The sequence below is a fragment of the Suncus etruscus genome, chromosome 15, assembly GCF_024139225.1.
Source record: "Suncus etruscus isolate mSunEtr1 chromosome 15, mSunEtr1.pri.cur, whole genome shotgun sequence".
In the NCBI taxonomy this organism is placed as follows: domain Eukaryota; kingdom Metazoa; phylum Chordata; class Mammalia; order Eulipotyphla; family Soricidae; genus Suncus; species Suncus etruscus.
The window spans coordinates 11,550,164-11,622,252 of NC_064862.1; the positions used below are offsets into that span (position 1 = coordinate 11,550,164).

A 72,089-nucleotide genomic window follows, 5' to 3' on the forward strand; every position below is an offset into this window, starting at 1 on the left:
TATTTAATTGAACTCATTTATGGTAGGAATACTTTCTTCAGCCTAAATACTCTAAATAATTAGTGTGTTACTTAGGTTTGAGTAGGCACTCAGACTGTTTTGTGAATGAGTGAATACATGAGATAAATTAGCTAGAGTAGGAAGTAATGAGTGATTTCAATTGCAGGAAATCACAGACGCACACATCAATGAGTAAGAGATCTCTTATGTAATTAAATGTTTCAAAATTCTTTCTCTGAGATATTTTATTCACTGTCTGTACAGACCTTTGATTTTCCTTTGTAAAACATTGTTTAAAGTCAGTATGACTCTTAAAGAAGATAAACTGTAAATATATCAATGATCCGTAAGAGATACTGTTAAGATTTTGACCTTTAATGATCTTGTTGTTTCATTATTTTAAAAAAAAGGGTTTTCTCTTTCATAATAAAATAACTGTAATTTATTGATTGTTTATATCTATTTCAGATGCCTTTTTCTGTGTCACTTTGGTGAATTTAAACAGAGGTTTCCTGAGCCAGGAGTGCACCAGAGAGGACAATCAGGCCTGGATCAGCTGTACTGTGAATCATGGCTCCATCTAAAGGTCAGAAGTCAGTGCAATGGTTTCCTAAAGTGGTCCCCAATGATGCACTGAGGCTGCACTTTCCCCAGCCAGTAAGAAGAGAAGCAGAGAGACCAGCCGAACACTGTAGATTCTGGTTCTACTCAAAGGTCAGAAATCAGTACCAGTTTTTCCAAGCAGTGGCTACTATGAGGCCACATGATAATTTCTATTCCTCAAAAGATCTCCCTGGCAGTGGGAGAACATTGAGAATGAAGTAGAAAAAACACAGCTTCAGAGTACTAAAGGAGCCATGGTAAAGCAGTCCAAGATCCCACTATAGGACATCACTGGGATGCTGAGGACTCAATCAGACACTTATATGATCTCTTAAAACAAAAACAATAACAACAACAACAACAACAACAAAAAAAAACACTTCAAGGCTGAAGTGATAGTACAGCGGTAAGGCCTTGTGTGTGGCTAACCCAGGTTGGACCTGGGTTCTATCCCTGACATCCCATATGGTACCGAGCCTGCCTGGAGTGACATATGAGCACAGAGCCAGGAGTAACCTCTGAGTGCCACTGGGTGTGGCCCCAAAACCTAAATAAATATATAAACACATCAGAGTGGAACTGCTTAAAATGTTTAATGAGCTCAAAAAACAACAGAATGGACTGCCACTAAAATAAAAGAGGTTTTCAGGTAAGACTGAGAAAACTACAAATAATTGACAGAACTAAAAATCTTGGTGGACAAAATTAAAAAAACACTGAAAGGCCTGGCCGGCAGAGTAACAGATGCTGAGAATAGAAACAGTGAGCTCTAAGACAAGGTGCTGAAAACCTCTAGACAAAACCAGAAGATGGATAAATGTCTCCAAATACATGAACAACTGATAAGAGAACTTTGGGATGAATTCAAGAGGAACAAAATAAGAAACATCAGGGTCCCTAAAAACTAGGAAGGAAACCCTGATGAAATAACAAAGAATTCAATACTGAGAAGATCCTAAAACTGGAGAGTACATGGCACCAACATCCAGGAGGCTTGAAGAGTGCCAGCTAAAAGAGATCCAAATAAAAATATTCCATCTTAGGAATAATAAAAACAAAAACTGTAGAGAAAAAATACTGAAAATAGCAATGCCAAATAAGAGATGATATACTAAGAAGACCCCATAAGATTTATAGCAGAGTTACCAAATGAAATCCTGCATGTCTGAAGTCAAAGGTAGGATAAGTAAAAATACTCATTAAAATAAATGCTTACCATTACTTTACCTAGCCAGAGTCTTATTCAGATTTGAAGAAATGATGTACTATTTCACAGATTCATAACAATTTCACAATAACAAGGATTTATAGACTCAATATATTTTTATAAGAACTCAAAGAGGTACTTGAGTTATTATCTCTATGTAGGGCTATCTTCTTCAGAGTTGTCAAATATATAATAAATAATAATAATAATAATAATAATAATAACCTCTCTCAATGTAAATTGGTTAAGAGACAGCATAGAGCAGGATGTATTGGAAAATTGAACCCAATATCTTTTGCCTGTAAGAAACACATTTGAATATAGTAAATACAGGTTCAAAGTAAAAAATTGGAAGATAATTCCTCAAACAAATTAATATCCCTCCAAAAGGCTAAGGTGGCTCTAACTAGTATCAGATGACAAACTTCAGGCTCAGAAAACTTATAAGACAGTAAGAGTCACTTTTTATTAATTAAGAGCTATGTATATCAAGAAAATTCACACTTCTAATTATATAGTGCACCTAATATGGCACTAGCAAAATATTTAAAACAACTGCTCTGTCATCTCTGGATCAAGGCTAGAGCTCAGTCAGGAAATACTTGCTTTGAAAGAAAAAATGGAAGAGAGGGACTATATGTATTCTTTTCATCCCCTAAATTAGAATATATATGCACATGGGACATTTTTCAAGCTCATGCTGGGACACAAAACATATATCCATAAAATCAAGAGGACAGACATTGCATCAACTATCTTCTCAGACATGATTCATTGAAAATAGATGTTAGTAACAAAGAGAATAGAGTGTTAACTTAAACACCTGGAAATTAAACAGCTCACTGCTAAACAACAAATTAACTGGTCAGAGAGAAAAATTAATGAGGAAATAAGAGATTTCTGGACAAAAATTAGAATGAAGGCATGACCTATCAAAACTTATGAGACATAGCAAAAGAGATGTTAAGAGGAAAGTTAATAGCTATACAAGCATTCATATGGAAAACAAAGAACTCACATTGATTACACAACTTAAGAAACAGAAAAATGACCCAAAACAGCTCAAAGCATGCAGTGGGAAGGAAATGATAAAACTTACAGCAGAAATTAATGAACTGTAATTTTAAAAAATTCCCCCATATCAATGAAACCAAGACTAGTTCTTTGAAAAAGTAAACAAGATTGATAAACCACTAATAAGACTCACAAAGTGAAGTGATATATGGAACCAGAAATGAAAGTAGGAATAACAGACCAGAAATTCAGACACTACTTTGAAAATCTATATGCCATGAAAGAAAAGAAGCTGGAAGAAATGGATAAAGTCTTTGACTCCTATCACCACCCAAGGCAGAACCAAGAATATAAACAAAAGCTGAATAGACTTATCATTATAGAATAAATTAAAATGTCAATCAAAAGTCTACTCCCAAACAAAAGCCTAGACACAGATAAATTAATTAGCAATTTATTCAAACCTTTACAGAAAACCTACTGCTACCATTTTTATGTCCTTTCAGAAAACTGAAGAAACAGAAATACTTCTAAATAATTTCAAGGAAGAAAACATCATCCTAGTACCAAAAAAGAGCTACCACAATAAAAAGAAGTTCAGTCTGATATCCCTGATGAACACCAATGCAAAGTACCTTGAAGTCAGTTTAACTAAAGAGGTGAAAGACCTATAAAATGAAAACTACATATAAGAAATAAAAAAGACATGAAGAAAAGAAGTTTCTGCTTATGGATTGAGATGATTGCTATAATCAGAATGGCAATAATTCTGTGCAAAAGCACTGTACAGATTAAATGCAGTCCCTGTAAGGGTACCCATGATATTATTCAAAGAAATGAATCCAATACACTTGACAGTCAAATGGAATGATAAAACTCCACTCCACTTTTCTGAATAGCTGAAGCAATTCTTTAGAAATAGATGGAGACATCACTTTCCCAAAACTCAAACTGTACTACAAATGGTAGTAATTAAAATAGAATGGTACTGGAGTTAAGACAGACCCTCAGATTAATGGAATAAAACTTAATATCCTGAAAGAGACCCTCTGGCATATGATAAGTTCATTTTCCATAAAGGAGCAAACATATGAAGTGATATAAGGAAAGCTCACTCAACAAGTGGTATTAGGAAATCTAGTAACTAACAAAAAAATGAACTCAGACCTCTTTCTAATGCTATGCACAAGTCAAATGAAAATGGAGTAAATCTTAATATTTAAGGTATTCAGACCTTAATTCATAAGTTACAAGAGTGAATCATAGGCAGAAAAAGGTCTTTATGACATTGAAGCTAAAGGCATCGTCAAGGATAAAATACCACTGTCCAAGCAAGTAGAAGGTCAAAAAAAAAAAGTGGGATTACATTAAATTAAGAAGCTTTTGTACCTCAAAAGAAATGATGACCAAGATACAAAGACAGTCTCTAGATTGGAGGAAACTATTTCCCTACCAATCATCCAATAATGGATTATTATCAAAGATATGTAACAATGGTAATATAAAACAATGGTAGGACTTTACAAGATAAAATAATACAACTCACCAAAAATGGGAATAAAAAAATCTTCCTTTAAGAGGAAATACAAATGGTCAAAAGACAAATGAAAAGATCTACATTTCTAATCACCATGGAGATGTTAATCAAAACAGCAATGCAGCATCATCTCACACACAGAGACTGGCATATAACATAAACAAGAATAACTGTACTGGCATAAGTGCAAGATGAAAGGGACTTTCTTTCACTACTAGTGGGTCTATTGAATGCTTGAGCCTTTCTGGAAAACAACATGTACATTCCTAAAAAAACAACAACAAAAAACTCTAGGAATTAGTTTCCATTTGACCCAATTTGACCCAGACTCTCTACTTCTTAGAATATACAGAGAACCCCCCACCCAAATGAAGAAAAGACAATTTCAGCCTTATGATCCTTAAAGCACTACTCACAAAATAGCCAAATCTGGACAGAATCGAACATTCCAAAAATAGGTGATAGAATAAAGAAACTATGGTATACACAATGCAACACAAGGTCATGCAATTTACTGCTACATGGAGGAATCTGGAGTGTCTCGTGCTGAGTGGTTAGTCAGAAGGAGAAACCAACACAGAATAATCTTTCTGATATGTGGAATCTAAACATAATGATGAAATAACAAATGCACAAAGACAATGGAAACAGGAGAACTGGTATGTTATTCAATAAGAAACATGCCACCTGTGGGGACTGGAATAAGACAGAGAGGGGACAATAGTTTTAGAAAATGCATTCAACTGGGAGGAGGTGGTGCTTAATAGTGGTAAAGCTTTATGTATGAAATCCTATCAGCAACACTACTGTAAACCATAGTACAAAACAAACAAACAAACTAGAGCCTCTTATAGAAGCAAACCTGTGAGTGGGAGGAAAAGGGGGACTGGAGGTGGGGTCAGCTGAGGAAGGAAGCTGACACTGGAGAAGGAATGTTTTGAAACATTATATGCCTGAACCTTGGTCATGAATAACTGTAATTTCATGGTGACCACATTTGTTTTTGTTTTGGGGCCACACCTGGCGGCACTCAGGGGTTACTTCTGGCTCTGCGCTCAGAAATTGCTCCTGACAGGCTTGGGGAATACTAGGGATCGAACCTGGGTCGACCCTTGTTGACCACATGCAAGGCAAATGCCCTACCACTGAGCTATCACTCCAACACCCGCCCCCTTTATTTTTTATTAAAGAGACTTCCCAAGTGGACTTTCAGGGATGCTTGCATATCATGAGGGAGTTGCTTTCTCCTACTATCTCCGTATAGAATATATCAGGTTGAAAAAAAAAAAAAAGAATGGCCTGTGCCTATGTTTGGACTCCATTTTTGGAGTTCACTCTTCTCTAACTTGATGACATATGGAGGCCTTCTCACTTGTTCAGAGCATTCATACTCAGCATACCTCAGGCTGGGTAGAGGCCAGAAATGAAAATTACAGGTGGTATATTGATAGCATCATTATTCCTTTAGAAACAAAATCAAGAGATTAAAATGGAGAACACCGCACATTGAAACTAGACATCTCAAGCATGTAATTGTATATTTATTTCTCTTTTTAAAGAACACTTCTTAATGTAATTCAATATACAAACTTGGTTTCACAGAATTATAATCCACTATATAGCACAAAGATAACCCAGATTGTATGTGTGCGTTGGTGCACGTGTTGTCCCCCCTCCCTTCCTTTCATTCCTCTGCACCTACAAAGGCTTCCCCCGCCATCAACACTATCCAAAGCTCCTTCCAAAAGTGAAAGTATACAAAAGACATCCTCCTCCAGAGTTCTTTTCCCTGGAAAGCTTCTTTCCTCAATCCCCCTGAGATAGCCAGGAGTATGTCACTCTTCCCTCTTCCAATGGGTAAAGTGACTTCCCCTAAAGCTTATGCCAACCCTGTTACCGTGTGGATCAGCTGGCAGGAAGGAAGGGCTGGTGAGCGGGTCTCCATGCCTCTTCCTGCTTCCACACCCCACCTTCAGAGTCCAAGCGCAACTCCTCTCTAGTAGCCTTAGTTCCAGTCACCTTCTTGTGCAGAAAGAACCAAGGACACTTGGACGCCCAGGTCTTCTCCATGGGCAGCGCACAGCACTGCCTGCCAAGCCACCGGGCCGGCCGATAACCAAGCTCTACACAGTCCCACGTGTTTTTTCTGTCACTTTAATTTTTAAAGACACCCTAGCATAGGTCTGTGGCAACCTAGTGTCCAATGAGTTACATTAAATTGTACCAGTGATGCACTTGTACATATTTACATGGGGTGGAATGTTTTCCCATATTTTCAGATGAGTATATAGATCAACATGTTCACATAAGACCAAATACTTTTAATATTATTTATAACTGATTTATAAAGCTTTGAAAAAACTCACAAGAGCACATTGTTTACTTTAATGCTTTACGGTACTATCAGTTGAAAATCACAATCAGCACTTAAGTTATAGTCAATCCAGCAAACAAGAGAAAAAAAATTTACAAGCGTTAAGTACTGACTAGTACGTCCTTTATCTTTTTTTAAACTAATGTATAAGTGCAGAATAAGACTCTAGTTTAAATATCTTGTTTACAATATACACTTTTTGTTCTACTTATGCAACAGTAAATCCCATGCTTCACATAGAAAAGCAATCCACAACATTAAGAAAAAATGTACAATTTATGAAACAAAGTAAATAAATATTAGTATTACAGAATCAGAGCTGTACATAAAAGCTGTTCAGTTTTAATCATATAAAAATATTTTTTAGTGCAACCTCACATATAGTTTGATGCTGTTTTGCTTTACATCATTTAGATCAAGTGTCCCAAAAAGGAAAGAAATTACATTTATTACAAAGCAGATACACAAATTCTAAAATATGTACAAAGTACTGCTAAAAAGTGCTTATAAGAATATAAGCAAAGTAAAGAAAAGGCACAAACATCTGTACAAGTTGAAAAGTACCAGACCCAATAGGTTAACTTCAAATTTTGTTTTGGTCAGGCTCATGATGACTTGTTAATTTTCCTAATTCTTTTGAAATAACAAAAGTATATATAATAGCAAACTACTGTAACTTAGGACAGGCATGCTATCAATTGGATTACCTCTATTTCTAGAAAAAAACAAAACAAACAAAAAAACAAATGGGGAAATGTGTCAATGAAAAGTCTCCATGCATCTTAGATCAATGTAGTTGGCTCTTTTCTGATGAAGACTCTTTGCTTTCCTCTGTGCTTGAAGGTAATTCTTTGCTCCTTAGAAAGCCCGGCTGTCTGTCCTCCAGACATCTCTGACTGTAAAACGTGGAGTGAGCTAATGCAGTCTGTGATGTACCAAAATGGTCGTTTTCACCATCATGCAAGTCAGGGTGGGGAGCTGAGGCACAGGGCTGGCCTGGCTCAGATCCACTAAAGTGTCTAATGCTAGCATGTGCACTTTCCAAGGGTTTCTGATGGGGCTGATCTGCCAGGGGCACCCTGGCAGGCTGATCTGATGCCCCAAGCAGAGTGGCCTCTTCTGTGGCAATCCGGAGAGAGGCAATGGCTTTTGTACAAGTCTGGATGTTTTCCTCCTGTTCCCTCTCAGTGGCATTGAGGCTGTCTTCTGAAGTGCTCTGTTTCATCAGGAGGCGAGGAGAAGAGGGGGTGCTAGGCGGACCAGTTGACTGCAAAAGGTGTGGAGATCGTTTCTCCTGCTGCTTAGAAAGCAAGTAGGGATCCTTCGGGAAGGAGTCCCTGGAAGTGCCTTTCTTCTCCTCAGAGCCCTCCATGGGCAGAGGCAAAGTGGGTGGAGGATGTAAACCGGAAAGGGCCGGCGGCATGGAGTGAACCATTTGGATCCCACCAACTGGCACCATGGGGATAGGAGCTCGCACTTGTTGCTGGGAGTGGAGTGGAAGATGACTGAAGACATAGTCATTAGGACCCTCAGGGAAAAGGCTGGAGACTGGATGTTCATAAGCACCTTCTTGGTCTCCATAGAGACTGAAGTAAGGAACCTGAGGTAATCCTCTTCTTAAATTCTGCAGGGGGAGACAGGAGAACACTTAGGATTCACCACGACTCATGCCACCTCAAGTGAAGGCCCAGCACTCACTCAAAGCACTTTAAAGACAACTTGAAGACTTTTATCAATATTTTTATTTTTCAAGACAAACGAGATTTTTTCTCAGTTGTCTCTTAGAAACTTTCAATGAAATTGCTGCTCTGTGAAAATTACTTTTGTTTTGAAACACCAATGTGATAAAACATGCAGTGTGTTTTCTGATCCACAGATGGAGACACATTTCAGCTGTTTTGGTTGTTATGTTTTTCTTATTTTGATAAAAGGAATAAGAAGAAAATAATGAATAATTACCAGATAAATCTCATAGAACTGGAAAAATAACCCCACAAAGACAAGATTTTTCAATTAAAAAAAAGAAAGATTGCCATCTGTTTATATACTGGACAGATTTTTAATATTTGTCTTAAATTCTGGTAAGTATAAATGGAGTGGCAGTTTTGAATAGAGAGAGAGGCATGTTTTCGTTCTATCTTTTTTTTTTTTTTACATTTTCCACAGAACAGATGACAATTTGGTGGTGATATATAAAATAGTTCCTCCAAAGGGCAAGACGCTGATCTGATGGAACGAATTCCTGATGAAGAGATAGCCTGAATAGAAAACCAATCAGCTTCTTTATCAAATCACAAATCACAGTCAGTTCTTGTACGGAAACTATCTAATAAATGCCTAGCTCAATGCGTTATCATTTTTAACAGGACTCATTCAACACAGAAACAAAGATATTTGTGTTTTCATTTTGTTCTATTATTTCCATTTAAATACTTCTTTATATTTTAGCGAATTAAATATTTTTAAAATTTAGGCTAGAATTTTTTTATTCAAGCCTAAAATTCTGGGTCCCACATGTAAAAAATGAATAAATTATTTTCTTTAACAAATCAACAGACTGTGAAAATTCAGGCTTTAATGAGTATTTTCCTATTTATATTTTGGAGTCAATTTTTTTTGGGGGGCTCACACCGGTGATTCTCAGGGGTTACTCCTGGCTCTGCGTTCAGAAATTGCTTCTGGCTTGGGGAACCCAGGTCCATCTTGGGCAGCCGCATGCAAGGCAAACACCCTATCCTTGTGCTATTGCTCCGGCCCCTGATTCATCTAGTTCTATTTCAATTATAAAACAGAATCAGGAGCTAGAGGTGAAGAATCTTATCTGCTGCTCTTGGCTAAACCTTAGTCAAGTTGGAAATAAATTATTTGGCCTAGAAGTGGGAAAGTAATCATATAATAAGCAATTATTTTTTATCACAAAGGCATTGTAAGTTGGGTGAGGTGATATGTCACTGGTATTAAAACTCATTTAAATGCTACTACCCAATATTCCTCTTGTAATCAATTAGGTTTAGAAATAGGCTGTGGGACCAGAGCAATAGTATAATGGATAGGGCATTTGTTTTGCATGCAACCAAACTGGGTTCAATCCTGGGCATCCCATATGGTCCCCTCAGCCTGCCAGGAGTGATTTCTGAACACAAAGCCAGAAGTAACACCTGAGCACCACTGGATGTGGTCCAAAAATAAAAACAAACAAAAACAAAAATAAAAAATATAGGCTGTTTCTTTCATCAAAGACCTATTAAGATTAAAGAACTGTATTGCTTTCAATAGCATTGCTTCTCATAAATACAATAGTTGCAGACATAGAATTTAACTGAAATATGGGATGACAATTTTTCCAGTTTGGTTGCATGCACAGAACAGGGATGGAGGAGCTAGCCAAATGTATCCACAGTGTATTAAGTGTATACATATACATATATATATACACACATATATAAAGGTTTACTTATGTAAAGCATATGTCCCAAACCATACACCCATCTGCTAAATAGTATTGGTAAGTCCTCCTGAAAAAATGTTAAGGAGCTGGGCCAGCAAGAGGTTTCTTGCCTAAGGGAGAGCAGGGGACATGGGAAAGGAGAAAAGGGAAGTTAGGAGGTACAACCACAATAGGAAGAAGATGCAAGTGCTACACTGTGAGTGACCTAGCCTTATACATTAGCTTCAGAGAAAAGCATTTCCTTGGCATAAAATTAAGACCTATCCTAAAGTTGCTAAAAATAGCAGGAGGCTTTCAGCTTACTGCATTCCTTATAGCAGAATGGTAACTTTCTTCAAGAGCAGAAATGTGCTAATTTATTAGCCACCTCCCTGGCTACCATAAATAGATGAAGAAATTGTGGCCAAGAAGTTAGGTGACTTATCTAAAAAAATCACAGAGGTGGCAAGAACTGAATGTTGACTCTTTCACCAGACAATGTTTATCTATAGTATACACATCTTTGTCTCCTTGTTCTTTGTGAATCTTTAAAAATAGAAAAATTAATTTTCTTCAATAAAAACAGTACAGAAGCTATAATTTTTTCATCCTCTTTCTTGAGCCATGTATAGTACTTTCTCAAGTCAATATCTATAAAATAAATGAAGACTTAATTATCTACCGTCATATATTTAAAGCTTATCATAGGAAAAACAGAATAGGGTAGGGGCCAGAGTAATAGTATAGTGGGTAAGGCATTTGCCTTGCATGCAGTTAACTCTGGTGCTGATGCCTGGTACCCCATTTTATATCTGGAGCACCACCAGGAGTCATTCCGGAATGCAGAGCCAGAAGTAAGTCCTGATTATTACTGGATGTGGCACCCAACCCTCCTTCTCAAATTAATAAAAAGAAAAGAAAAGAAAAGAAAAAAGACTAGGGTAGTAGGTCCTGTGCATACTGTCTTCTTCAAACCTTGGATGTACCCATCCAAATAGAATTAGATGACGAGTTTACAGGGTCCTTTCTAGACTTGATTGCTATTCTGTGAGCTCTTGTTTAGTGACAAGCAAAAGACAAGAGATTTATTTATTTAATTAATTATTTCTGGTCATATTCACACATATTCAGTGTGTTCAGGGCTTACTTCTGGCTTTTTAAATCAGGCATCATTCTTGGTTGGCTCAGAGGATCATATGAAATGCCTGGGATTGGACCAAAGTCAGCTGCATGATCTAGTCCCAAGGAATTTATTTTTAATGTAATTACCATGAAAAAGGCATACTTTTAATATAATTCTAGTGAGTAATATCATATATTATTCAATTAATATGACCACCAGAAGGAAGATTGTCATGGCATCAGCAGTTCTATTTGGTTCTGGCAACAAAAATCTTCTTCATAGGAAGGTGAAGATCCTATACTGCTCCTCAAAAAAGTGGTGCAATAAAGGTCATAATAGTAGGTGTTTAGGATCAAATGCCCTCACTTCAGGAAGGACTTCCAGATTTTTCCTTCATCTCTTTTACCCAAAGCAATAAGCTGTTTATTCTTTGTTATATGGGATAAGGCATCAATGAATAAATGGGTTAAGAGATTCAAAACTCAAAACTTCAATAATCATATTAAAAACCACAGTGCCTAAGATGAAAAAAGGAAATGTGAAAGAGAAAGAGAGAAAAAAATTTCTGCCATAGTGTAGGGAGGGTGGGAGGTTGCAGGAGCTTAGAGGAAGACAGGAGGGAAACTAGGGACATTGGTGGCAGGAAATGTGCACTGATGAAAAGATGGGTGTTGGGCATTCTATGACTAAATAAAATTCAACCACAAACAACTTTATAACTGTATTTCACAGATTCAATTAAAATATTAAAAAAATTGTTTTTATAAATGGTAAAGTTCAATGATTCTAAATATTCAGGTGAACTGTTAGTTTTAAACAATATTTTGTAGGGGCTAGAGTGATAAGCAGGTAGGGTGTTTGACTTGCACATATCTCATTTGGGTTCAATCCCCAGCATCTCAGGGTCTCCAAAGCCTGCGAAGAGTAATTTCTGAGTGCAGAGCCAGGATTAATCCCTGAGCACCACCAATTGTTGCCCCAAAACTAAAACAATAATAATTTATAAAATCAATAATTATTAAGACCTTTATGTTTTATTTTTATTTATTTATTATTATTATTCTTGCAACAACTATCTAGAACACCAACTTTCTTTCAACACCTACCCTCCCTGCTCTGTGGGCAGGCATTTTTCTTCTTTCTCTTTCACATTTCCTTTTTTCCTCTTAGGCACTGTGGTTTTCAATATTGTTACTGAAGGTGAAGCCCATGATTTGAGTTTTGGATCTCTTATCCCATTTACTTCTATGATGTCTTATCCCATATAACAGAGAAAAACAGCTTATTGCGTTGGGTAAAAGAGATAATGGAATAATCTAGAAGTCTTCCCTGAAGTGAGGGCATTTGGTCCCAAACACCTAACTGTTGTGAGTTTTATCACACCATAAATATATCCCAAACTTGCATGAACAGCTTTCATCCACGTTTTCAATTCCTTTGCTTACTTGGGGGTTGCTTTCATTTTTTAATGACAGTAGTGTGTTAATAGTAATGGCTTACTTTTGGTGAGTGAAGCAGGTTCTTGAATAATGTAGTCCCTATGCATTATTCTTCTAATACTGAAACAAGAAATCCAAGCCAATATTGCCCAGTGTTCATCCACAGGAAAGAGATTTAGGAATAAGGCAAACCATCAAATAGAAAGCAGGCAGTAAACAAACATACTAGAGCAAATAAACTCAAAACATAGTAAAACTGTCATCTACGCTATATGCCCAGTTGTTTCTTTAAGTCTTACAAACACTAAAAAGAGGACATCAGAGTTTATGAGGACAGGGAATGAAGCAGGGCAAGTGCTTTTCAGAATATTAAACTTACAACCTAAATGGAATCCATGAAGGTTGCTGTTATCTGAATTTCTAATCAGGGCATACCAAAGAATCTCTGATCTCTTCTCCCTTGGCTCTCCTAATGCACTTGGCAGCTGGAGGAAGAAAAGCACATATGTGCATGTCTTTGATTTACAAACATGCCCAGGGTCATTGTCTCCTCTCCCAGGCCCTCTCTACTTTCACATGTCCACTCTGAGGGCAAGGTAATTAGTTTATTATAATAAAAAAGTCATTAAAATTCAATGTGCATGTCTGAATCAGAATCTTTACCTGGCTAAGAATGGTATCACTGACAAGTCAATGGCCCTGAAAATATTTGCCAATGAAGCCATGTCATTCAAAAACAAAATAACTTTTTCTACTCATGAAAAGGCTTGTGCTGATGTGTAAAATTCACTTTGAGAAGCATTGAGAAATGCTTCAGCTGTCACCAGCTCAGACACTACTACTCTGAGGCAATCTTGCACTGGGGAATAACATCACAACCACATTACTAACAGGAACATGAACCAAAACTCTCATACTATTTTCAGAGCCAAGGTAGCTTGTCACCTTGAGGTCTCCTGTTTTTTGTTGTTGTTGTTGTTTTGTTTTGATTTTTTTTTTGTATTTGTGAGTTAGGGGCCTATACCTAGTGGTGCTCAGAGTATAATCCTCAGGGGACTGTGCCAGGAATAGAATCTGGATTGACTGCATATAGGGCAAGTGTTTTTGTTTCATTTTGTTCAGTGGAAGGAGACTATTTCACTGTATGAAAGAAGGCAGAAGGCTGCAGGTGGAGAATGAAAGGAAAGTGTTCTGAATTCTTGTATGGTCTCTCTATCCCTCAAGAAACCTGTTATAATACATTTCACTGATGTGTTATCAAGTAGCTCTACTGTGATTGTATTTGCTTATTGGAAAGAGAAAACAAATTATACTTACAGGAGGCCCCAAGACAATTGGCTCTGCTTGCAAATATGGTCCCATGGACAATGGTGGGTTGTGGTATAAAGCCCTTCGAGGAGATGGCGCTCTGATGGTCGTCGCCATGTACCTTCTCTCTCTCCTGGGAGAGATCTCTCTTCTTGTGATAATATCTTTCCCAGGAGACAATGGCCTCCTTGGAGACAGATGCCTTCTAGGTGAGATATCTCTCTGTGACATCTCTCTTCTCAAAGCTGCTTCCTTTCTTGGTGAAAGATGTCTCATAGGTGACAGCTCTCTCCTCGGTGTTAAAAGTCTCCTGGGTGATAAATCTCCTTTGGGTATCAGATACCTCTTTGGAGAATTATCTCGACAGGGTGAAGAATCATATCCTGGTGAAGAATGGCGACTTGAGGGTGAGAAGTCCCGCGGCGAGGAGCTCGGATCTGAAGACAACATGTATTCTTCATCCATACAACTTGGTATATCTAACCTGTCTTTGTCTGGTTCTGAGTCTGTACTTTTGCTCTGGAATAACCTCTGGTATTCTGTCATCTGGGTATCATCACAAGAGTCGCTTGGCGTCATGAGCTGAGTCACCTGAATACTAGGTAAAGTAACCAAATAGCTGATCAATGAAGAATGCCCCAGGGAACTGTCAGAAGGAACCCCATGTGGTACAGTGCCAACATTCACAGGCAAGGAGGAGAATCGAGGAGGCTGTGGACTGGTGCTTCTTGATCTTGTTTTTGGTGTCAAATCTCCCTGGTCTTCAAAGTCATCATCTTCATCATCATCATCATCATTTTCATCACCATCTTCGCCATCTGATTCTTCGGCATCTGAGAACTGATGGTCAGTTGAAATGCCAGACATGCTATGCTTCTCAGCCCCTTTGTGCAAATCTTCCATCGTTTCTGAAAACGGTGAGCAAAGACAATAGTGATTTAGACACAAACATTAAGGAGAGGACCTGACTTGGGCCCCATCTCCTGCAAAATTTCTTCAACCCGGCCAAGAAACATTTCTCTCTTTGAATTCCTCTGAAACTCTTTGAACGCATCTGAAACTTATTTCTGTGACCCTGCTCGGCTCCTTCTGTTTTTCCTTGCTAATCTGATTTCATCCTCCTTCTCTAGTAAATGTTCCATGCTAAGACCTGGTATCTTAGACATCATACGACTTAGAAAACCCTCAACAAAATGGATGTATAAAGTGACTACTGAAGACACTAGAGGGAAAAAATTATGTGACATCTCCCTACAGGTATAAACTTATGGTACAGGCACAAAGCATAGGCTTGGATGACCTCAATTCTCTATAAAGATTGATGATTTTTCTACAAGATTTCATCTGAACAGAAAAATATAAACATTACAATGGTTTTCTAATTAGCCCCAATTTTTCATAAAACCCAAATCACATCCCATTAAAGGGAAGCAGCACATTAATATTTAAATGCACCTCACAAAGCAATGGCAATTAGATTTCCTTTATGGTTCTAGATAAAAGTCTTTTCATAGTTCAGGCCTTTCTCCTCTTCAATCAAAACAGAAATGCATTTATTTCCTCTCAGTAGGTTTTAAGTAATTCAATGTGTCAGACTTCTTTTCTATATTTAGTATTTGGCAAAATGAAATGTGATCAGTTTTTGAAAAAGTACCTTCTTAAGCTACCACCTTGGTCACAAAGCTCCAGCATATGTAGGGAAGAAGGAAGTCAATAAAATAATAAAATACCTGCTTCCTCCGTCTCTGTGTCGTCTACAGATGTCATCGAGACACCCAATTCTAAGCATTTTTTCATGTGTGCTTTAGATTTCATATGCTTCGTAAGATTTCCTGAAAAGCACAGCCCAAAACAAAACAAAAACAGCAACAATCAGAAATCAGCGGTTTATCAAAGAGCAAGGATTGCTTCAAAATTCAATGTGAAGTAAACTAAAGGTAATACAGATAAGATCATAGGAGAGAGATCATAGGCAGGGTTGGAGTATAACACCTTGCAGGTATCAGGGTCTGAATTCAATCTGGGCATTGTGTGGTCCCCAGAGCACTGCCGGGGTGGTCTTGATGGCACCAAAACTTCTGAAACTGAGCAGTGTGTTGCACTTTAGGTCTGGTGGAGCAACATTAGGCCTGCACAGCCAAATCTAGTATGATAAGGAGTGGTCCTGAGCACTACTTGCAAAACTCTTCCCAATACACCGAAAAAAAAAAGAAAGAAAAGAAAAGAAAAGAAAAGGAAGGAAGGAAGGAAGGAAGGAAGGAAGGAAGGAAGGAAGGAAGGAAGGAAGGAAGGAAGGAAGGAAGGAAGGAAGGAAGGAAGGAAGGAAAGGAAGGAAGGAAGGAAGGAAGGAAGGAAGGAAGGAAGGAAGGAAGGAAGGAAGGAAGAAGGAAGGAAGAAAGAAAGAAAGAAAGAAAGAAAGAAAGAAAGAAAGAAAGAAAGAAAGGAAGGAAGGAAGGAAGGAAGGAAGGAAGGAAGGAAGGAAGGAAGGAAGGAAGGAAGGAAGGAAGGAAGGAAGGAAGGAAGGAAGGAAGGAAGAAAGAAAGAAAGAAAGAAAGAAAGAAAGAAAGAAAGAAAGAAAGAAAGAAAGAAAGAAAGAAAGAAAGAAAGAAAGAAAGAAAGAAAGAAAGAAAGAAAGAAAGAAAGAAAGAAAGAAAGGAGAAGAAAATAAAAATGTGTTTTTGCTTCACTCAAAGTTTCTAAAGATGCCAACACTTAAGAGCTTAGGGCTCATCTCAAATGTTTCTTGTTCATAAAGATGGAGGAGTAGATCCCCAGGATGACTGGGAATTCCATGCTTTCCTGGATGAGAAGTGGTCTAAAATCTTTGGTATAAATGGACTAGATTACTAGGATTCCATAGAAATAGTGTGACTTTAATGGGTTACAGGTCTTGGAGAAACTTTAGAGCAAAATATCATCCTCTACATATGCACTAAACTCCAGACTCCAGGAACTGTTCAGACACAGAAAAAATTCAAAAGAGCTTCAGTTATCAGGAAAATAAAACGTGAAAATTCATGTTAAAAGTAAGTCAACCCTGCAAATGAATTCATATCCACAAAAATACTTAGCTATTTAGATAAAACATTATCCTTAGTGATTAGTATGTCTGGCATATGTTAGCAAATTTAATGAAACCAGTTTCTACTACAATTCTAAAGCCTTGACAGTGTCTAATTTATTTTGACACTTTTATCATTATAAAAAATGTTATGTCAAGTATTATGATGGCATAAAAATATTTACAATTGTATGTATATGTTTATGTGCATGGGTTTTCATATTTTATAACTGCTACTGGAATTTAGAAATGATTAAAACACTGACCCAATCACTTTTGGCTTTGGATCTATATATCATACATATTTATATTACTTAAGGTCATATGAAAAAAATTCAGTTGTTCAATCTTTTGGGAAAACAATATAGCCATTTCTCAAAAAGATAGCAGCTCTCACATGACCCGCTGCTGGGAATATACCTTACGAGTCCAAAAACACAATACAGAAAGGGCATCTACACTCCTATGTTTATCACAGCAATATTCACAATAACCAAACTATGAAAGCAATCCAAGTGTTGAAGAACAGATGTGTGGATAAAGGAGTTTGGAACCTCTACACAATGGAATGCTATGTAATTAGGAAAAATTAAGTCATAAAGTTTGCTTATAGATGATGGATATGAAGAGTAAGCTGAGTGAAGTGAGTCAGAGAGAGGTATTGATTGACACAAATGATCACACTCATTTGTGGGATATCAATAGAAAGATAGTATGGTAATAATATCCAAAGACAATAGTAATAAGGGTCAGGAGGACCAAGTTCATGGTAAAAAACTTGCCAAAAAGATTAAAGTAATGCAGTTAGGACAGAGAAAGGACTACTGTGACAATAAGAGTTGGAAATGATCACTGTGACAAGAATTGGGGCTGAAAAGAGGCAATGTAATATGCATGTTATAACTTCAGTAACGGTATCAGTAATGATAATCAGTGTCCTAAAGGAAAAAGGAAGAGAGAGACACACCAAGAGAAGAAAACATCGCTATAGAGACAGGCAGGGGGAAGGGCGGAAGGAAATATGGACATTGATGGCAGGAAATATGCATTGGTGAAGGGTGTTGTACATTGTATGACAAACACAATTATGAACAACTTTCTAATTGTTGTATCTCATGGAGAGTCAATTAAAAATTACAAAATAATATATATAAATCCAAGCTTCAAAACTCAAAAGGTAAATAACTAAACAATGGAAGAGATCTAGTTGTCAGAGCTGCATACTATCAGATACTGCTTTACCCAGCAAATGCTGAATTTTTAAAATAAGGTTCATTAAATCTCAGTTGGAAAACAACTTATTTCCCTTCTATAAGTACTTAGCTTACAATTAATGTAATGAATAATAATATATGAGAAATAAACCTGGATTCTTGTTTATTACGTTATTTGCTGATACATCTGTGAATTGTACTTGCTAATTTGGTAACTCCAAATACAGGATTATTCCCAGGACCTTACTTCTCTTACTTAAAAATAGTATCCATACTTTTTCTGATCTCAAAATCAAGTACATCTACTGTGACACATTGTCTCTGCCCCTGTATATTAAGCACATAAGACAAAAAATGTATTTGCATCTTAATATGGCCACTTCTATTCTTTTTTTCTCAGACTGAGTTTAGTTGTTCATTGTTCAGACTTGATTCGCAGTTAGAAGAAGGACTCTGAAGCAATTCCATTCTGGCTTTAGGTTATTAAAATCTTGAGCTTCTGAAGTACTACAGCAAGCAGAAGGGAGTAGAATGGCACAAAGAAGGCAAGGAAGTCATGACCTAGGCCTGAAGGAAGGAATGGACCAACAGGTACTCTCCAGAAATGTGCTCAGTTAACTGACCTACCAACATTAACTTCAACTATGTAAAAATGGACCCCCGGCTTCCCCAGGTGATATACTTATTTTAATATTCCAAGTCATTTGTAACTACCCAAAGGGTGGCAAAGAAAGTCTAGTAATGGCCACAAAAATATTATTTTCAGCAAAAACTCTAGAATAATGATGTATAAGCATATTGAGTTTGCTTTGAAGAAATCAAGCAATGTGATATTTCTTTACCTAATAATAAATAAGCAAAAAATTACTCACAGAGCTACACCTGCAACAAATCCATGTGCCCAATCAAGATATACCAGATTTGCAATATTTCCTAAAAGCAAAGTTTCTGTTTTCTCTCCCAGAAATTTCTCTCAGCAAAGTTCTACACAAATTTTGATTATACAAAAGTGGATGGAATTTAAAGTATTTTATGGCTGTCCTTTGAAATGCAAACAAACACTCCCCTTTTTAGGCTTCAATGAGGAGAAATGCTGTAATACAAATACTTCTTTGGGAAGGAAGTCTTCCAACCAGTGTCTGAGAGTCCATGGGGCATTCTGAGTGATACTCAGAGGAACAAGAGGTGTTGAACATTGAACCCAAGGTCTCTGTATGCCATTGAGCTAGCTCCCTAGCTAACTACTATACTACACAAAAATTTAGATTAGGGGCTGGCGAGGTGGTGCTAGAGGTAAGGTGTCTGCATTGCAAGTGCTAGCCAAGGAAGGACCGCGGTTCGATTCCCCGGCGTCCCATATGGTCCTCCCAAGCCAGGGGCAATTTCTGAGCACTTAGCCAGGAGTACCCCTGAGCATCAAATGGGTGTGGCCCGAAAAAAAAATATAACTATGTTGATGGAGCCAGAGAGATAACATAGAGGTGGGATGTTTCTGCCTTGCATGCAGAAGGAGGGTGGTTTGAATCCCGGCATTCCATATGGTCCCCCAAGCCTGCCATGAGTGATTTCTGAGCATAGAGTCAGAAGTAACCCCTGAGTGCTGCCAGATGTAAACACCCCCTCCAAATAACTATGTTGAGAAGCCACATATGTATACTACTGACAAACCAATAAAGACAATTTAGGGAGTTAGCTAAAAGAGAAAATCATGAAGCCAGAGAGATAATACAATGAATTGGATGCTTGCCTTACATGCAGCTGATCAGGGTTCAATCCAAGGTATATTAGGGAACCCATGTGAGCCCCACCAGAAATGATACCTGATTATAGATCCAGGAGTAATCCCTGAACACAACTGGCTATTGCCCAAAAACCAAAACCCAAACCCAAACCCAAACCCAAACCAAACCAAAACAAAACAAAACAAAAAAACCCTTCAATTTAAAAAAGAAAGAAAGGGATATATTGCTAAAATTTATTTCATTTAATATTTGATTTTCTTTATGGCTAATAGAACAGATTAACTGTCATTAAAATAATAGGAAATGATCTGAGATTAGCAAAGAGGTATTTATAAGATACATAAGTAATTTATACTAAAAATTTGTGTTTGTGACTTTATGATTTTGTAAAATAACATAACAATAGCATACTATCCTCTGCATAAAGTATCTCAATGTAAATCTACACATTAAAAACATTTTTTATAAAAGAATATCATTTTAAGGCAAGTCCTCATTTTATAAGATTAACAGTTGTGGCTTGAGAGTAAGAAATTGTCTCTGTGCTGATAAACACACACAATATAAGCTATTAAGCTTCTATGCATAATTAATGCAACTGTAGATGGAGGTGCCCACCTGGGAGTCTGTGGAGCTCTACATTATTCATAATCTTGAAACTGACCATGGGCACATGTTCTCTTCCCAGCTGCTGTCTTGGTTTTTTAATGCCACTGCATGGATTGTCTCCAAGCATTTCAATACTGGTGCAAAGATTATCTAAACCACATAACATTTCCAACATGAAGTAATAGCTAGCCAGGCGATTCTTAGCCACTTCCTTTGGAGACAACTGGCCTGGATCTAAGTCTCCAGCTATTATTCAAGTCATAAAAGGAGCCTGTCTGTCTTGTGGACATCCTTTGATAGCTTATATGAAGCAGGATATATATTTCATGGGATCATATTTTCACAAGCAAAACCATTTTCTTGTCAATAAGAGATAGAAGATGGTATTGAGAACTGAAAGCCAGAAAGAAGGCATTTCTTCTACTTAGCTAAAAAAAAAAAAAAAAAGCTAGACCTGTACCTTTTGTTTTGAAGGCAAAATTACATAACTTGCATACATAGGGCCGGACATCAGTATGAGTGCGGATATGTTTTTTAAGCATGCTTGGCTTCTTACAGCGAATCCCACATTCTTCACAGATGTACTTTCCACGTCCACGTCCTCTGACATATACATAATCTTCATTTGACTTATACCTGTTTAAAAATGTGAAACCAACATGTCATCTCTCAAAACTAAAAATAATTATTTCTATGGTAAGTTTGTATGAGGGTGTTTTACAAACAATGATTCCATTTTACTTCTACAAACCTATGAAATTCATGTAAATATATGCATGGAAGAACTAGATAGCATATTTGGTACTGAAAAATAAAGTCACTTTTTTTTCTAAGTTCAACACGAAAATGGATTCTATTAAGTGTTAAGCTTAGTGTTGATGTTCAAATGGGCTCATACAGAGAATTCAGAATATCTTAGTAATTTTGGATTACAGTATGAACTTCAACTAAAAAATACACAAAAGTAATTCTAAAACATCAAGTTAGAATGCATCATTTATTAATATTACATCATCTGAGATGTGTGTACTCAACACATATTCCCCTCTTCATTTGCTAAAATAAGTATAACTGATAATAGAATTCTTCACCGCGAGTTTCTAATCTAATTTTACAATACTGGCACGAGAGTGGTGCAGAAATTCATAGCTTATGCAAGAGGAGCTGATCTCACCAACTGCTGATTAGCTTTGTAGAACTGTGAATCTGTATTAAATCCCAAGGACTCTGAATCAGTACTAAAGTGGAAGTCGAAATTTCAAATGGCTTTTGGGAGATACTGTTACCTAATGAAACTAAAGATTCTATTTTTCAATAAAATTTGCATTTGTTTCTGAAAGGTTTTAGAGGAGGTTTAAAGTGATATCTGAGTCCTTTAATCAAGTTAGGATCACTCTGATTTTTAATGGAAGAAACCAGTGGTCCCAATGCTTAACCATCACTTTCAGTTTAGACTACAATGAAACATGATCTATCCTTCTGCAGCGTCCTACTAAATAATTGAATGAATATAATTATCTTCTAAATCCCTACCACACTAGAATTATAGGTCTAAATGTCATTCTTAGAACAGTATTCCTTTTGAAGTGCTCATTTTATAACTTCACAAGGTAAACTGACTGACAAAATGCCTAAATTTACTATTAGGATTCATACCAGCAAGCAATAGATATATAAAGCATTAGAACTATCGTTTTGACATTCTAAGATCTTGGCAAATGTCTTCACTTTGTCTTGGTAATCCATTTTCAGAAATAAAAAAAAAAGCTCAGCTTATTTGTTGAATCTATTAACAAGCATTTAACAAAAGAAAAATACATATACATACCAACTCTAATATGAATTCTCCTTAATATTAATATTACCTACTTTGGTAATTACCTACTTTGGGTGATATCAATCAATATAGGTTAAAAAGTAGCATCAGAGGGAGAGAGATAGTTGCAGAATAGTCTCACTCATCTATGGGTTTTAAGAAAAATAAAAGACATTCTTTTTTTTATATTTTTTTATTTAACCAACTTTATTACATACATGATTGTATGTACTCTAGACAGGCTTTCTATTTCCCTCGTACATTCTCATTATTAGGATAGTTCAAAACGTAGTTAATTCTCTAACTAAACTCATCCCTGTTTGTGGTGAGCTTCATGAGGTGAGCTGTAACTTCCAGCTTTTTTCTCTTTTGTGCCTGAAAATTATTATTGCAAAAATGTCTTTCATTTTTCTTAAAACCCATAGATGAGTGAGACCATTCTGCGTCTTTCTCTCTCTCTCTGACTTATTTCACTCAGCATAAAAGACATTCTTGCAATAATTTTCAGAGACAAAAGAAAGGAGAGCTGAAAGGTCCAGCTCATGACATGAAGCTCACCACAAAGAGTGATGAGTGCAGTTAGAGAAATAACTATATTGAGAACTACCATAACAATGTGACTGAATGAGGGAAGTAGAAAGCCTGTTTAGAGTATAGGCGGAGGTGGGGTGGGGAGGAGGAGATTTGGTACATTGGTGATGGGAATGTTGCACTGGTGAAGGGAGGTGTTATTTACATGACTGAAACTCAACCACAATCATATTTGTAATCAAGGGGTTTAAATAAAGATATTGAAGAAAATTTGGATAGTCAATTCTGCATGTTCCCCCACCTTTTATGGTTCTCCTTCCCCACTACTGTTCCCCCAGAATGCTTTCAGCTACCACCTTAAAATTCTTCTGCATTTGTAAGGAATATCCAACATCAATGTATTCTTCAATGCTATTTTGAATTTGTCTTTTTTAATGTGATAGCAAAGATTCTAATGATGTAAAATTTCTTAAGCTTTATTTTCACTTGTCTTAGCCCCTACTAGTGACATTACCTAGAGAATATAGAATAAAACAAATCACTTTATAGAAAGCTAGTTTTCTTTAAGAAATGATGCATTGAGCTTACCATGACTGAGATGAAAATGCGCTTTATATTTAAATAACATTCATTTTATTTTTAATGTCATTTTATTTTTAATGTCTTAGCTATTTTACTTATTTTCAAAATAAAGATAGAGTAAGATTATCTAGGATATTTAACTGTATATTAAAAAATCTGTAAAAATAAAAGATTTAATTCAACAGGTATTCAGGGTATGTTGTTACACCTATAATCTAATGTAAAAAGGAACTAATGGTCATTTAAAAAGCATTAACATTTTTATTATTTATTTTTATATTTCCCACATATTTATTATAGTTCCATAAAATATTTCTATTTTATTCTTCTATTATTTCTGTTTTATTTTATTATTTCTATTTCTTATATTTCTTTTAATTTTTAAATAAATTTATTTATTTAAGCACCATTAAAACTTGTTTGTAATTGGATTTCAGCCATAAAATGCCCACCCCCCTTCACCAGTGCAACTTTTCTGCCACCAATGTTCCCATTTCCCTCCTCCCTTATTCCTGCCCCTCCTTGAGGCAGGCATTGCATATCTCTCTGTATCATTGTCATGGTAGCTGTTGGTGTAGTTATTTCTCTAACTGCTCTTGCCACTTTTTGTGTTAAGCTGCCTAATATGAGCTGGTCCTTCCAGCCCTCATCTCTATTGTCACTGGGTATTATTACTATATTGTCTTTTATTTTTCTTAAATCCCACATATGAGTGAGATTATTCTGTATTTTTCTCTCTTCTCTGACTTATTTCACTCAACATTATAGTCTCCATATCCATTCATGTATAGGCAAATTTCATGACTTTATTTTTTCTAACAGCTGTGAAGTATTCCATTATGTAGATGTTTAAGAAATGACTGGGAGAAAATATATAACACAGGTAATGAAAGGCAAAAGTAATTTAAGATATGGTCATAATATTTCTTGATCATCCAAAGAGTAGTAAAATGTTCACATGTGCTTTTCCATTTGTCTTTGTTAATGGAGATGAGCTGCTCAAAGCACATAGTAAGTGAAAGTCTGACTAGTCTGCTACCAGTTCTCTGCTATGAAGATGCTGAATGTAAGATGTCGTTTGTGTTATGAGGGAAGTCAAATTATAACAGGACAACTTTTTGTCACCTGAAGTTTTAGTGGAGAGAATACAAAGAATCCATCTAAAGGTGACAGACTTCTAAGAAACCAACTTTGATAACCCATCTCCAAGCTAGCAAATCTAAGTGAGAAATGTATTTCTCGTATCCTAAAATATTTTACATTTTAGAGTCACACTTATGTTTTCATAGCAAATACCATTGGAATAAAATTATACTCATGGAAATAGGTAAAGTCTAGATCTGCTACAGCGAGAAAACTAGCTGCACCAGAGTGCTCAATTATGGTTAATGTACATGAACTCATGTTTTAAGTTTCTAAAGCAGAAGTCTGGTATTTGCTTCCTTGTGTCTGAGTGGAATACACACATATAGGAGGATGTAAAACTCAATATTGCACCTATGTGAAATTTCTCTTAACTATATAGGTAAGAATAATCATTGAACTTTTCTACTGGAGCTTCTACAACTCTGAATTTAATTATTTTAAAAGAAATTAATTAAGACAGAAACTTTACTTAGAGAAAGAAATTAGAGAAACTAATAACTTAAAAGCAATGTGGAGCCTGGGTTTGTATTCTAGAGCAGAGAGAAGGCCTGGTTGGATTTGGTGAAGTCCCAGTTAAGTCTTCAAATGGTTGACCCAAAAACCAGTAAAATAAATTAACTGGTTCCTAAAAATATATACATGTGCATGACTATAATTTAACAGGCACAGACAAGAAATTTTCATGAATAATGCCCAGAAAACAGTATTAAAGAATACAGATTCAGCTGCTAGTGAGAATCTACCTATTTTTAATATTTCATATTAAATCTGAGATGCAAAAATTGATGACAGAAGCTTGAACCTTATATAAATTGGATATGTTCATTCTAAGCAATTCATGAAAGCAAAGACATGAACTTAAAATTGATTTCCATCTCATCTCCAGAAATATACCTATGAAGGGAATTTGCTTTGTGTTCCCGACCAGGGAAAGAAGTATTGGGTTTTTCCATTTTGCTTATTTTGATAGAACAGGAGTTTACCTTTGCAATTTAGTTTGACTTACCCTCCTTCAAAGATTTTAATTCGGATTGGTTCATTTTGTTTGGATCCAATATCTTTGTCTCCATGAATATCTCCTTTCCCTCTTTCCTTTAAGATATTTCCCACTAGTTTTCTTTCTAGTTTGCTGTCAAACAAAAAGGATGCATCTGGTTTCATCTGTAGGGAAAAAGGGAGGATCATTTCAGATGTTTTCTCCATTCCAGAGGAGTCTATCACTCTCCCTTACGTTCTGAAAAATAGTTGGATTTCTCATGCTGAAAGGCCATGCATTGGTCACATTTGGACACAAATTAGAAGAGATTCTTTGAATAGATATTTTGTCTTGCTTATGGCTGACTTGGGTTCCATCCCCTGCATCCCATGTGGTTTTCCGAGCCTACTAGAAGTGATCTCTGACCACAGAGCCAGAAGTAAATCCTGTGTTATGGTAGATGTGCCCCCCCCAAAAAAATAGATTAAAAATTGGGGTCGGAGTGATAGCACAGCAGTAGGGTGTTTGCCTTGCACATGGCTGACCCAGGACAGATCTGGGTTCGATCCCCGGTGTCCCATACAGTCTCCCAAGCCAGGAGAGATTTCTAAGGGCATAGCCAGGAGCAACCTCTTAGCATCACCAGTTATGGCCCCAAAATTTCTAAATATAATTTAGAAAAAATATATTTTCTAATAATAATAATAATAAAATAATAATATTTTCTAATAATATATTTTCTAATAATAACTAATAATAATATAATTTCTAAATTACATTTAGAAAATAATATTGTCAATGAGAATAAACTCAGAAGTTTGCATAGGCCAGTTGACCACTTGCTCATTCTCCCAGCTCTCCTTCAGCATCCACTCCCTGTTTAACATCTCCAATCCCATAATTCCTGAGTTTCTCACACTGAAATGAAAGTCAATCAGTTATGTCTTTAATACAAGATCAGAGATGACCCCACAGAAAGGAGTCCCTGGGGTAGAAGTTCACACCTGAGTAAAGGAGCTAGTTTGTGCAAAGAATTTCTCCCTGACTCTCTTATTAAGTTCAGGATCAGCGGGTATTTCTCACCCAAGCTTAGGGTCAGTACTGACAAGTCTACCCAATCTCTGAGCATTGTTTTACTTGTACTTTCCAGACGTAAAGAGTTGTGTATTCTGCTCAACCATCAAATCCACAACAAAGAATGAATTGGGGAAAATGATCTACATTACCTGAGCAAACTGCTTCCAAGCACTTGAGGATGTAAGTTTGCCAGTTCCGGGCCTGTGCATAGCAGCCAGAGTATAAATTTCTGCAGTGATTTTTTGCTTGGACCTCAGAAGAGCCAGCGTGGTCTTGGTATTCAATCCTGATGGATTTGGATTGCAGGAACTAATGCACCATGAAGCATAAACTGAGGATTTGAAGGTGGCCTGTTGCATGGAACTGGGTTTTGTATAATTCAAGAAGCACCAACTCACAGTAGTTGTTGTCCGCAGACTGGGGAACTGAAGAATCTGCTGGAAATCTGCCACATCCGTGAGAAGAAGAGTTGAGTTTGCCCCCTTGCCAGTGGGGCCTGAGGCCATATGCACCAGCATGCCAATAGGAAGCCTGTGACCCTTCCTCTGCTCTTCCAGCTTACTGTCTCCAGGCAGCAAGGAGGAACTCTGCGGGCTCATGCTCATGTCCGATGAGGTCTCATCAATATCTAATTCATCAGAGGACTCTTTACTTTCTGAGGGTTCGCAGGACTTCTGCCCTAGAAGAGGTGCCCTGGAGCTTGGAGGGAATGACTCCCTCAAAGGTGCATTGGCTGGAGGGTGATCTTGAGACGAGGAAGGGGACAGTGAGGAGAAGGAAGAGGATGCAGACTGGGAGCCATCTTTGGGCTCGGAAGCACAGCCCTGCCGGACCAGTTGGGGTTTCTGAGGGCGAGAGAGATCCTTCTTGATGTCCGAGTTGGTGAGCTCCACCGCGCTGAGCTCTTCTACAATCTGCCCATACATCTTTTCTTCTTTCACCCTTTTCTGCTGCTTGGTTTCCATGAAGAGCTCTAAGCTGCTGGCGGGAGAGAGCATGCGCTTGCTGCCCCCCAGGCTGGCCATACTGTCTGAGGTGGATGGTAAACAGAGGGGGATAGAGGATTCTAAGCCCAGGGGTAAGGTCTGGGGGACTTTCCAGATGGGGTATTTTTCCAAGCCTGCATGCTGTCCCAGGACCTGGGCGATGTTAAAGCCCATCCCTTGCATGGCCGCGTTGGTCACCAGTGTTCTTTGGGTCACATTTTCATCAACTTTGCAAATGACGATGGCAGGGCTGTTCTGCCCAAGGATCTGAGAAATGCTTGTGTACATGACACTCCCATAGGATGGCACATGGGTCTGGATCCTCACTGGAACCACCGTTCCTGGCAAGGACTGCAGCGAGCTAGATTTGGCCGAGCTGAAATCTTCGGGAAGAATCTGCTCTGAGGGAGTATCCGTTGATTTGGAGCTCTGGTCTGGTGGGAACTTGAGAAGAAGGCTCTTTGAAGGTAGCCCTGATGTTCCTGCATAGCCCAGGCTGGCTGGCTCTTTTGGATGTGCATAATCAGAGGATTTCTTGCCCGCGGGCTCAGCCACGTGTTCTAAGGGGTAGGCAGGAGGCATTTCGGCCTGGAAAGAAGGCTTGCCGTAGCTCTTCGGAGGGTGCTGAGCAAGGGGATGTGGAAAGTGTGCCTGCCACCAAGGGGGTTGCTGAGCCGGTAGATGAACCATGCAGACAGTTGGGTACTGAAACTGAAACAAGGCGTTCTGGATGGGAGAGAAGGGGAGAGACTCTTGGTGTGCAAAGAAGGGTGGCTGCTCGGATAAGTGCTTGCTGGGGATGTAGGGGGCAGGCGGCATCAAGGGGTTGCGCAGGGGTTCCTGACTGTCCATGTGCATGAGGGGCGGCTGGGCCAGGTGGAGCGTGCCTGAGCTCAGCGGGGCACAGGGTGCCAGCACCTGCTTCCCTGACTCCTCGCCGGCCTGCAGAGGCGGGAGGACGGGGCAGGCGGCGGGGTGCCAAGCAGACCTGAGGCCTGCAGCTGCAGCAGCGTGCAGATGCTCCAGCTGTTCTTGCTTGACGCTCAGGTCAGCCCCGGCCTCCCCCTGGGCCGTCTCGGGAGAGCCACTGAAGGACGCCTGTCGCACCAAGAAGCACTTCTTCCTCTCCCTGGACGGGGACAGGGTGGAGGCCGCAGCTGCTGCCCCCGGGGCATGGGACAGATTCCCATAATCGAAAGACTTGCTCCGGATCTCAGGGACTTCGGGAGGGTGAGGACAGGGCATCTGCTCCGAGGAGCAACGTCGCATTTCCTTCTGGTGATGATGGCCTGGCACCGACAGGGAGTAGGAGCCCCCGGGGACCGTTAAGAACTCCGAGTGCTTGCCCAGCTCCTCCTGCTTGTTGGGGGGCAGCACGGGCAGCTTCAGGGGGTCGTCTCTGTCGAAGGACATGGAGAAGCTGGAGCTGTGGGACAGGTTGCTCTCTTGACTGGGGCTGCGAGAGAGGCCAGTGCCTGCGGACTCGAAGCTGGACTCCCCAGAGGAGTGCTCCATGTCTGCCAGACGCAGGCGCTTCTTCTTGGGGGGCAGCTTCTCTGCAGGCAGCTGGGACAGGGTCTCGCTTCTTTGGGGCCACTGGAACTCCTCCACCGGCTTCTCCGCGGCCTCTTTGCTGGGGACTTCCTTCTCTTTGTCGGGTTTGTCGGGCTCCTCGGTCACTCGGATCTCGGGGACCTGGATGTTGTGTTGGCGCACCAGGCGGGGCTGTGATTGCAAAGAGGGCTGGGGGGCCCCGGGTTGGGCAGGGGAGGGTCGGGCACCGCTGTCCGTTCCCTCTGCAGCCTGGGGCCACTCTGGGCTCACGGGGGCTTCTGCGATGGCATCGCTGTCACCCACCTCTGAAGGCGACGACGAAGAGGCCTTCTCCTGGCCACTGCTACTGCTACTGGGGCAGGCCACCAGCTCTGCCGATTCGGACCTCTCGAAGGAATTGGGACGGCTCAGCGAGTTGGTGTGCTGGATCACAGAGATCACATTCCCAGGGGGCTTCCTGCTGCCCCCCAGTTCGGGCATCTTCTCAGCAGCTGCGTCAGGGCCCGAGCAGACCTCATCTGAGCCCAGAGAGGGGCTGGCAGAGAGCATCAGGGCCCTGGTAGGGTCAAAGCGTTCTGCATGCCCCAGTGAAGCCAGGTCGTAGGGTGGTGCCACCCCCGGAAAGCCGCTCCGCATGCCATCCTGCGTTGGCACCTGGGGGTCGTACTCGCTGCCCCCTGCACCACCTCCGCAGATCATGGGTGAGTCCTCCTCATCACCCACACTCTTCTCCTTGCGACGCTTGCGGGTCTCGCAGGTGGTGCCAAAGAGGGTAGGCACGGTGGGCAGGGGCACAGCAGGGTCCATGAAGTAGTCCCCGCTGTGTTTCAGAGCGCCCAGGCAGGCCACGTCCCTGTAGGTGGCCTTGGGGGTGTCCGGGTCCTCCCACTTCTGATAGGACTTCCTGCAGATGTCATACTCATAGCCAAGCCTGTTCTCTGGAATCAGTTTCTTCTCCTTGATGGACGAGCCTGCCAGCGTTCTGGCCACCCTGCCATGGTGATGGTGGTGGTGGTGGTGGTGGTGGTGGTGATGCTGATGGTGGTGCTCAGCCTCCGGGTGCCCCTCTTGCACCGAGGGCAGCTCGAAGGCTGCCTGACGTCTCAGCATGCGCTGCTGGGGGATGCCCACCGTGCCCGGGTAGAACACGTCGTCCGAGCCGGTAATGCGTTCATCGAACGAGTGGCTTCCTCGCAGAGAAGGGGGGACACTGAGGTTGGTGGCCGAAGAGGTGGGCATGGAGTTGCTTCGAATAAGTGGGGATGAGTCTCCCGGAGCTTCCAAGAGTGTTGGGTTGCTGCCTGGCAAAATTGCACCCCCAGGATAGAGCTTGCCTTCGTGCCTGAAGGAAGCTGCGAGAGGCTGGGAAGGCCTCGACTCACTGTTGAACTTAGAGGACTTGAGTAGGCCTGTCTGGGTCGGCTCCAGGTCCCCCTTGCTAGAGATGAGCTGGGACACAGGATCCTCAAACATCTGAACGTCTAACCTGGTATTGACTTGGGGGAACGGTTCCATCAGGCCCTTTCTCCCCATCTGGGCCCGCTCCTGGCTGGCCGACGTGACACTGAGGGTATTCCTGGGGCTCAGCCGACCGTATTTGCCGAAGATGATCTCCTCGTAAGACTTGGCATTGGTGTTGGGGGGGCTGATCTGCTGCTCTGCACTCTCGGAGCGAGAAAAGTAACCTGAGTCGGTGCTCCCTTTGCTGTGCGGGCTCAGGAGATTGAGGGAAGGCTCAGAATCCTGGCCCTTCTTCTCTGACAGTCTCAATGCAAGCTTCTGCTTCACCGTGTGGGAGTCGTCCACCTTCGAGCTCAGAGAGGAGGTGGGCAGCAGATCCGAGCCTATGTAGGGTGAGTTTTCATTGGGTAAGGATAGCCCGCTCTTGGGGATGATCAAAATGGGCACTTTCACCTGGCCACCCAACGAGTCCTCCAGAGACCCAGGGTAGCCGGTCCTGCCAGTGATGTCCAGTGGGATAGGGGGCCCGGGGCTCATCTTGTCGGCAGCCTCCACAAAGAGAGAACTCTCTTCATCCGTGTCTGTGCTCTGTTCTCCGTCTGAATGGATTTCTGCCTCGACATCAATAAAACCGGCCTCCAGGTCCAATTTAGAGACCGCCGAATCTGTGAAAGGGACCAGGCCCGCCTTGATGGCATGGGCATGAGACTTCCTGTGCTTGTACAAGTTGCTCTTGGTCTTGAAGGAGAAGCCACAAGGGATACACGGGTATGGCCGCTCACCCGTATGGGACCTGATGTGTTTCTTCAGTACACTGGGTTTGGCACACGCCCTACTGCAGTAAGGGCAAATGTACTTGCCGGGTTTTTTGGGTTTGTGCTCTTTCTTGTGAGTGTCTTCAGACTGATCGAGACTTTTCTGGGAGTATTGGCTATAAGCGGGATTCAGACTAGAGATCTTTTTTCGGGGATACCCACCGCTGTGGCCAGGGATGGGAAAAGAAAATAAGTCCTCAGAGGCAATGGATGGCAAAGGGCCAGGGAAAAGCCAGGGAGGGCCCTCGAGGCTGTGGTGGGGCTTGTTGCTGTGCATGGCCCCCTGTGGCAATGAGTGCTGAGGGAAAGAGAGTGAATGTTGGCATGAGTAAGGAGTCGGTCGGTGTGGTGTGTATTGCTTCTCTGTGACCTGCTGGGCCACTTCGCCAGGAGAGGCCAGTTTTCCCGAACCAAAGAGTTGTGCCGATGATGCGGTGTTTCCAATTTGCGCAGGATCTAGTTGGGGCTGTCGCTGTCCTTCTTGACTGCCAAAAGTGCTCATCTTAATAATAGCTGATTGTTCCTGTCTCCATCTACCTGATACTTTCTCAGTTTCTCCAGATCTTGAGGTAGCTTTTTGCACGAGAGCTGGGTCCCCAGTGTCCATTTTGTTATCACAAAGTCTTAAGTGCTAGTGGCTTGAAAGCCCTGCAGACTCATGGAGTGTCCTTGAAGCTGTGCTTTTCAAAACTTGCTCGCTTCCATGTTGCTGAGTGTCTACACGCGTGCTGAGTACTCCTCTTCGAAACCTTCCACACCCACCCGTAGTCTATGGGCATTAGTTGGCTCTGTCCTTGACCAGGGCTATAACACAGTTCTCTCCATTGTAGAAAGGGCCACCAAAAAGCTAAGTGCAAATCGATCGAGATTTCTTATGGCATTTGAATATTTTCAAAGAGGATGTAAATGGGATGAGAAATAGTCCTGGAGAAATCTGGCTCATCAGCTAGAGCAAAGGTCGATTGCCAGTTTCAGTAGGATAGAATGATCTGGAGGAAAAGGAAACAGGAAAAAACTGTCAGAACAACTATCAAGTAAGGAACCAAAACCCACCCTCTATGATTTTATACCTTTGAGAATTCAGATATTAATCTTATGATAAAGGATAATAATTTCAAACTTAGTATAAGGCATATGTATAAAAATCTTCGATCTTGATGTTGGTCATCCTTTTAAATACTCTTTAGTTTTAGTCAGGATTTTATTCAAAGGCAAACTTTTATAGATAATATCTATAAAATCATTAAGACTTAAAAGTAGTCATGCAAATAGTCATTTCTAACAAGTTTTTTGACATAAAAGTGAAGTATGTTATCCATTTTTACATGTGTTTGGTAGCCTTTGTGTAAAAATAGAATGTAAATTACTAAGTAACTAATATACCTATTATCTTGAATAAAATGTTTTATTAATTAATCAATATAGTGATTAGTAGAGATAGGATAAGGCTATACAAATAAAAAATTACTACAAAACTTTGGAAAGAAAAAATCATTTAAATGAACAAGATAAAGATCTTCACAGTATGACTGGAAGACCATATGATCTGGAGAAAATAAGAAAATATCATATGGGCCCGGAGAGATAGCACAGCGGTGTTTGCCTTGCAAGCAGCCGATTCAGGACTAAAGGTGGTTGGTTCGAATCCCGGTGTCCCATATGGTCCCCCGTGCCTGCCAGGAGCTATTTCTGAGCAGACAGCCAGGAGTAGCCCCTGAGCACCGCCAGGTGTGGCCCAAAAACCAAAAAAAAAAAAAAAAAAAAAAAAAAAAGAAAATATCATTATGGGTCAGAAGCTAACTAAATGGTCAAGGATATATCTCTTGCTTGCATAAGAGCCTGAGATTGACCCCCAGTATCAGATGCCCCCACTCAAACACAGTGAAGGTTGTCCTAGTGACCTTAGCACCAGAATGGTACCTCATTACTGGGTCCATGCACTGAACCATCAGGCCCAGTTAGCCAAGTATCTCTTGGGATGGTTGCTAGGGTCTTGAAGCATTGCTTGGGAATTCTTTCTCCTAAAATGAACATACATATATAAATAAAACTTCCTGATTACCTGAATTGTTGAGAATTTGCGTGGACATGATTGTCTTGACGCTTTCTGGATAGAAGATAAATATAATTAGGAAAAATTGTTCCATTAAACACAAGTTTACTCTATACAAATATAAATTTAGAGTTGATCAGGCATATCATGGCAATGATAAAGGCCATAAAAATAGACACTGTATGAGAAATAACTCAAGAGAAAACTGCTGAAACTCCACAAAGATACAAAATATTTTTAATCAAAGAATCTTAAGATTATTGTTTCTAGGTCACACCAGTTGTGTTCTGGGCTTACTCCTGACCCTGTGCTTAGAAAATCATTCCTGGCAGGGCTTGGAGGATCATAATTAGTGCAGGGATCCCACCCAGGTTGGCAGAATGCAAGCCAAGTGCCCTATCTGCTATATTATATCACTCCCGTACTAACATCTGAATTTGACATGGTTCTAATTCCTCAGATATAAAAAAAAAAAAAAAAACTAGGAAAAGATGATAGTTTTAATGTCTATAGAATAGGGTCTGCCAAACATCAATTAGGGAGCCCTGGGGCCATTCAGGAAAATACCAAAGGCATCTATGCCCTTTAATTCGTGTTGCTCAGAAGGTTACTCCTGACATGGTGCTTTGAGGTCACTTTTTGTGATACCCCAGGTTTGATTGTCTATATAGGGCATGGAACCAATGCCTCCAACATGTGCTTTGCCCTTTGATTTTTCTCCCTACTCTCCCTGTCTCTTAAGTTTCACATTTTAAACTGAACATATAGGTTTGAACATTTCAAAGAAAACATTTCCTTTTTTTTTTTTAAGAAAATTTGCATGACAGTAATGTGGGAACATCCTTCAGATGTGTATGAGTGGCCTTCAAACTTGACTACTTAGAAAGGATCAATGTAAAGTGTAAACTCAATTATTAAAATAAATTTTAAAAAAGCATGGCAATAATGGACGTTTTATCCTTAACATTATTTTTACTAAATTCCTGAATTAATTTCAAGTAGAGCCCTACAGAGCTGCAGAAAGACACTTTTAAAAAGACACTCAGGTGCAAAAAAAAATTAATTTACCTGTTTGGGTAAAAAATGATAATGAATGGGTTGCTAGTAATCTCATTCGAGGAAAAGGATATACTTATGTTTCCACAGATGACAACCCTGCCAAGAAACTCTATGTATTACACCTTGTCAGAAGCAGGACTCTCACAAATGAAAAAAAACCTCAGACATTGGTACATGATAAGACTATAAGTTGTCCCCCAGAACCAACACAGATAACTCAAAAGGATAAACAAACTGTGACCCCCCCCAACAGATAAGTGGGACAATAAGCTGACACCACATAGTGAGGTAGGGACTATAGAGAATGAAAAAGACCAGTTCTAGAACCGCGATTCTGTAGATGAGGGAACTGGTCCTACTCTCATCAGATCTCATTATTTAGAAAACACTTGTTACATAAACTCAATATTACAATGTCTGTATAATATTCCAAGGTTTACAGATTATGTTTACCAGAACCATTAAGAGAAGAATATTAACACATGTGAGTGCTTTCCCCGGCACCTCCACACTCTCCACTTGGGAGCCAGAGACAGGCTTCTTGCTGCCCCATCCTGCGCACCTCCTAGGGACCACAAGCCCGGAGAGCACACAGGTGAGTGCTTTCCCTGGCACCTCCACACTCTCCACGTGGGAGCCAGAGACAGGCTTCTTGCTGCTGCACCCCGCGCACCTCCTAGGGACCCCAAGCCCAAGCGGAGAGCACACAGGTGAGTGCTTTCCCCGGCACCTCCACACTCTCCACGTGGGAGCCTGAGACAAGATTCTTGCCACCACACCGGCAACCCTGAGCCTGAGCTGAGTGCAGACCAGGTGAGGAGAACCCTGCACCTGACACACTCTGCACTGCTGGGACGGGCTAGGACCAATAGACTGGGTGAGCTTGAGCCTGCCACCTGGACCATTGGCTAACCTAGAGCAACCTACCACCCTGAGCCCCGAAGTGGACCTGAGACTCCCCAAGGGCTGAGGGCAGTTACTGGGTGGGTTTGACTACGGGAATTTCTTTTCCTGAGGCTAGGAGGGGATAGAGCTCCATTGACTCCCAGAGAGGGGAGGAAGGCTAGAAAGCTAGGCTCAATAGCACTCTCAGCCAGTGTGGCCAGGAGCAGAGCTGCATCGGCTGGTAGGAATAAGGAGAAGGAAATTGACCAGACCCACTGAAGGAGGGCTGACTTCCAGATAGGGGAGGGGGGGCAAAGGAGCTAGGCTCAACAGCACCCTCCACCATTATGCCCAGGAGAGGACCTGCACTAGCTGACAACAAAAGGGAAAAGCAACGAATCAGGCCACATAAAGAACACAGGAGGAGCCAAACCTCAGCGAGCCCACCCAACAACCCCCTCTATAACCACACTCAGGGAGGGGACCCATCCCCATGCCACAGGACACCAAAGCAGGCTCAATTTAGAAGGCACAGCACTCCAAACCACACCAATAAATGCAAAGAAATATGGGTAAATCAAGAAGAGCCCTAATATCTGGAGATACGAAGATAAACCCTAGCAAGTTTCCAAGTCCACCAAAACACACAGATCCATGGGAAGGAGACCTAAAAGCAGCCATAAAGAAGGAAATGCAAAATTGATAAAAGAAATGGAAGAAACTCTGCTACCGAGTATAAGATATCTATGGATGAAAAAAATCAGTCAAATTAAAGAAGAAATGTTAAAGAACATGAGAGATTCCATACAAAAAGAATTGAAGGAATTAAAAGACAAAGTAACAAGCCTTACGAGCAGAAACATAGAGTTGGAGAAGCATATTGAAGAACTCGAAGGAAAACTGCAAACAAAAAATGACCAAGAAACCAATAAACAAATAAAAGACAAAGCACTGGAAGGAAAAGTTCAGTATCTAATGAACAAGGACAAAAGAAACAATCTAAGAATTGTGGGTATACCAGAAGGGGAGGAAAGAGAAAAAGGGGAAGAACAAGTAGTCAGAGATATAATAGCAGAGAACCCTCTGCAAAGAAACTTCAATGCAAATCCAGGAAGTGAAGAGAGTCCCTAAAAAAATAGACCCTAATAAACCCACACCAAAACATACAGTAATCCAAATGGCAAAAAAAAGAGAAAGATGAAATCCTTAAAGCAATAAGGTAGGGCACGGAGAGATAGCACAGCGACATTTTCCTTGCAAGAAGCCGATCCAGGACCAAAGGTGGTTGGTTCGAATCCCGGTGTCCCATATGGTCCCCCGTGCCTGCCAGGAGCTATTTCTGAGCAGACAGCCAGGAGTAACCCCTGAGCACCGCCCGGTGTGACCCAAAAACCATAAACCAAAAAAAAAAAAAAAGCAATAAGGGAGAAAAAAGAACCCTCAAGTACAAAGGTAGGGGCATAAGAATCAAACCAGATCTCCCATTTGAAATAATTCAAGCAAGAAGACTGTGGAATGACATATTTAAATGACTGAATGAAAGAAATTTCCAACCTAGGGTCCAATACCCAGCAAAACTATCATTCATATGGGAGGACAGACTAAAAACGTTCTCAAACAAGAACGAACTTGAATCATTTGTGTAAACAAAGCCAATCCTAAGCAACCTACTCAGAGACGAATTACACAATCCAAACTCCCGATTGTAACAAAAACCACCTACACAACACAACTGCACAACAGTCATCTCTGTCAATAATCTCCCTAAATGTTAAGGAACTAAACTCTCCAATTAAAACACACATAGTAGAGAACTGGATTATGAAAAATAAACCAGACTTCTGCTGTCTGCAAGAAACACACCTACAACTACAGGATAAACACAGGCTTAGAATAAAAGGATGGAAAGTAATTATTCACGCCAATGGAAAACAAAAAAGAGCAGGGACAGCCATACTTATATCAGACCAAATTGCATTCAACCTAAAGAAAGTGATCAGAGACAAAGAGGGTCACTACTTACTGATCAGGGGAACATTAGATCAAGAAGTACTAACCCTGGTCAATATCTATGCACCTAATGTAGAGCCAGCAACATATATGAGGCAACTGCTTACAAACCTGGAGAAACACATGAAAGGAAAGGTGATAATAGTAGGAGACCTCAATACTCTACAATTACCACTGGACAGATCCACCAAACAGAAAAATAGCAAAGAAATAAGAGCTCTAAATGAAAAATTAGAAGATCTAGGGCTAATAGACTTATGTAGGGCCCTCCATCCCCAGAAAGAAGAATATACATTCTTCTCAAGCCCACATGGAACCTTCTCCAGAATATTCCATGTCTTAGGATACAAAGCCAACCTATGTAAGACCACAAATGTAAGGATCATTAGAAGAACCCTATCAGACCACTATGGAATAGAGGTCAAAATTGACTTCAAGAAGAAGCAATGGAGAAAAACTAATACCTGGAGATTAAACAACATGCTGCAAAACAACAACAGCTGGATCAAAGAGCAACTCAAGGAAGAAATAAAAAGATTCCTTGAGACAAATGATAATAAAGAGACAACTTGTCAAAATTTGTGGGACACAGCAGAATCAGTAATTAGGGGGAAACTCATGGCAATACAGGCCTATATCAAGAAACAGGAAAATGACAAAATCAACAGTTTAAAGGATCACCTCAAGGAATTGGAGCAACAGCAACAGAGAAATCCATCCACAACCAGAAGGCAAGAAATAATAAAAACCAGAGCAGAAATAAACAACATAGAAACTAAGAAAACAATACAAAATATCAATGTGACAAGGAGTTGGTTTTTGGAAAAAAAATAAACAAGATAGACAAACCACTGGCAAAACTCACCAAAAAAAAAGGGGGGGGGGAAACACCCAAATCAGTAGGATCATAAATGAAAGGGAAGAGGTTACAACAGAACCCAAGAAATACAACATATCATGAGATCATATTATGAACAACTATACTCAGCTAGGCTAGAAAACCCAGTAGAAATCGACAAATTCTTAAAAAAAAAATACCATCTTCTGATTTTGGAAAAGGAAGAACTAGAAAGCCTAAACAGACCGATCACCTCAGAGGAAACTGAAGATGTATTTAAGAAACTCCCTAAGAACAAACGTCCAGGCCCAGATGGATTTACAGGTGAATTCTATCAAACATTCCGAGAAGACTTATAACCACTTTTCCATAGGCTATTCCATACTATCGAAAAAACAGGAATCCTCCCCAACACCTTTTATGAGGCTAATATCGCACTCATTCCCAAAGATGGCAAAGACACCACCAAGAAAGAAAACTATAGACCAATCTCACTAATGAATATAGATGCAAAGATACTCAACAAAATCTTAGCAAACTGAATCCAGCACTTCATCAAAAAGATCATACATCATGACCAAGTGGGTTTTTTTTATTTCAAAGTTAAACTTTTACTTAAAGATTGCTCAACAATCAAAATGGTTTGAGTAACACAGATAATACTAACAATATAAAATGTTCTAAAGTATCCAAGCTAAGGTATCTTTTTTTCTTCTTTATTAGAACATCTTGATTACATAAATGATTGTGATTAGGTTTCAGTCATGTAAAGAACACCCCCTTCACCAGTGTAACATTCCCACCACCAATGTCCCAAATCTCCCTCCATCACACCCCACCCCCACCTATACTCCAGACAGGCTTTCCAGTTTCCTCATTCATTCACTTGATTATGGTAGTTCTCTGTATAGTTATTTTTATAGCTGTACTCACCACTCTTTGTGGTGAGCTTAATGGAGTGAGCTGGTGTTCCAGCCCTCCTCTCATTGTCTCTGAGGATTGTTACAAAAATGACCTTTATTTTTCTTAAAACACATAGATGAGTGAGACTATTCTGCGTCTCTCTCTCTCTCCCTTTGACTTATTTCACTCAGCATCATAGATTCCCTGTACATCCATGTATAGGAAAATTTCATGACTTCATTTCTACTGACGGTTACATAATATTCCATTGTGTATATGTACCACAGTTTCTTTAGCCATTCGTCTGTTGAAGGGCAGCTTGGTTGTTTCCAGAGCCTGGATACTGTGAATAGTGCTGCAATAAATATAGGTGTGAGGAAGGGTTTTTTCATTGTATTCTTGTGTTCTTAGGGTATATCCCTAGGAGTGGAATAGCTGGGTTGAATGGGAGCTCAATTTCCAGATTTTGAAGGAATCTCCATATTGCTTTCCATAGAGGCTGTACTAGATGGCATTCCCACCATCAGTGGATAAGAGTTCCTTTCTCTCCACATCCCCGCCAGCACTGATTGTTCTCATTCTGTGATGTGCGCCAATCTCTGCAGTGTGAGGTGGTATCTCGTCATTGTTTTGATTTGCATTTCCCTGATGAATAGTGACGAAGAGCATTTTTTCATGTGCCTTTTGGCCATTTGTATTTCTTTTTTATCAAATTGTCTGTTCATTTCTTCTCCCCATTTTTTTTATGGGATTAGATGTTTTTTCTTGTAAAGTTCTGTCAGTGCCCTGTATATTTTGGATATTAGCACTTTATCTGAAGGGTGTTGGGTGAATAGTTTCTCCCACTCAGTGGGTGACTCTTGTATCCTGGGCACTATTTTTTTTTTGAGGTGCAGAAGCTTCTCAGTTTAATGTATTCCCATCTGTTGATCTCTGCTTCCACTTGTTTGGAAAGTGTAGTTTACTCCTTGAAGATGCCTTTAGTCTCAATGTCATGGAGTGTTTTACCGACGTGTTGTTCTATATACCTTATGGTATTCGGTCTGATATCAAGGTCTTTAATCCATTTGTATTTTACCTTCATACATGATGTTAACTGGGAGTGTATGTTCGCTTTTTTGCAAGTTGCTAACCAGTTCTGCCAGCACCACTTGTTGAAGAAATTTTTTCCTGTTCCACTTAGGATTTCTTGCTCCTTTGTCAAAAATTAGGTAATTGTATGTCTGGGGAACGTTCTCTGAGAACTCAAGCCTATTCCAGTGATCTGAGGGTCTGTCTTTTTTCAATACCATGCTGTTTTGATAACTATTGCTTTGTAGTACAGTTTAAAGTTGAGGAAAGTAATGCCTCCCATTTCCCTTTTCCCTAGGAGTGCTTTAGCTATTCCAGGGTGTTTATTGTTCCAGATGAACTTCATAAGTGTTTGATCCACTTCTTTGAAGAATGTCAGGGGTATTTTTAAGGGGATCACATTAAATCTGTATAATGCTTTGGGGAGTATTGCCATTTTAATGATGTTAATCCTGCCAATCCATGAGCAGGGTATGTGTTTCCATTTCCGTGTGTCTTCTCTTATTTCTTGGAGCAGGGCCTTATAGTTTTCTTTGTATAGGTCCTTCACGTCTTTGTTCAAGTTGACTCCAAGATATTTGAGTTTGTGTGGCACTATTGTGAATGGGATTGCCTTCCTGACTTCCATCTCTTCCCTATCACTATTGGTGTATAAAAAGGCCATTGATTTCTGTAGGTTGATTTTGTAGCCTGCCACCTTGCTATATGAATCTATTGTTTCTAGAAGCTTTTTGGTAGACTCTTTAGGATTTTCTAAGTAGAGTATCATGTCATCTGCAAACAATGAGAGCTTGACTTCTTCCTTTCCTATCTGAATTCCCTTGATATCTTTTTCTTGCCTGATTGCTATAGCAAGAACTTCCAGTACTATGTTGAAGAGGAGTGGTGAGAGAGGACAGCCTTTTCTTGTACCAGAATTTAGAGGAATGGCTTTTAGTTTTTCTTCATTGAGGATAATATTTGCCATGGGCTTGTGGTAGATGTCTTCAATTAAATTGAGAAAGGTTCCTTCCATTCCCATCTTGCTGAGAGTTTTGATCAAGAATGGGTGTTGGACCTTATCAAATGCTTTCTCTGCATCTATTGATATGATAACGTGATTTTTATTTTTCTTGATGTTGATGTTGTGTATGATGTTGATAGATTTACGGATGTTAAAACATCCTTGCATTCTGGGATGAAACCTACTTGGTCGTAATGTATGATCTTCTTGATGATCCTATTTGCCAGGATTTTGCATTGGATCCTATTTGCCAGGATTTTGTTGAAGATCTTTGCATCAGTATTCATCAGGGATATTGGTCTGTAATTTTCTTTTTTGGTAGCATTTCTGTCTGGTTTTGGCTATTTTTGTGGTGCTTATCATTGTTAGCACTGGATATTGACACTTCTTTTTGTACTGTTGGTGTGTTACATCTTATTTTTCTCCTTCATCTCTCAAACTGATGATGAGAGCCTCTAGAAGGATCCCGCTCATTTTTGGCGTATTAAACTTTTACCCCAGTTTATTACTTTTCTCTTCTTCAAACAAAACCACATAACTTGAACTATCTCGTCCTGCCTCCCAGTTAGAGGGGGCAATAAAGGAGGCACCAAGAGCAAACAGGTGCGAGACTACTAAGTAGTAAACTAGATACATAGGAGACCACATTTTCTAGAAGCCTGGGTGTGAGGAAGGAGGATTTGGAAGGTAGGACGAAACGGAGGTGTAGGGAGGACAAATCGGTGATGGGAATCCCTGATTTTATGTAAATATGTACCTAAAATATTATTGTCAACAATATGTAAGCCACTATGTTCAAAATAAAAATTATATTTTCTTTTTTTTTGGGGGGGGCACACCCGGCGGTGCTCAGGGGTTACTCCTGGCTGTCTGCTCAGAAATAGCTCCTGGTAGGCACAGGGGAACATGTGGGACACCGGGATTCGAACCAACCACCTTTGGTCCTGGATCGGCTGCTTGCAAGGCAAACGCTGCTGCGCTATCTCTCCGGGCCCCCTAAAAATTATATTTTAAAAAAAGAGAAGAATATTAATAGTTCAAATCTGTTGGGACATAAAGGCAAAGTGGCAGAAGAGTTCAGTAAAATCATAAAAGCCTTGTGGGCAAGACAATACAGGTATATCAACCCAAAAGACTTTAAGATGAGCACTGGAAAGCTAAGTGACCAGTTTGCAGGCATAATCAACAAGATCCATGTGAACTACTTCTATTCCTGATGGAAGGTGTTCATCAGATTTGAATAAAGCTGATAGGCAGAAAAGACATAAAGAGGATAATAGTGATTTTTGTTGACTCAAAAGTCACAAAACAAGGTTGGCAGAGACACAAGCAGTTTAATGAATCTATTATTGCTACACTTTTCCAAGGCCAGTTCAAATCCACAATTCAATGTCTCATCTATCACCAAAAAAATCTTGGACATTTGAGATCTTTACTCATTTATCCTTGCCTTTGACATCTACAGATAAATGCATATTGCAAGATCGCCATAAGCTTTTTTTTCAAAGAAGAAAAACTGAGAGAAAATAATAAGATTTATTGCAGCCACTGCAGCACACAGCAGGAATCTCTAAAAAGGGTAGAAATTTGAAAATTACTACATGTAATATATCTGAAACACTTTTCCTACAATGGCAAGCAGAGGGAAAGACTACAGACCTACGTAAATTTCTTTTAGAAAACCTTTACTTGGGGCCAGTGAGGTGGTACTAGAGGTAAGGTGTCTGCCTTGTGATGCGCTAGCCAAGGAAGGACCGTGTTTTGATCCCCAGGCATCCCATATGGTCCCCAAAGCCAGGGGCAATTTCTGAGCCCTTAGCCAGGAGTAACCCCTGAGCATCAAATGAGTGTAGCCCGAAAACAAAACAAAACAAAACAAAAAGAAAACCTTGACTTGTCAATGTGTACTATAGAATCTAGGGACAACCTAGAGTACAACTTATTCTCTGTTTCAAACCATTATGGTGAAATGGCAAAGGGTCATTGCACAGCTTATTGTAAAAATGTGGAAAGACAACATTGGTTTAAATTTCATGATCAAAAAGTTTCAAGCAGGAGAGATAGCATAGAAGTAGGGTGTTTGCCTTCCATGCAGAAGGACAGTGGTTTAAATCCTGGCATCCCATATGGTCACCAGAGCCTGCCAGGAGCAATTTCTGAGAGTAGAACCAGGAGTAATCCCTGAGTGCTGCCTGGTGACCCAAAAACAAAAAAAAAAAATTTTTTTTTCAGAAAGCTCCACCTCATCTGTGAAATCTTCAGTAGCTTATCTATTTTTTTTATACTTCAAAGAGACCAAAGCAAGGGGTACAGCTGTTTAGAGTATGCTCTTATCCTTGCATAAGGCATCTGAATGCCATGGACTCTTGCTATAGTGCTCAGTCATTGAATATGTATTTGCCATTTATTTTTAATGCAAACTAGTTTTCTACTATATTTAAGTCTGCCTTCAGGAAAGGAACCTGGATGTTCGACACATGTGATATACTACTCTAAATTTTATACTCTGTTTACAGTGCTCACCACCATACTACTTAGCATTCTAGCCTTAAAGATTATGTTTTAAGAATGTTATATGCACATTCTAACCCATGAAGCCATTTTCAGCAAAGTTCTCCTCCATCAACATTAATTACTTCAAGGAATTGGAAATTTTTTTCACTTGGCATGCCAGTTTTTTTATTTTATTTTTATTTTAAAGTGCTCACACCCATTCCACCTGGGTCAATTTTCCTAATGTAACCTTTGGATCTATCCTTATCCATATATGTGTGTGTTAGTGTATGAGTGGTGGCCACCTTTATGGCTATTTAATGTCCATCCATAGTGTACATAATGTCTATGTTAAATATAGTCCTTCCTTCATCTATATAGCTATTTTTATCTCCCAGGAAGAAAGTATACCACCACTGCTGCTATGTGTTATCAGTGGCCCCTTTTCTCCCACTTCCCTTCACCATGGACTGCTGCATGTAATTGGTTTTGGCTTTTGAGAGACCCTTGGCTCTAGAATACTTTCTGATCCATGACTGCTGTGAGCCATTTTTTCATACTCCACAAGATCATGCTATTGGTTGATTATGTGATCCAGAATTTATTCTCCCTTCAGACTATATCAAAAGACTTAAAGGGGATATGTATACCTCCTTTGTATATTTCTTAGGTGCATTTTCTCAATATGTATAATTCTTCACTGTATATTTCATTATATAGATAAAGTTACCTCCCCTCTCTTTAGACTTGCTAGTAGGAATCCATAGTAGATAGTACAGATAGTATCCTTTGAGTTTTGTGTTTTTGATAGAATTAGGTTATAGAAATCGTTTGGTTTGTTATCATTTCCTCTTAGGCTCCAATAGTATACTATGGCATGTTCTTTTTGCATAGGCGCATTAAAATTTTAGATATAGAAAGTTACTATCCATTAGGGATGGGAACTTGAAAAATTTTTGTTATGGGGGACCTCTACCCTTAATATTTGCCATAGTGACTTGACTTGATGTCACTAGGACATCAGTGGACTGATCATCCCTGAACCTTGTGTTCTATATTTGGCCTGGTTTTCTGCACTTACAGCAGGAATTGACCTGCTACTAGTGCATGTCCTAGAACTGCCTTGGCATCTACTTGCCCCAGAATGAGCTCATACAACACCCTAACAACACCTAGGAAATCAGCAATGACTTGTTTTCAAGGCAGATGATTTTTCTGCCTTGCCAACAAATGGTGAGATGATACCAGGAGACATTCTAAGACAGTTTGATTTCAACATAGGATCCATGCAAACATTAAGATCTCTAATGACTGATGACCATCATTTAGGAGAACCTTTCCTTGGACCATAAAGAAAGACTTTGGGGTTAGACAAATTTCTATGCCTAGAGTTTGTAGTTTGTCTTATGGCAGGATGTTTCATGGGTCAGTTGGTTTGAGGAGCAGAGTGCATGCTCTTCCTATTAGTCCTGGCTTCAATCCCCAATATCATGCAGTTGCCTGAACACTATTGGGAATGACCCTCACTATCATCAGCTTTTCCCTTAAAATAACAATACTTAGTTATTAAAAAAGAGACCAGAAGATGAAGACGTCTTTACATAAAGTTCAATAGAGGTTATTTTTTTGGTCAGAGCAAAAATGTAATAAAACATTCAGGTAATTGTTGGTTTGATTTATATTATAAAGAGCTAGTTCAAAAAAGATACAATATTTATTTATTAAAACCATTTTTCCAATAATACTGTTCAATTATTTCATATTCCAATAGTATTTATTGTCCAGGAAATACTTCAAATCTAATACACTGGACCAGAGACCCGTTCAGTGAGCTGGATTTTATGCTTTGCATATGGGAGTGATGAGTTAATCCTGGCACTACATGGTTCCATGAGTACTATGCCTAGGATATCTCCTTAGTACCACTAAGTATGGCCCCCAAATTAGAACCAAACCAAATTAAGGAAACAAACAAACAAACAAAATGCAATTAATATCAGCACACACTGACTTAACCAACTTCAATGAGAAAATCTCTTCCTTTTAAATTTCTTCGACAAGCCTACCTAACATCATGCCCTGCTATTTTATCATTACAGAGAATGCTCTGTCCCTTGTTCCCTACTCTTGTTCATTCAGGAAGAGTTTCTGACCTTATTTCTGAGCTGGAGATCAGAGCAGTTCCAAAGATGCCTGCAATTTACATTTCTGTATACAGCAATGTCTACCTTTTCGTTTCAGTGAAAGGCTTAATTAAGGAAGAGGTTAATTCTAAGAAATTGGAACTCAATCCTAGTTCACATGAATATTTTACATCAAACTTGAAACCTACTTTCTAACTCCTTCCTTAAGGAACTTTCAAGTAAGTTCTTAAGAAAGTTACCTTTCTTCTAAAGAGTTTCTATGGAGAAAGGCAGATGAAAGATAAAATAAGTAAATGATCTTCATTGTAAACTCTTTTCACTCATCTGCTGTCCACTTTCATATTGTTTTCAAAACTAAAACAATTTTGTAATGAAAATGGTGTGCAGCATACACTAGGCCTTGTGTGCCTGACTCAAAGCAAATGGGATTAGGGAGTGTTCAAAGGTTTCTTTGCTGCTCTCTTCAACCTAGGAAGAGAAATTCTTTTTCAAAAAAACAAAAACAAAAACAAAAACAAAACCTCACACAAAACTTCCAAAGTGTTAAAATTTCACATGAGTTGTCTTTTTGGGTTGACATACTTCTACAACAATGGTATAAATTTCAGAGCTTTATCTTGTGCTTTATTAGGTAAACATGAATATGTTTCTACATATTTTCTTTGGATATCATAACATACATGTACTACATATGTATATATCTCACTTATATATGAATATATCATCAAATGCACCACTGTATATATGCCATTAAGTTAAATGACATATATGTCATTTTTAGCTTAATTTTCTCCTTAAAAATCTTTTTGGAATTATCAATATCTACAGTAGTATGACCAATTATAACTATCTTATTTCTCTATAATTATGAAGAATTATTTTACTTTTTATATCTATTCATAGAAAAAAGGAAGTTTTCAGTTTTTTCCATTGATAAGGATAAAAAAAAACCAAAATACGATATTAAAGCAATTTTTCTATGAAAGGCCAGAAATAATTTCATTCTCTGAGATTTCTATTTATGGTAACTAAACTCTGGCAAAGTCATTTATGGCAGCCATTGGCAGCAAAAGAGAGGGATTCCACAGACAGTTTCATATTCACATCTCAAACTTTCCCTTCTGCCTTCGAATGCTTCAAAAGGGAGCATTTTGTTAAAAAAAAATGTGACTTTTTAGGGTTTCCTCTGGAGGGTGCTCCAGCCCAAAGAAATCTTTCAGTTAATGACTTCAGATATTGTCTCACAGGCTCAGCACATTTTTTGCAGGGAGATGTTGAGGAAGATATCCCCCTCTGCATGTTTATTTCAGGACTAAAAAACTAAGCAAAAAAATAAACAATAGTACATAGAAGAGTGACCATTAAAAAAAACAAAAAACAAACCAACAAAAATGTGTCCACTCTTTTGGCTCTTTTTATACAGCTCTACTCAAGTAAGTTTGGCACCCATAGAAGCCCTGGAAGGAAAGGCACAAAAACAGCCGCCCCTATAGACCTCCAGAGAGGTCTCCTCAGGATAACAGCTGGGTAGGACTGGCAAGAAACAAGGCCTGCTCTGCTGATGAATAAAGGCCTACAGTATCCTGGGTTGCCAATCTGGGTTTTTTTTTTTTTTTTTTTGCTTAGAAAAACATGGTTTTAGGGGGGAAGATCTTTACCTCAGGAAATTAATTATTACTTGAGTGGTAGCAAGAATCAAGTGAGCATTAAATAATAACATCCTAACTAACAATGGTATAAAAATGACTGGCAACAAAAACTACTTCTCTATTGCCAATATCTTACTAGGAAAATATTTTTCAAATAAAATGGCTATTTGCTCCATTTTTAAATTGGATTATATTATACATGCCAACCAAATGTTTACCATACAAGAGTACTCAATATTAAGCAAAAGTTTAGAGACCAATTCAGCACATTTGCATGTAAATGTCTTAGATCAAGTATACATTTTTAATAGATGCTTGGAAGAGGAACTTTAATACTGAAAATCTCAGATGTCAAGAGCTCATACAAGCCCCGGAGGAGGAAAAAATGGAGTTGCCGAAAAACTGAGCAAGAATTGAGTTGGCAGAGTCCAACTCAATACAGACTTATTTCCACAGGATGATTTAAAAAAGTCACCTTTCTGAGAGCCAAAGTCATTATAAATGCTTCCTTTATTATTAAAAGTTCCCATAACAACCTGATTTCTCCCTCAAATGAGCAAGCGGCCCATACAAGATGGATGCTGTACAATGCATAATCCTGACTAACAATTCAGAGAACTTTTGGAGAAAAGTACAATGATTTGGAGGATCACTCTAATTTGACATACATGAAAATCTAATCTCATTTGATATTCAAAGCTGAATGAAAAACTAAAATATGTTTCTCCAGGTTGGCTACTCTATGGGCTTGATTGCAGGTATTTACATATTTTCATATTTACTTAAGAGATTTATGATTTCTTTTGACTAAAGCCTGCTAAAGTATTTTATCATACTGCTTTTTATGACAATGACAATTTTGCTTTTCTGGTGAAATGCTTTCCCATTCTATTGATAAAGTTATCCAGATGTATTGATAGAAAAATCAACTTTGCCAAAATGAAACCCACGTTAATGAGGTTAAGGGAATTAAAATTGGTCTATTGTGAAAGGCAAAATAAAACTAACTCTTGACTACACACAAATCTTGACCAAGTCACATATATATTGTGTGCTCCTCCCCTGGCTTCCACCCCATTCTTGTTCTGACAGTTTATATTTAGGTATCTATTAAGCCCAAAATAATGTTTAAATTAAATATAAAAAATTAACAGTATAAATAATAAACTTTAGTTATTAACCTGTTATCCTCATTATCAGAAAACTGCATCACAATGGTGTTTGCTTCCCACAACGCCAACTTTCTCCATGGAAACTCAGATGTGCACAACTTCTGGGAATCTAAAAGAAAAAGAAAAGGGGTTTTACATGGTGACATAGTGGACAGGAGATCCCCAATCATAGCAATGCTTCCTTGAGGAAAACAGAGTTGGAACTAGATATCGCAAGACTCCTCTCGCCATCAACTGTCCTACTTTTGACAGTTTAAATATTTTGCATAAGTACTGATATTAAGTTTTGCTTGTAACAGCAAAAGCAAAGGCAATTGGGAAAATGATGCTAGAATTAAATTTAACCTGCTGGAGTGAGAAATCAGGCCACTGCAATCCAGGATACAATTCTGCGTAAAGCCGAGATTCCCCAAAATATCCTTTCATGCATGGGCAACTCCACAGGATGAAATCTCAGATAACCTCATAGCAATTTTTTTCTATAGTTTATTTCAGCACTGTTATGCTTTGTGCTAAAATTAATTTCTGACATAGAAAGCCAAAACTAACTTGAGACATAACAAACTCTGGGAAGTAATGCGGAAAGGGACTTTCTCATACTTAAATTAATGTTTATCCAAGCCTTATACAAATAATTGCATTCATGTCAAGATTCATAATCCAGGGCCAGAGCAAGAGCATATTTGTTGTGAGTTTGCCTTGCATGCAGTCAACCGGGGATGGATCCCTGTTCAATACCTGGCATCCTATATGGTTTGTGAGCCTGCCAGGAGCAATTTCTGAGCACAGAGCCAGGAGTATCTTCTGAGCACCGCCGGGGGTGGCGGAAAAACCAAAACCAAACCAAACCAAACCAAAACAAAACAAAAGCACCAAAACTTCATAATCCAATCAATTGACCTTCTTGAGATAATTTCTTTTCCACTATAAAAGGTCCATTCAGAAACATTATAATGTTATCCACAGACAGTTATCATGTTTTTGTTTATTAAAAAAATAGTACTCTTTCTTTGTAACAAAATACTGTCTAATAAGAAAGAATCAAGTAGTAAGACCTGACAGGTAAAATGTGTCTTAACGGTGCCCTGACATGTGACCATTCCAAGTGCTTAAAGGAAGCAGCTCACTTCCTCCTCCTCTCTGCACATCACTGCAGTAGCACTTCAGGACACCCTGTGCACTTGGAGACATGAATCATTATAAGCAAGAAGGCCCACTCGGTTCCACAAAAGACACAAAAGGTGCAAAAATAGCTTCTGCAATTGAAGCAAGAACTACGTCAGCAGCCAGATGAATGTGGGTGGTCAGATAAGATTCTGTTGTTGCAAAGGGCAAATTATTAAGCAAGTGGTAGATTTATTTTCTTTTCTAAACTTTGTTCCTCTTGCCTCAAATCCACCACTTGCAAATGCTAAAATGACACTTGATAAACTCTACTATTCTTAGTGTGGAAAGCTTTATCAGAGACACAAATTACTGCTGATTCAACACTAAAAGGATTGTTGGATTATCTAAGCATGTTTTGTAAGATGACTTTTAAAAAATCTTTTTAATTTTATTTTAGTTACAGTAATTTACAAAACTGTCAATGACCAAGTTTCATAATACAATGTCCCAATACCAACTTCCTTTACCAGGACTGTCAGCTTTCCTTTATTGTCTCAAGGTCCCCCTAAATGCCCACTTTCCAATTCCCCCACAATCTTCCTGCAATGAGAAGCTGTGTTCAAAGATTTTGTTGCTTTAGCCCCCCCCCCTTTTTTTTTACCTTACTATACTTTTTTATATCTCACATATGATCATTGTTTATTTTAAACACATTTTAAAAACACTCATAACAAGGGGCTGGAGAGGTAGCATGGAGGTAAGGCATTTGCCTTTCATGCAGAAGTTCATAAAATATCTAAAAATGTCTAAAAATAAACTATATCTGGCACTATCTCCTGAACCAAAGTATGATATTCTTTTAAGAAAAAGAAGATGAAAAAAATAAATAACTCTACAATAAATATTTTGTACTCCAAGTAAAATCTACCCAAGACATAAATGGGTCAAGAGTCTATGGAAAGAGCTATTTATAAGGAACAATAACTTGTATTCAGTGACTATCTTTGACTGGCAGTCCACAGTGGCTAAACTAAGAGGAAGAAGGAAAAAGGGAGCAATATTGGAGAACACTAACACCTACTTCATCCAGCTGAATAGAAACTAAAGCCAAACTCCTAATCATTCTCAAACCTAGAAGTCAGGTTTGCTACGAACAGAGTCAACAGGCAGAATTCAGGAGACTCTGAAAAATGGTGACTGGAGCTTTGTCTCCAATTCTGACCTGGCTGTTCTAGCCTTTCTTTTCTTTTCTTTTTTTTTTTTTTTTTTTTTTTTGGTTTTTGGGTCACACTCAGGGATTACTCCTGGCTATGCGCTCAGAAGTTGCTCCTGGCTTGGGGGACCATATGGGACAATGGGGGATCGAACCGTGGTCCGTCCAAGGCTAGCGCAGGGAAGGCAGGCACCTTACCTTTAGCGCCACCGCCCGGCCCTAGCCTTTCTTTTCTATCTATGGCTACTGGAAATAAAAGCAGAAACACTTGTCTAGTGACATGCACATAAATTAGGGATTTTAGATAATAAAAATGGCTCTTTTCACAGAAGGTTCAAAACTTGTTTCAATTTTGTTTTTTAATTCTTGATATAATGTTTAATTTTCCCATAAAGAACCAGAAAGCAATGACCATGAGGGAATTATCAAAGAAACTGCCTAGAAATTAGTGCAATTTTAAAGTAAAGATTTGGTCAATATTAACACAAAAGATAGGACACCGATTTTAGCTATTTTGTACAACTCATACTGATGTAAGTTGGAATGAGTAGTAATTTTTGCTATTACAATAGCCATCTCAGAATATTATTTTGTGTTAATTTTAAATGAGGTTTTTTTGTATTTTTATTTTATTGAAATAAAAAACTTTCCTCAAAAAACTTCTAAAACTGAGGCTAAAGCGATAGCACAGCGGTAAGTCATTTTCCTTGCATGAAGGACAGACCCTGGTTCTAATCCTGGCATCCCATATGGTCCCTGAGCCTGCCAGGAGCAACTTCTGAGTGCAGAGCCAGGAAGGAGTAACACCTGAGTCCTGCCAGGTGTGACCCAAAAATAAACAAACAAACAAACAAACCAAAAACAACAACAAAAAAGAAAACCACAAAAACTTTAAAACTGTAGGCCAGGGGTCTTAAACTCGCGGCCCGCGGGCCGTTTGTGGCCCTCCTACAACATTTTGTGGCCTGCAGCTGGCCTTCAAATATTGCAGTATTTGTGATTATTCGCTTACTGAATAATTGCAATAAAAATCGCATTAGTAAGAAAAAAATCACATTAAACATTTGCATACCCCGAGCAGTTCCGTTCGGGGTATGCAAATGTTTAATGCAATTTTTTGCGATTTTTTTTCTTACTAATGCGATGTTTTATTACCAAAATTCAGTAAGCGAATAATTGTGAATACTTTGCGCCTAGCGCAGACGTCATTTCTGCTGCTCCTGTCCCTTGTATTATCGGAGGCCTAAGGGAGAGAAGTTTATTACAGAATTAGATTTTGTCATACCTTCATCATGATTTCATCAAAGCCTGCAGTGAAGAGAAAGATTGATGATGAGCACAGACAATTTCAGGAAAAGTGGGAGATGCAGTATTTCTTCGTTGAGCACAGGGGCATCCCCACATGTCTTATTTGCTCAGAGAAAATTGCAGTGCACAAGGAATACAACTTGAAACGCTATTATTCAACTAAACATGCTGAGGAATGTGCAAAATGTCAAGGAAATGAGAGAGCCAAGCGGGTTGTCAGTCTTAAAGCATGTCTAATGAGGCAACAAGATTTCTTCAAGAAAGAAACCAAAGAGAATGAGATGATTGCTAATTCAGGGAAACCATTCAAGGAAGGAGAGTTTGTTAAAAAAAAAAATGCATGTTACAGGCTACAAGTATTATCTGTCCAGAAAAGAAAATCAGTTTAGCAAAATCAGCCTTTCTGCCAACACTGTGGCAAAGCGCATTTCTGACATATCAAGTGACATTTATCATCAACTGCGTGAGGAAGGAAGCCAAATGTTTTGATGCATACTCAGTTGCTCTTGACGAGGGCACAGATATAACAGACACTGCACAGCTCACAATTTATGCCCATGGTGTTGATTGCAATTTTGAATTGACAGAGGAGCTGCTCACAATAATTCCAGTGCATGGCCAGACCACCGCTAATGAGATATTTCGGCATCTGTGTGATGCCATTGAGAATGCAGGTATGTCATGAAGGTGTTTGTTGGAATAATAACTGATGGAGCGTCATCGATGACAGGGAAAAAAAATGGACTGCTGGCACTTGTGCAAAAAAAACTTGAAGAGGAGGGTGTAGAGAAGGCCATTACTCTTCACTGCATTATCCATCAGCAGGCCCTTTGCAGTAAATGCCTGCCGTGTGACAATGTGATGTCTGTTGTTGTGAAATGCATCAACCAAATGAGATCCAGGGGCTTAAAACACAGGAGGTTCCATGCTTTTTTAGAGGAAATGGAGTCAGAATATGGAGATGTGCTCTATTTCATTGAAGTACGTTGGCTCAGCACGGGAAATGTCTTGAAAAGAATTTTTGAGTTGAAAGAAGAAGAGAAAGCCTTCATGGAGAAGGATGGGAATGCTGTTTCTGAGTTGAGTGATCACAAATGGCTCATGGACTTAGCTTTTCTTGTTGACATCAAACATAAGCTGAATGTACTAAACAAGATGCTACAAGGCCCAGGGCAGCTTATCAGTGCTGCCTATGACAACGTGAGAGCATTCTCCACAAAACTTGTGTTATGGAAATCCCAGCTTTCTCAGACAAACCTTTGCCATTTCCCAGCATGCAAGGAACTTGTAGATGCAGGCATACCATTCAGGGGTGAGAAATACGTTGTTGCTATTTTTAAGCTAGAGAAGGAATTTGGTCACAGATTTGCAGACTTCAAAAAGCACAGAGCCACTTTCCAAATTTTTGTGGACCCCTTTTCCTTTGATGTGTAAGATGCCCCTCCTGTGCTTCAAATGGAGCTCATTGACCTGCAATGCAACTCTGATCTCAAAGCCAAGTTCAGGGAGATTAGTGGAAAAGCAGAAATGCATGGGCAATTTTTGAGAAAATTGCCCCCCAGCTTCCCTGAGCTTTCCCAAATGTTCAAGCGCACCATGTGGTTTTTTGGGAGCACATATTTGTGTGAAAAGTTATTCTCCACATTGAACTTTAATAAGTCAAAGTACAGGTCTAGACTTAATGATGATCATCTTCAACCCATACTGAGGGTCTCAACTGCTTCCTCTCTAAAGCCAAATGTGGTTGAGATTTGTGAGAAGAAGCGCTGTCAAGTCTCTGGCAGCAGGAATAGGCAAAAGATGCCATGTTCAGAAGAACTGTTCATGATCTTCACTCAATGTCCTATCCATGTTCAGAAGAAATAATTAAAACTGTTAATAATGACGTTTGAGGACTTTTTTCTTTTGAAATCCCTATGAGGCCCTGCCTCACCCCAACTTTGCCTCCTGCAGCCCCAGGAAAATTGAGTTTGAGACCCTTGCTGTAGGGTGACACTGCATGCTATGTTCCTTTAGAAGTCAATAGTTCCCAGAGTTTACTATTGGAAACAATAAAATAGATTCTCTTCTCATCTTCACATTTTATCTATTGAAATCACAAGAAATGTCAAGCAATGAAACTTTAATATTCAATAAAAATAACAAGTTTTTTGAAAATAGTGCTAACAGAGCTTGTGAAATATCCCCCGGCCATTTTAAATTCAATTCTAAATATGAGGTGAAAATTATCTTTCACCTTTTTAGAAAAGTACAGACTGATTTTTCTTTCTGCATGCATGTTTATGGGGCAGAACTTTAAGCATATTTTCAATCCTCCTATGTACAGTCAAGATTTGGAAAATTGAGTTGAATTTTTTCTATCTTAATAGTTTCTCATTTTTTTTCTACTCAGAAAAAGAAAAAAACTCCTTGTTGTTAGGGTTATTCTTGGATGCTTATGTATAACTGTCCCTAAACTAAACAAGGGTCATGTTCAATTATGACAATAAATAAATACATGAATAGACAGATTTTTATTTTATCTTTATTATGGCTTTTGAGGCACCCCAGAAATGTTCAGTACTCAAGAGTCACTACTTAGCAGTGCTCGGTGGACTATATTGGATACCACAATTGAACCGGCCACAGTGGTATGTCAACTGCATGTAAAGCTGTACTATCCTTCCAGCCTAATAGACAAATCATTCAAAAATTATAGGTTAGTTGTTAATATGATGAATACTACAAGAGTTTCATGATTCACTGCAAACTTCTTCCACAGTGTAGTACCTCTCACTATTTCTCCCCCTAAGGTTAGACAAATACATACCAGATCATAGTTTTAGGGAAAAAAAACTGAAAGGCTAGACCAGTTACATTTAGGATTAGAGTCATCACAATTAAGTATAAAAATTGTATGCCTGAGTTCTATGAAAACATTGCAAATAGATCGAATAAATGAGATTTTTATTTTAATGAATGAAGGAAACAAATAAATAAAATAGTAGGTAAACATTATGCAAGAGAACTGAATGAAAAACTGTGGTCAAAATAAGTTTCATCCACTAACAAGGTTTTTCTTCTCTACTGCCAACAAGAAAAAGGAAAAGAAAAAAAAAAAAAGAGGGAATAAAGGCTTTACCTAGAGTTGTTGCTTCAATTGGAGATATCTAGAGCAGTAAAATAAGAAGAGCTTGGTAGGTAGAAAATACACAATCAGGGATCTCTCTCTCTCTCTCTCTCTCTCTCTCTCTCTCTCTCTCTCTCTCTCACACACACACACACACACATACACACAAACTCACTGGCATGATGTCCATAATTTCCAATTTTTAGAAATAGTGAGATGATAAGACTGGAGTTGCTTAGGAGTCTAAAAATTAAGAAAAGGTGTTGAAGAGATACAAGTAAGAAGGGGAATAAAAGATAATTCTGGAACATGAGACAATACATTACTGGGGCAATAATATAGAACTGTTTGAAAAGTCAAATAGGCATACAAGAAAAGAGCATTTCTTAACAACTGAGGCAAACTGAATAAAAAATTTCCCCATCCTTTAACCAATTCCTTTAGGTTTCCATTCTAGGAACTACATGTAAAAAATATTCCAGTTCTACCCTGGATCCTAGACATAGAAACGGCACAGTTCTTCACAACAGCTGCAGGAAAAAAATCCCATTCAGGACAGCCTTAATACTGCTGGGTCACCAACAAGTGCCAGCTCTAATATGATATCCTGACAACGAGGAAAATGGAAACAACTTGACCTAAGAGCAGGTTATTCTACCTTACCAGCTAATGATAAGACAAAATCAGAAGACTTGTCACCCTTTGGTAGGTCCAAAAGCCAAGATCGTGATTTACAGATGACTGGCTGCTAGAACCATGACCAGACTGTATATATCTTGGGACCAATAAAAAAGCCCTAGTCTAGGGTTTGAACTACGACCTGCACAATAACCATGATACCCAGTTCCAAAGGTTTGGCAGAGACAATTGTAACGGAATGGGGCTTCTGGAAACACAAGAAAGACGCTATACTAGGTGCCATCCTAGGTTCAGTGCAAAGACCAAGACCACCAACCACAGAAGATGGATTAAAACGACACTGAGGGAACAGAACTTCTAGACCACAAAGACTGACTTCATCATAAGTCCCACCCCTGGACCTGTACAGATACTGAGATCTCTAGATACAGAGGTCTGATTGTATCACCCAGGACGGAGCAGAAGTCTTCCAATCACCACAAAAGCACCACCGGGAGAGTAAATGATCCTGAACAGAGTTTATAGTTAATCCCATGACAATATACTCCAAGGACAGAGAAACCCCATATCTCTTAGGCCAAGTGAATTCCTTTTCAAATGACCCCAATATTTACTGTGCCAGGGCAGGAGGGAAAAAAAAGCAAAAAGCACAAAACATTGTTTATTTTTTATATATTATTTTTATCTTCATTTATTATTATTATTATTATTATTATTATTATTATTTACCTATCTATTTTTGGTCGATTTCTTTGTTTGGGTGAGGTTATTGAAGTTGTTGTCCCCAGTTATACTTTTTTTTTCTCTTCTTTTCTTTTCTTTCTTTATGTGCTATGCCATGTTTCTTATCTCAAGACCATGGCTTTTTTTTTTTTTTTGTGGTGCTTATCGTTATTGTTGGAGTCCTCACTGAATATTTCACACTTCTTTTTGTACTGGTGGATTGTTTCACCTTCTTTTTCTCCTTCATCTCTCAAATCGATGATGAGAGCCTCTAGAAGGATTCCACCCATTTTCGGCGTATTAGACTTTTACCCCAGTTTATTACTTTTCTCTTCTTCAAACAAAACCACGTAACTTGAACTAGCTAGTCCTGCCTCCCAATTAGAGGGGGAAATAAGGGAGGCACCAGAACCAAACAGGTGCAAGACTACTAAGTAGTAGGCTAGGTATAGAGGGGAGCAAATATTCTAGCAGCCCTAGGGGTGAGGGAAGAGGATATGGAGGTAGGACAAAATCGGAGATGTAGGGAAGACAAATTGGTGATGGGAATTCCCCCTGACTTTATGTAAATATGTACCTAAAATATTATTGTCAACAATATGTAAGCCACTATGATCAAAATAAAAATTATATTAAAAAATATTCCTGTTCTAGTGAGTGCATCTTAACAGAGCACAGGAGCACAAAGTATATAGAAAGCAAAAGACTATCTGAGTAAAAACTATCCTTCACCCAATAAAGTGAAAAGCAGGTTCATGTTAAATCATTGGTTGTTGCTTAGGCCTCTTTAGTTGGGGAACCTGATTATTCAAAGGCACTTTAAGATGTGCTGAATGTTTACTGTGCGCCAAGAGTGAAGTAAGTTAATAAACAATCAGTGAGAAAGACAAGTCTGGGTTAAGGAGCTCAGATGAGAAAGGAGATGAGGGGGCTGGGGGCACTAGTGGTAGGAATGCTGCACTGGTGGGGGGGGTGTGCTTTTTATGACTAAAACCTAACTACAAACATGTTTGTAATCATGGTGCTTAAATGAAGATATTTTTGAAAGCTCAATAAAATGTCTTAGGTGCTTTGAAATAAATAAAAACATTAGCATACATGCAAACCAAAAAAAGGGATTAGTTATTCTTACCAAGGAGATTTAAAAAGTCTTTAGAGGCAAAAATACAGAATCATTAAAAAAAAAAAAAGCCATGTATGCTGAGATACAAACAGCATGCCATGCTGAATGGTAGATTTAGTGATAAGTCCATCTGTTAGATGAAATAAAAATTTAAGACCATCATCCTCAATTTTCTATTTGACGTCTATATTTTTGCGTGCTGAAACATTGGTTCACAGCGATGCTTGGAGAAAAAGGTGTTTTAGGTTAACACAACCTTATGGTTAGGTGAAGACCTGAGAGAAAAAAAATTTATTTTAACATCTGCTCATGATTATTTTCCAAAGTACATCTATGCCTTCTCCTTGAGTTAATTACAGTCTCCTGAACATAATTTAATCCTTCTTTGATGATTCAGGATTGTATAGAGCCCTCCAGTCCTTAATCTCCATCTGGGCTGTAATGGTTGGATATTGGCAATGCAAACTGCTCCCCACATGTGTTCCTAAAAACATGTCACATTTTTCCAAGATCAGATTTACAACAGAGACTTGTTTTCTTGGCCACATATTTGACATCAAATAAGTTAGATGTCTGTCTAACTTGTAGGATCAAATATGTAAGTAACATTTAGTCCGAAGTTCATTTTGGAACCTATTCCTATCCAGAATATTTAGTACTATGAAAGATTTTCAAAGTATTGTATCAGTTAGCCAACAAATAAAAAAAATGAGGAAAAAAAAAAAAGACTTGCTCCAGCTCCCGTAGTTGATTACCATGCATCTAGGTTCTATATTATTTTCTTCAATCTTCCCAATAAATTAATACCCAAATTATTTCCCCTTAATACAAGTTTTGGCTTTATAGCAGAAAATGATTAAAAGAGCAAATGAATGAAAAACTAAAGGATATATGAAATGATATTGGACATAGAATGAGCCAAGATATTTTTTATCCATGTCATAAATCTAATAATCAAAGAAACAAAAACAGCAATGACTAAAAACCAGTGCTCTGCTGAACTATGTCCCTTTTTATGGATAATAAAAATAAATTGAATAAATATTTTAGTTTTTTTGTATGAGTAAGAAGTAGAGAAGTAGGTAGGCAGTCAAGCAAGTAGGGAAAGTCCCCACCTTCCACATATCATTGAATTATTGTCATGTAATAAAATCCAGAGATGTCACTAGCATTCAGGTTGCCAGGACCCACCTTGTGGACAAAAGAGCTAAATCAGGCCTGATAAGACCTTTGAATAGAGTTAGAACAGGTCTAGAGAAGGCTGGAGCCCTTCTGGAGAAGAACTGCAGCATGAACAAATGCCAGGAAAGGAATGTCAAAGACCATCAACTATCCCCAATTCATCCCCTTGGCAACCATCCTAGAAATAAATTCATTCCTAGGTAAACAGTCCCATGTGGAGAAGCTTGAGAAAGACCCTATTAAAAAAACACTCTGGAACACTCCAGAACAAGGAAGCACACATATATGCTGTCTGAGCACATGTCTCCTGAACTTGTGATGGTACTTGGTATACAATGCTTGCCCAAGCTCATGTTATCTGTATCTCCCCTCTTGAGGTGCATACTCTCACACCTTCATATTTTAATGTTGGGATGTACTGGGACATGTTCTTTCTACTCTGAAGAAGCCTGTATTCCCTCTTGAGCATGTTTTTCTCTTTTCTTCCTTTCCTTAGAATTTCCAAATAAAGCTTGTCTTTCACTTCACGACTTGTCTCCTCCTGAAATCTTTTTCTTTAAGGGAAAGGCTATGACTCAAAAGGCCTAGGTAAGGTCTAAGACTGATTTTCCTTTCCTGCATAGAGCAAGGCTCACCATATACTCTTATGGTTCAAGGTTTTCCATCCACTTCCCCAGATGGTAGAGGTGGAGAGAAAGAAAGCAGATAAAAGACACATAAGAGACATAAGAGACTCCCACCAACATCAGTGACAAAATTCAGTGTTACAAGAAAAGTGTCTACATTACCTACTTCTACAACAAACTGTACAAAGGAATTTTGTTTTAGTAACCAAAACAATAATAATTTATTATTAAAGTAATTACTACTCTTATTTAAGTATACAGTAGTTTCCATTACCAAACCACTTCCATTACCATAAAGGCATTCCTATGCTCTTATACTAAAAACACATTTTTATGACTTGCTGAAATGTTAAAACTTCTAAGTAAATACTGTGACGAGAAGACTAAAATTGTATCACAAGGCTTCTGTAGCTATAGTAGTTCTATCTCCAGAAACCTCACTTCTCTGACAGTATAAGAAATGCTGCTTATCTCTGCAAAAGTGAGATCCTTAGTTAAAAGAAAATCAAATATTGTTTAATTACAACTATTTGGGGGAGATCAAAGATCTAGAGTTGATACCAGTAACATGATCACTAAGCAGGAATGACCCACCAGGTATTCCTCCTGAACCCACCAATGTGACCTAGGAAGAATCAACGGTCAAGAACATCATTAAAGAGAAACTTCCAGAGCTAAAGAATATATGTGATCAAATCCTGCATGCTTGAACAGTACCAACCAAAAGAGACCCCAGAAAAACCACCCCAAGACATATCCCAGTCACAATGACAAATCCCACAGATAGACAGAATTCTGAAAACAGCAAGATCAAAAGGGGAAATTACATTCAAGCAAGCATCCTTAAGATTTACAGCAGACCTGTCACCAGACACACTCAAAGCCAGAAAGCAGTGGTGGGATATTGTGACAAGACTGAATGAAATGAATGCTTCACCTAGAATACTTTACCCAGCAAAACTCACTTTCCGGTTTGATGGAAGAATACATGGTTTCACAGACAAAAAACAGCTCAGAAACTTTACAGACTCAAAACCAGTCTTAAAAGAAAAACTGAAAGACCTAATTTAAGACAAGACTAACCAAAAGACACAAAAAATTTCAATATAAAGATGGCATTAAATCCCAGGACAATTCTTTCTCTCAACGTCAATGGATTAAATGCACCAGTTAAGAGACACAGAGTGGCTAAATGGATCAAAAAACTCAATCCAACCTGCTGCCTACAAGAAATGCACCTGAATGGTCAGAACAAACATAGACAGAAAATAAAAGGCAGGAGAAAAATTATCCAAGCAAACAACACCCATAAAAAAGCTGGAGTGGCCATACTAATATCAGATAATGCAAACTTTATATTCAGGAAGGTTGTAAGGGACAAAGATGGACATTTTATATTAATCAAGGGGTATGTAGAGCAGGAATAAATAACTCTCTTAAACATATATGCACCGAATGAGGGGCCAGCAAAATATTTAATACAACTGTTGACAAATCTGAAAAATAATATCAATAACAACACAATAATTGTGGGGGACCTCAATACGGCTTTGTCAGCACTAAATAGGTCAACCAGACTGAAGCCCAACAAGAATATACTAGACCTGAGGAGAGAAATGGAAGAAAGAGGCCTAGTGGATATTTATAGGACACTCCATCACCAGAAACCTGGATACACATTCTTCTCCAATGTACATGGGACATTCTCCAGGATATACTACATGCTGGCACATAAAACATACCTACATAATATCAAGAGGATAGAAATTTTGCAGGCAATCTTCACTGACCACAAGGCTCTGAAAGTATTTGTGAATTCCAAAGGGACTCAGAAATAAAACTTTAACACCTGGAAGTTAAACACCCTCATACTGAATAACCAGTGGCTCTGAGATGAAATCAGGGAGGAAATCAAAAGGTTCCTGGAAACAAATGACAATAAAGACACAAACTATCAGAACTTAAGGGACACAGCAAAAGCAGTACTGAGAGGAAAATTTATAGTTTTGCAAGCACACATTAGGAAGGAAGAAGGAGCTTACCTGAATAGCTTAATGACCAGCTAATAGAACTAGAAAGTCCTCAACAAAAGGACCCAAAAAAGGGAGACAGAAGGAAATAACAAAGCTGAGAGCAGAAATCAACGAATTGGAAACCCAAAAAACAATCCGAAAGATCAACGAAAGCAGAAGTTGGTTCTTTGAAAAAATAAACAAGATTGATAGACCACTGGCAAAACTAACATAGAAAGAGAGAAAGAGAAACTTGATAACTCCTATTAGGAATGAAAAAGGAGAGATAACTGCTGATATGACAGAGATTCAAAGGGTAATCCGAAACTACTTTGAGAAACACTATGCCATTAAAAATGAGAACCTGGAAGAAATGGATAAATTTTTGGACTCTTATAATCTTTCACGATTGAAGGAAGATGATGAAGCATATCTAAACACCCCCATCACTATTAATGAAATTAATTAAATGCCAAAAAATAAAAGCCCAGACCCAGATGGATTCACTAATTCTTTCAAACTTTCCAAGAGGAAATACTACCAATGCTGGCAAGACACTTTCATGAAATTAAACAAACGGAAACACTTCCAAATAGCTTTTATGAAGCCAACATCACCTTGATACCTAAACCAGACAGAGATGCTACAAAAAAAAGAAAATAATAGACCAATATCACTGATGAATACAGATCCAAAGATCCTCAACAAAATCCTGGCAAATAAGATTCAATGCCTCATTAAGAAGATCATCCACTACTATCAAGTAGGTTTCATCCCAGGAATGCAAGGATGGTTTAACATCCGTAAATCTAAATACACAACATCAACAACAAGAAAAATAAAAACCACATGATCATATTAATAGATGCAGTGAAATCATTTGGTAAGGTCCTACACCCATTTTTATCAAAATTCTCAGCAAATGGGAATGGAAGGAACCTTTCTCAATATAGTTAAGGCCATCTACACAAGCCAGTGGCAAATATTATCCTCAATGGAGAAAAACTAAAAGCCTTCCCTCTAAAGTCTGGCACAAGACAAGGCTGTCCTCTTTCACCACTCCTATTAAACATAGCACTGGAAGTACTTGCTATAGTGATTAGGCATGAAAAAGATATCAAGGAAATCCACATAGGAAAGGAAGAAGTCAAGCTCTCACTGTTTGCAGATGACATGATACTCTACTTAGAAAACCCTAAAGACTCGACCAAAAAGCTTCTAGAAACAATAGACTCATATAGCAAGGTGGCAGGCTACAAATTTAACACACAAAAATCAATGGCCTTTCTATACACCAATAGTAATAAGGAAGAAATGGACATTAAGAAAACAACCCCATTCACAATAGTGCCACACAAACTCAAATATCTTGGTATCAACTTGACTAAATATGTGAAGGACCTATACAAAGAAAACTATAAAACTCTGCTCCAAGTAATAAGAGAGGACACGTGGAAATGGAAACACATACCCTGCTCATGGATTGGCAGGATTAACATCATCAAAATGGCAATACTCCCCAAGGCATTAAACAGATTTAATGCGATCCCTCTAAAGATACCCATGACATTCTTCAAAGAAGTGGATCAGGCACTCTTAAAATTTGTTTGGAACAATAAACACCCTAGAATAGCTGAAGCAATGTTTGGGAAAAAGAATATGGGAGGAATTACTTTCCCCAACCTTAAACTTTACTACAAAGCAATAGTTATCAAAACAGCATGGTATTGGAATAAGGACAGGCCCTCAGATCAGTGGAATAGGCTTGAATACTCAGAAAATGTTCCCCAGACATACAATCACCTAATATTTGATAAAGGAGCAAGAAATCCTAAATGGAGCAAAGAAAGCCTCTTCAACATGTGTTGTTGGCACAACTGGCTAGCCACTTGCAAGAAGTTGAACTTAGACCCCCAGCTAACATCATGTACAAAAGTAACATCCAAATGGATTATAGACCTCAATATCAGACCTGAAACCATAAGATATATAGAACAACACATAGGCAAAACACTCCAGGACATTGAGACTACAGGCATTTTCAAGGAGGAAACTGCACTCTCCAAGCAAGTGAAAGCAGAGATTAACAGATGGGAATATATTAAGCTGAGAAGCTTCTGCACCTCAAAGGAAATAGCGCCCAGGATACAAGAGTCACCCACTGAGTGGGAGAAACTATTCACCCAATGCCCATCAGATAAGGGGCTTATCTCCAAAATATCCAAGGCACTGACAGAAATTTAGAAAACATCTAATACCATCAAAAAATGGGGAGATGAAATAGACAGACACTTTGACAAAGAAGAAATACAAATGGCCAAAAGACACATGAAAAACTGCTCCACATCACTAATCATCAGGGAGATGCAAATCAAAACAACTATGAGGTACGACCTCACACCCCGAGATTGGCACACATCACGAAGAAAGAGAATAATCAGTTTTGGCGGAGATGTGGAGAGAAAGGAACACTTATCCACTGCTGGTGGGAATGCCATCTAGTTCAACGTTTATGGAAAGCGATATGGAGATTCCTCCAAAAACTGGAAATCCAGCTATACCACTCCTAGGAATATACCTTAGGAACACAAAAATACAATACAAAAACCCCTTCCTCACACCTATATTCATTGCAGCACTAATTACCATAGGAAGACTCTGGAAACATCCAAGATGCCCTTCAAGAGACGAATGGCTAATGGAACTGTGGTACATATACACAATGGAATATTATGCAGCTGTCAGGTGATAGGAAGTCATGAACTTTTCCTATACATGGATGTATACGAAATCTATTATGCTGAGTGAAATATGTCAGAGAGAAAAAGAAAAACGCAGAATGGTCTCACTCATCTATGGGTTTTAGGAAAAACGAAAGACATTCTTGCAATAATAATTTTCAGACACAAAAGAGAAAAGATCTGGAAGTTACAGCTCACCTCAGGAAGCTCACCACAAAGAGTGATGAGTTTAGTTAGAGAAATAAGTACATTTTGAACTGTCCTAATAATGAGAATGTATGAGGGAAATGGAAAGCCTGTCTAGAGTACAGGTGGGGGTCGGGTGGGGAGGAGGGAGATTTGGGACATTGGTGATGGAATGTTGCACTGGTGATGGGTGGTGTTCTCTACATGTCTGAAACCCAGACACAATCATGTATGTAATCATGGTGTTTAAGTAAAATATATATATAAAACATAAAAAAATAAAAAAAAGTATAAAACCAAATGAGGACTATTTGATTACTGTGTTCTAACAAAAAACTAGGACATTACAAAGTCAGAGCTCCTATGTATCATTATTTTTCATAATATATGTATACTCAGTAATTGCCACAGGTATGCACAGTTCAAGCCATGTTTCTTTTACTCTTGGATATGCTGAAAACTAGCAGAGAGCAAGAAGCATAAAAAACTAGAGTAAATAAACAAAGAGAATGAAGCCAACAACTTTCAAGTTGTGCATTAGCTCACCTTGCCTGAAGGAAAATATTACTTAGGGAAGACCTTTCTACAACAATGGAAATAATACCATAACCTGAGCTGCATTCTGTAGCATTCTGTATTTCAAGCTACCACAGGTTCTCCAAAGCTGGATGTTTGGGGGTGGTGGGGAGGGAAATGTAGCTTTACTTTCCTCACAAAAGATCTACCCACAAATAATATGCCTGAAAATAAAACAAAAAGCAAGGGCAGTCTTAGGACATACCTACCACATGGTCCTCACCCACGATAGACAACTGATTTGCTGAAAGAAGCTATTTTATTTTCTTCAAAGTCTTCAGAGAATGGGGAAACTGACCCCTTTAATAATGTAGTGGTATATATCATCTCAGTAAATCAAAGAAGAAACCTTGATTCAACACTGCCCCAGAATGAATGAGGCATGCAAAATAAATAAAGGACAATGTGCTATTTCTTTTCGTTTGGTTGGTTTGTTTTTGGGAAGGTCACACCTGGTAGGGCTCAGAAATCGCTCCTTGCAGACTCAGGGGACCATACGAGATGCAGGGATTCAAACCACCATTCTTCTGCATGCAAGGCAAACACTCTACCTCCATGCTATCTCTCCAGCCCAGTGTTATTTCTTAAAAGCTAAGAAATGACATAAAGTTAGCACAGAAGCAAATAGCTTGAATGACAGTTATTGTCAGGATTCAAGAAATCAAACGATGAACCGAAGAGCCTGAACAACCTGGGGAGATGCAATAGAGATGAAGAGTTTCTTTCTTTTTTTTTTTTTTTACGTCTGCGTCTGAAACATCTGAATGCTTCAGAGTAGGGTTTCAAATTTTAATCAACATTCTGGTGAGTAGTATAGAATGAACGTTCTAATGGCTCAATGTTAGGGTCACAAGCATAATTCGAGCACTTACAGTATCCCACATCATTGATTTCACATTAAGTTAACAAAACAAAACTCATTGCATGAGACAAGCATTTCCATTTAAGAACAAAATTTTTTTGTTTTGTTTTGTTTTTGGGCCACACCCAGTGACGCTCAGGGGTTACTCCTGGCTATGTGCTTAGAAGTTGCTCCTGGCTTCTTGGGGGACCACATGGGACGCCGGGGGATCGAACCGCGGTCTGTCCTAGGCTAGCGCAGGCAAGGCAGGCACCTTACCTCCAGCGCCACCGCCCGGCCCTTAAGAACAAAATTTAACCTCGCCCCTGTGAAATAAATACTGATAACCGCTTTCGAAGAATGCAAGTATCGCTCAGGAAAGACGAAAACCCAGTTCGCCATCAGTGCAAAGGAACAGCAGCATTTTCCAGGAGAGATTCATCTGTAACGCCTTCCACTCTCCCGTCAGCCTCGTCTGAATGGCGCTCAGTGGCAACCAGCCGGCTCTTACCCCAAATCTGTAATGCCCTGACTGCAGTCAAGAACTGGAGATGAAGCGGCTACCAGTGGGCCAAGTGGTCCTGTTCTTGCCCTCCCACCTTGGCACAACTCACGTGGTCCCCAAGTTCTAGGTTCCCAGGTGGTGACCCCGATTTGACTTGGCGGGGAGAAGGTCTGAGCACAGAGCCAAGACGGCCCCCACAGCTGACCTGCTTTACAACCAGAATATTCCAATCAAGTTAGGACCAGGAAAAAGAAAAAAGGGATTCTTTTTTGTTTGGTTTTTGGGCCACACCTGGAGGTGCTCAGGAGTTACTCCTGGCAGTGCTCAGTGGACCCTATGGGATGCCAGAGATGGAACCCAGTTAATCTCATGCAAGGCAAGCGCCCTACTGTGCTATAATTCTGGCCCCAAACGCTATGATTCTTAACCTGATGGATACAATGGTCGGCCAGACACGACTCCCAGAAGTTCTTTGTGGGGTCAGACTGGGCAGTGCTGGTGGAAGGGGCAGGGCTGGGCAGAGAACCCAGGAATGACCTGGTGTGACCCAGACGACACCACATTGTGTTCTGTTTCAACGTGTGTCCTTCCAGCAGGGTCTGCCGTCACATAGTGTTTCCTCTCTCATGGGCCTCACTTGGAGCTGCAGGCATTTTTAACACGAGCCACCAGATGTACACCGAGGGAGGCTCCGTGGCTGGGACCGTCCGTGCACAGGAGTGCCAGGGAGGGGAAATCAACTTAGCGACATTCGTTCCACATCCTCTAGCATTTGCCAGCTGCCAGGCCCCCAGAAAGGCCGCTTCTCCCGGCAGGACGGTGCCGACTGGCAACCACTTTTTCTGTGAGTGGTGGCCACTTGCTCTGGCCTTGTCCACCAGCCCATGGCAGGATCTTGTTTGCTGTCAGCGGCGCCGAAAGGGCTTGTAGACACAGAACGCCAGGAGGATCATGGTGAGCAGCAGGACGCTGAGCACGGCACCCATGAGCACCAGGTTCTGCCCGCGCAGCACCGCATACGGCCGCGTCCCCTCCGCGGGGTCCCCGGGGCTCGGCGCCTCGCCGGCCGCACAGGGCCAGGGCCAGGGCCAGGCCCAGCCAGCGCCACACCCCGAGATGAAGAGTTTCTAATGGAAGATGAAGTGTTTCATATTTCATGCAAATGAAGAAACCAGAAAATCTTTATGAGTGACTAAGCACTTAAATGACCATCCTATCCATTATTAGGTATTCATTACTCTAGTCTTTTGTTGAACTCATGATGGCATTCACATCTTCATTTTTAGTTGGCATACACAGTTTCAATCTAGAAATACACTTATTTCAAGAAGGATTTATAAGAGCTGATTAGATAATTTATAATATTCTGTTAAATAATTCTAGAACACCATCTATTAGTTCATTATTTCTATCAAATATTTTCCCCCAAAGCATTCTTGCAGTATGCTGCTAACTCTGGTTTGAATCGTTGGCTTTGCATATGGTCCCTTGAGCACAGTGAGGTGTTAATTCTGAGCAAAGAGCCAAGAGTCAGCCCTCAGCACTGCTTGATGTGCCCCCTCCAAAGTTAACATGGAATTTTCATATCTATTTGAGCAAAACTATGTATCTGTTCATATATGTCCATGTGTACACTCATAGAATTTAAATCTATTTTAATATACTTACCTATTTCAATAAAACGTTTCAATATTTCAATAAGAAATCTATTTCAATATACAGTTTTTAATAAAATTAAAATAAAAAACAAATAATAAGTTACCAAAGAAATAGGAGTACAAATTAATTTTATTGAAATAAAAAATTAAGAGAATGGTTGGGAATGCTATATTTAAGAAATACAGTCTTAAAAATATGGTCTAGAAAGAAGGCTAGGATTTAATAGAAGAGATGCCTCAAAAAGGCATTTAATGTGAATAATCACTGTGAGAGAGAGAGAAGATCATGGATGCTTAAGAATCCGAATGACTGGAAGCTGTTAAAAGTAAATTTAAGACAATTCTAAAAAAAAATTTTTTTTTTGGTTTTTCAGGCCACACCCGTTTGATGCTCAGGGGTTACTCCTGGCTAAGCGCTCAGAAATTGCCCCTGGCTTGGGGGGACCATATGGGACGCCAGGGGATCGAACCAGGTCCTTCCTTGGCTAGCGCTTGCAAGGGAGACACCTTACCTAGCACCACCTCACTGGCCCCAATTTTAAATTATCTTAATATTTTATTTCCCGACTTTCTATAAAGCAAAGCTTGAAAGTGTCCTATATTTAAATGATTGTGTCCAGTATTTGGGAAAACATTCTTCTTGCATAATGACTCAAAAAAAAAAAAACCATCATAAACCTTTTTAAAGGGACCAGGAAAGACTGTGAACCTTGGATTACATTTAGTACTGATGCTGAGAGGAACTAAGTGATTGATCAAGTGGCCTTCAGCTAACCAACCCTGTCTCAAAAAGCACTGTTCTTTGAAACTCTAGTAGCTTCAGTTATGAGTGACAAAAATATTTTTGAGGGTTAAATGTTTAAAATAAGCTATATTGAGAAATTTGGACAATAAAAAGACTATTTTTATTGTATCTCTATAATTCTGGCTATATTATCTATTTTGCAGTGCTAGAAATAAAACCCAGGGCCTCAAATAATCAAGGCATACCTTCACTCAACTGCATCCTTGGCCTCAAAACCTAACTTTACATATCCAACCATTTTGTCTTTACTTAAGCATTTCAGCTCATTACAGTAATAAATAAACCATGATATAAAGAGTACAATATTAATTCAAATTGGGCTCCTCAATTTCTTACTTTTTTCTTTTGTGTTTCTTTATTAATAATGGTAGCCATTTTAATTGCTAAAACCCTATTAAGTAGTTTGATGCTGATTCTATCTATACATTTGCCAAATGAATTAAAGTGAAGACCACTGAAAAACAGGGCAGGGGGGAGATAACTCCTATATTAGAAATGAAAGTATCTGGCAATAATACAGCCACTTCTACCTCTGTCCTGAGTTATAGACAGATAAATAAGTGCTGACATCATAAACCTAAAGATGCAATAAGTCATAACTTGGAGTTGAATAATTTTTTATATTTTGCTTTTGATTTATTTGGAGGGTTCTGTTGTAATTGGGGCTAGCAGATGCAGTACAGCGGATGCAGATTTGAGGCCATGGGGCATCCTGACCACTACTGGGTGTGGCTCTAGACCTGGTGGTCCCTAGAAGCAGAGGACCAGAGCAGCACTACATCTTCAGGCCCTAGCATAGAAGAAGTACTGACCCAGTTGGTCAAGTATCTCTGGGAGTAGCTGCCAAGTTCCCTAAGAACTTCTTGGGAACCCCCAAAATAAATGATATCGACTACTGATGTCAATGCTTTAGATACACTATACCTCAAGAACTTGCTAGCTATATGACCATGAGAATTGTACCATAGGAGAGGAAAAACCGCGAGCCAGAGTGATAGCACAGGGGATAGGGTTTTTGCCGTGTACACGGCCAACCCGGGTTTGATCCCCAGCATACTATAGGTCCTCTGGCCACCAGGAGTAATTTCTTTTGTTGTTGTTTTAATAATAATATATTTAAGCAACATGGTCACAAACTTGTTTGTCATTGGGTTTTAGTCATATGCCAGTAATTTCTGAGTGCAGAGTCAGGAGAGCCTGAGAGTCACCAGGTGTGAGCCTAAAACTAAAAACATTTTTAAAAAAAGAAGAAGAAAAAAAAATAGCAACTATTACCTATCAGTCTCTGAAAAAAATCAATGAAATACAATGAATTTGGTAAACTAAAAGCGTGTCTGGTGTGTTGGACAGATAAGAATAGTTCAAGCATTACTTTACCATTGCTATGGGTTACAAGTGTCCTGCTAGACTTAATTGGGGTCTTGGTCACCGCAATTCCATCGGTACTTGAGTGCAGAGCCACTTTGGAATGCTCTGGATGCTGATGACTCACTAGCCCTGCCATGGTACCTGGTTGAGACCATCATGCACATTCAAGAACAGGCAAAAGGCAAGATGGACTGGACACATATCTTTACACAAAGTTTTGTCATCACAGATCAGTTTTTACAGATGGGATATTTATGTCTCCCAAAATTCACACACCAATGTCCTTAGCCCTCACTGTTACTATAAGAGACATAAGAAAATTAGTTTCTCTCTGCAGCACACAACAAAGAGGTCACATGAGCACACCAGAGAGGACAGCTGTGTTCGAGCCAAAAGAAAAGACCTCAGCAAACCTATTGGCTACCACTTTGATCTTGAACATGTGGTCTGCAACTGTGGAGAAAAATTTTACTCTTTAAGTCAATTTGTCTAATTTATTTTGTTATGACAACCTGGGCAGAATAATTCAATGATGTGTTGAGATGAGAAAGAAAGTCAATGAAAAAAAACTAGATTTACGGAAAACAATTCAGAGGAAATCTATCACCAATGCGAGTTCTATCACCTTGTAGCTGATCAATCGCTGACAATTTATGTAATATTTCTGCAGTGCTAAGGACTTAAATCAACCTCACATAATTTAGGTATGTGCTCTACTACTGAGTCACATTTTTTTTATTTAACATCATTATAGTCTTTTTTCTACTCAAAAAATGGAAATAATAAGTCCTCCCATAGTTTTATAGCCAGAAAGTCAGGCACATGTAAGTGCTCAACAAATATCACTAGGGATCCAAGTTTCTTTTCAGCATTATCATCAATTAACAAAAGAAGTAAATAATGATTCCATACACAATCACATAAATTCAACAGTAATCTAAATACATGTACATGGCTTTCTATTATGGGCACTTTTTACTTATATATTTATTTTTAATTTAGAATTTAAAAAAGAAGATTTTTGGATTTAGGTGTTTTTCAATGCTGGGATCAAACCCAGGGCATTTGGGTAAGTGTTCTACCCTTGAGTCAGATCTCCAAGTCTGGATTACAGACTCTAATACTTTTTTTTTAAATATATATTTATTAAAAATACATTATTTTACTTTTCTCATTGTTTTGAGGAGCAAGAGATTCAAACTCAGGACCTCACATTTGTAAGGCTCATTAAGTTATATCCTAAATCCCTAACATTTTCTAAAACTGTTTTATTCTATTAATAGTTTTTGGCTTTGGGGGCTACATCTAACAGAGTTCAGTGTTTACTCCTGGTTCTGTGCTCAAGGGTCAGGTGTTAAAAGAACCATATGTGGTACACTAGGGGAGAAAACCAGGGTTGACAGTGTGCAAAGCAATTACTTTAACCCCTGTACTATCTTTAAAAAAAGGGGATTAAATAGTCCCCAGTGCAAAGAAGCTCTGAGG

At 39.1% G+C, this 72,089-nt stretch overlaps 1 protein-coding gene across 1 annotated transcript; it reads right to left on the reverse strand.

Moving 5' to 3' along the window:
• Positions 1-5,882: 5,882 nt before the first annotated feature.
• On the reverse strand, positions 5,883-48,986 carry HIVEP2 (HIVEP zinc finger 2). The gene is made up of 8 exons (XM_049789311.1): positions 48,892-48,986; positions 33,665-33,709; positions 26,936-32,591; positions 25,740-25,894; positions 21,119-21,294; positions 15,763-15,864; positions 14,042-14,940; positions 5,883-8,359 (listed from the first exon to the last, which is right to left on the reverse strand). The coding sequence occupies exons 3-8, from the start codon at positions 32,207-32,209 to the stop codon at positions 7,523-7,525; spliced, it is 7,443 nt and encodes a 2,480-aa protein (XP_049645268.1). The 5' UTR covers positions 32,210-32,591; positions 33,665-33,709; positions 48,892-48,986; the 3' UTR covers positions 5,883-7,522.
• Between the last annotated feature and the right edge of the window lie 23,103 nt (positions 48,987-72,089).

Bases quoted from the DNA above. Each gene is read 5' to 3' on its own strand.
- HIVEP2 (XM_049789311.1), bottom strand. From the start codon at position 32,209: ATGGACACTGGGGACCCAGCTCTCGTGCAAAAAGCTACCTCAAGATCT. The intron at 15,865-21,118 runs GTACAGGTCTAG...TGTGCTTTTCAG, and splicing joins TTTTGCCTTCAAAACAAAAG to GAAATCTTACGAAGCATATG. The intron at 14,941-15,762 runs GTATTTTATTAT...CACCGTTTTCAG, and splicing joins CACAGAGACGGAGGAAGCAG to AAACGATGGAAGATTTGCAC.